Source organism: Mytilus trossulus, chromosome 5 (assembly GCF_036588685.1).
Source record: "Mytilus trossulus isolate FHL-02 chromosome 5, PNRI_Mtr1.1.1.hap1, whole genome shotgun sequence".
In the NCBI taxonomy this organism is placed as follows: domain Eukaryota; kingdom Metazoa; phylum Mollusca; class Bivalvia; order Mytilida; family Mytilidae; genus Mytilus; species Mytilus trossulus.
Window position 1 is genome coordinate 27330398 of NC_086377.1, and position 72089 is coordinate 27402486.

The 72089-nt window shown below is 33.3% G+C and overlaps 2 protein-coding genes across 4 annotated transcripts; both read left to right on the plus strand.

The window, feature by feature from the left end:
• The first annotated feature begins 10314 nt into the window (after nt 1-10314).
• On the plus strand, nt 10315-32893 carry LOC134717809 (uncharacterized). Its single transcript, XM_063580302.1, has 14 exons — nt 10315-10515; nt 15295-15395; nt 17522-17706; nt 18698-19285; nt 19842-20030; nt 21038-21148; nt 22269-22400; nt 23389-23558; nt 24157-24199; nt 25122-25273; nt 25654-25839; nt 26351-27458; nt 29392-29426; nt 32577-32893. The coding sequence occupies exons 1-14, from the start codon at nt 10400-10402 to the stop codon at nt 32665-32667; spliced, it is 3207 nt and encodes a 1068-aa protein (XP_063436372.1). The 5' UTR covers nt 10315-10399; the 3' UTR covers nt 32668-32893.
• An 8910-nt stretch (nt 32894-41803) lies between these two features.
• LOC134718711 (galactoside alpha-(1,2)-fucosyltransferase 2-like) lies at nt 41804-53609 on the plus strand. Of its 3 annotated transcripts, none has more exons than XM_063581379.1 (2): nt 41804-41905; nt 52011-53609. In XM_063581379.1, exons 1-2 carry the CDS (start codon nt 41829-41831, stop codon nt 53209-53211), a joined length of 1278 nt encoding a protein of 425 aa, XP_063437449.1. In that variant the 5' UTR covers nt 41804-41828; the 3' UTR covers nt 53212-53609. The 3 variants fall into 3 exon arrangements, with proteins under 3 accessions (XP_063437449.1, XP_063437450.1, XP_063437451.1); XM_063581380.1 differs by lacking the exon at nt 41804-41905 and adding an exon at nt 47988-48200; XM_063581381.1 differs by lacking the exon at nt 41804-41905 and adding an exon at nt 48273-48402.
• The last annotated feature ends 18480 nt before the right edge of the window (nt 53610-72089 follow it).

The window sequence follows — 72089 nt, forward strand, 5'->3', positions numbered from 1 at the left end:
ACAAACCGGTTGAATGGGAAAACCAAGCTAACATTGTTACCACTGCATCAACGAAGGACCATACACCAACGATTATTAACAGGGATGATACAGCAAATAAAAGAGACAAGTCAACAACTCAAACCTTATAGAAACACTCCAGAACTACTAAGCAGTTACTAGTAGCAGATTATGGATCTCAACGAATGTCAGCACTTAAAGAACATTTTCTGGAAACTTACCGTCCAGGACTACCCCGACCAAGCCACATTCCTCCTCTACATGAAAATACGACAGCAGTGTACAGTGTACTGTATTGACATTTAGCCAACATAATCAATATATATTTGTTCAGTATATGACTTGTCATTTGATGAATTATTCATTCTACTTAATTTCAAGAGTTAGTAGTTCAAAATATGTTGTTTAATTTTGTTAGTTTATGCTTTTAAATTTAATTTCAACAGTTTATAGTTAAAATTTGTTGTTTAATTTTAATAGTTCAATGTGCACATCGATTTCCTTATAACGCTTTATTTTTTTTACATTGTTTTTGTGTTTAATTCAAAGATTTTCGGTAGGTGGACTTTGTTATTTATGTTGCTATTTATGTCCCCGCAATTATTTTCCTGTGCATAACTTCAAGCATTCATTTTTTATTTGTATAGTTTATCTTTTTATACTATCGTAAATTGTTTTGTTTTATATATCACTGTTGTGATTGTACATCAGCGCTCGGATGAAAATCAGATATTACGACATGATCTCTACTATAGGGGCATTTGAGAGTGAAATCTATACGGCAATGCATCTATTTAAAACTTTCATAAAACACCTACGATAGTGGCACAATTTGTCATCAAACTTTTATAAGAATTAAGATATCGGCACTACAAGCAAATAATGACCGGTAATATTAAAAACCGATTCCACAGAAAAACCTTGCAAGTGGGAACACTACAAAATCTCGCCCCAAATACAATGTAAGCAAAAACCTTATGCCATGGAAATCAAAGACTGCTATTAAGAATTATTTTTGTCAATCAATAAATACTTGCAAAAAAAGTAATTATTTTAGCAATTATTTTTTTTTCATTTTGCATTGACGCCAATTATAAAAATGTTGTTGATAATTAGTAGTAGCTCAACAGACTTGAAGAAGATTTGTCTTCCCCATAAAAGTACTACGCTCATAACATTTTTTGTACTTTCCTGCATGGTCTACCATGCATCATAGTATCTAAAAGACATATATTTATACTTTTACAGTCAAACTGTGTTATATAACAAAAACGCATCTTTATGGAATAATTCGATAAAATTAAATTCCGATTGATTATTAGTCCGATAAGAAATATATTAAATGACATCTCTAACTTGAATTAGATAAACTTTAATTAAGCCGTTATCTGGTTACATGAACATCAGACATTACAGACCTATAGTAAATATCCCCGGGTATTTAAACACGGTTGTAATTTATTGTAAATCAATTGAAAATGTCAATAAATGTATCCTTAGATCAGATATAAATAAAGAGGTGCTTGAATAGGGTGAACTATAAACACAGCTAGTCGATGATATATAGACATAATTATCATGGAGTGTTTTATATCTTTTCTATTCAGCTACTAGTAATTTTTGAAAATCAAGACAGAATATCCCCTAAACATTATAGTAATACAATGGCATTACACATTTATGAACATTTTCTTGATAATTGTGTATACCCCCGTCATGATTTTCTCAGGAAATACAATACAAGGATTTCTGAAATTTGATTTGAGGGTTTATACAAGTAAACTATACAGTGTGATGCATTTTCCGATTCCTCACTAAAGTTTACCGAAATATTTGGCGGGAGTATCATCAGTGAGCCTGCAGTAGCTCCGGTTGACTTGTTTGGTATTGATTCCAATCATTTTGAAGGCCGTACAGTGAAATACATGCAAGAGTTTTGAAAACTGAACATCTCGTCCATTTGTTTCTTATATTTGACACTGGACATTAAACAATCAATAAATCGAATAACTTAGACTACCATACATTACAGGAACCATTTAATGTGAGGGTTGTGTCCTATCCTTTATGTTCAGTTCAGTTCAGTTTCTTGTATATTCCTCCATTAAATGTGGAGCACTACCCAAAGGGTATAGTTTGAGCAACTATTTACACCTTAAAACATAGGGAAACAATTAATTATATTATATACAGATGACTGAATTTGGTTATAAGGATCACTAAATAATAGGTATCATAATTAATTCATAGGATTGTCATCATAAAGTTTAAAAAAAAAAAAAACTTCATAACGTCAGTTTATTTTACGACGACGACGGACGACGACGGACGCCAAGTGATGAAAAAAGCTCACTTTACCCTTCGGGCCAGGTGAGCTAAAAAGGTTCATCTACCCCATGAAAGTACTACATTCACAATATATTGTACTTTGATGCATGGTCTACTATGCATCACAGTAACGTCAGTTTATTTTAATGTTGGTCTTGGTCAATTCCATCTCGGGATATCAGAAGAAATATGTTGTTGTCTTAAATCAATATTATCCAACCAATCTGTACGTAAATTCAACCCTTTTTGACCGAATGAAAACGCATTAGATGTTCAGTTGCAATCTCCGGCGCAGAGTTCATATCCGTTCCATACATGCTTTGCAATACTGCACTTAATATGAGTGTAGTGTTACAAAGTATTGAAAGGAACGGATATGTGATCTCTGCGCCGGAGATTGGTTCAGTTGCCACTGGACATACACTTCCTATCAAATCAATAACTGATAAAAAAAAAAAAAAAAAAGTCTTGTGGTGGAAGTAAACCGTCTTTTCATTTAAAATTATTAAAAATTAAGTTAAAAAGAGGCCGGAAAGATAATAATGAGACATTAATTAAAACTCATTTAGTTTGTCATGGCTAAAAAGACAAGCAGAAAAACAATAGTACACAAAACACAACATAGATAACCGAAAACATATCAAACACGAACCCCACCACAAATTGGGGCCGATATCCGGTTGCTCCTACATGGTAAACAGATGTGTTCTCCACATGTGGCACCCGTCGTGTTTCCGAGTCATACAAGTACTGACAAACCTGGTAATAAATAACTGATTGTTGTAACAATCGTTGACAAGACTAACATATTACGAGTTCTTAGTGTGTATATTGTCACTATGCTTCGCCTTGGGTTTGTGCTATAAAAAAAACACCTCTTCGTGATCCGAACGTTAAAAAAATGTCGAGTAAAGTATTATATAATTCTGCTATTTTTGAATTTACTAAAATAAATCTAAATATTCGACATGTATTAAAGATACATAATATGATATTTTAAGATTAATGTTGTTCCCAGTTTACAGGTAGATATTGACATAATATACAAGATATCGTCAATAGTTAGAACTCAATACCTGTTGTACAATATGCATGTATAGAAACCAATTATCTCAAACCCTTTGGGAAGGCCTCACATCAATTTACACTGCGGTATTTTAAATTGAAGTTATTTTGTGTATTAAAGGAAGTGTACCTGAGTTACATTTTATCCTTTGAACATTGTCCTACAAGACAATTCGCCATTGTACGATATTAAGATTGGTGTCAATTTTTCTGTGACACGATGTTATTTCCCCGGTAACAATAGTTGTGTATTGGGTGTTATTTGTGTATTGATTTAGCTAAGATGGTAATTTTCTGTGATCATTATTGGAAGTAGCTGCTGAAATTATTGTAAAAGGTAAGTTAAATAGTGTGTTTATATTCTTAGGTGTTGTGGTAATAGCTGAGTGCTATAAAATTAAGAAGGAACTTGCTTATGGGTATATTGATCATATTTTAAGTATGTAAAATTCTAATGAAAAAGGATGCTTCCATGTAGAAAATTATCAATTGATACATGTTAACATGTAAGCAAGATACAGTTGAACTAATATTATAGTATTGGATTTAGGGTGATTGGAAAAAAAAGATATTTTAGCATAAAATCGCCAAAACAAATGCTCGCCTTGGTTCGCTAAGCAGATTATATTCAATTTTCTGGGAATATGCTCCCATTTCAAAAAACAAGATCCGACCCTGTCTCACGCAGAAGATGATACAACATATCAATATCATTGTGATAAAATTTATAAAATAAATCAGGTCTAAAAGTATACTACAAGATGTATTCTAGTTAAGCGACATTTGGGCAACACGTTTCAAAATGACGGAGAAAACAACCCGTTTTAAGCAACGTTTAAGTTGATAATTATGCCGACTGTGAAATGTCTAAAAAGTATATTTTGACAACAAATAAGCCATACAAAAAGAGTTAAGTTCGTGTCTTAAAGTAGGTTAAGATTTACTTCAAAACCTACTTGAGTGAACGAATATGTCGTGATAAAATTTAAAATAATATATCAGTGGCGGATCCAGAGGGGGTTACCACCCCCTTTTTTTTGGCTGATCAATGCATTTTGAATGGGGAAATACAGTTGGAACTCCCCTTTATCCTGGGTTGGGACCCCTCTCCCTTTTTAAAATGGCTGGATCCGCCCCTGTATATAAACAATATTAACACCCCATTGTAATTGGTTTGTTAATATTCAGTCCATCTATAAAGTCTAACTTTTTGTGAGTTAGTTTTGTACTATTAGCACTCGCAATTTCACGTAGTATATATTATTGCGAACGTTTATTGAATGTAAAGAGTAAAAAAAAAGGGAGACATACATGACTGACGACTCTGAAGATTTCGGGTGTTGTTTTTTTTTTTTTTTTTTAAGTTTTATAATATTTATTTTAAATCCATTTAGATTTATCACATTTTCCTCTGAGTCTCATTAAAACCAATTAACACTACATCTTGAAAATGAAAATGTCTGAAAGGTTTGTTATGGTCAACAAACAAATTATCTTTGTAGATAAAACAAAGAAAGATCGACAAATGTTGAATGATTTTTCTACATGTAAAACACATTTGTATTGTTACCTGGCTAACCATTTACCTATGCAAAAAATATAGATATAACAATTATGTTTGTTTTAAAGCGGAAATGGAATCAATTAAGATGAAAATGATAAAGGTTATGAATATACTTTTGTTTAGTCACTTAAATGTTTTGACTCTTAGTTTAAAAACGCAGGAAGTTATGAGGGTATGGATTGGGGCCATTATTTTTTATTTTTTTTTAGACCTTGTAACATTTTTTTAATATATAAGTACGGGGAGTGGACCTCAAGGAAAGCACACTTTAAACCAATGTTATTGGCAAGAATATAGGTCATATTTTTCATTCAAGCACCGTTTGGCATGTATCATATATATTATAAAGGCATTAAAATCTTTTAGAATAGTATATAGTACACAATTTATCATTCCGATTCATTCAATTTTAATTTGCCATTTGCGTATCCTTATTTACCTAACAATTCACACAAAGGTATTACTTACTAGTTTCTATACAATACAAAGGATATTTTATCTAAATGCTTTGCAATGTAAATATTTGGAAGATAGACTGACGTTCGGGTGAGACCAAGAGATCGACAAATACGTAATTAATCGATTTACCAGTACCTACCGGTATTTTGAACACTTCAAACAAATAAAAGTTTATAACCCTTTTTACAATATTTATGTATCGTATATACTATAAAAGACATGTTGTAAGTAAATTCAATTTAAATTTAAACGTCTAAATGGTTTGTTAAGGGAAATGGTGTTTAAGTTTAATTAAAGTTTTACCACTCAATATATTGACGTTTAGGGTGAAATATGTAAAATAATTTGTTATTTATTTCAAATTTTAATTTAAATCACTGGTATTTCACATGAAACTAAATAACAAAATCGCTAACGGGCATCAGTTAAAAAGATAAAATAAACGTTTTGTTATGAAATGTTATTTTTATTTCTGAAGTATACATTAAGAGAAAGTTTATGTACGGTTGTAAAAATCTTTCAACTATACCCTGAATATACGTTATGTATACCCACCTACACGACATTACATTGTGGTAAGTCATTTATTATTTGTCCCGAACTGTCACTGGTTTGAAAAAAATAACTAAAATTATTCAAAATGTCGTGAGAAAACTATGATTTGCCTTTATTTTGTTATACATTTCGAAGACTTCACTTCGAAATCGAGATTAAGTTTATAAATCTCTGAACGTGATCTATTCTCGTGCTTTTGTCTCGTGTTGACAGTTGTGTCATGACAATCAAACCGCATCAAATGTTTGAAGAACATATGTCAACCTCAATATATCTCGTTTTTTGTTGAGTTGCTGTCTCATTGAACGTACCCCCCCCCCCCCAAAAAAAAAAATCAAAAAAAATCTCATTATACTTATATTTTTGTATTCACAATAAATTCAACCGACACGAGTTTTATAACGCAGAGATGCGTCAAATCGAAGACGCATTTATAATCTTACAGTAATTTATATTCAAATAACAATCAAAGTGAGATATTGAAAATGTCGTTGAGCAAAACAGAATTTTTCATTTCTTATGTATAAAAAACATATTTACAAACGCTCCTACTAATAATAAATGAATTCTAAGGTTTCAAAATATGTTTTTGAAGTGGGCGATGTCAAACTTGACACGTCTACAATAGATTATGGTAATAGGTTTCACCTCATTTGAATGAAGGGCTTTCAGCTATATTTTGGAATTTGAAAGATGTATTGATATTGACAAATATAAGCTGAATGGAGTAAATGTTCGAATTCAACTGAAACGAACTTAAAACAACCAACCATGTATAATTGGTTTATAAGTTGTACAATGTGCATATGTATGAAATTTGTTTACATACAGAATTTGTTTTTAAACATGTGCAGTCGTTCACAATTTGTATTGCGGTCGGCTCTTTTGGGTCTAACGAAAATTCTGTTCGGCTCAACGACATTTTCAATATCTCACTTAGATAGTAATTTGAAAATAAATTACTGTAACATTATAAATGCGTCTTCAATTTGCTAAAACTTTCATGGCGGTTGAATTTATTCTGACTACTAGAATACAATGTGCATATGTTATTTAGCCTTTGTTGTGTTCGAATTGCTATCTTGAATACGCTTGAGCAGAAACGTTTACTTGTATTAAAACGGAACAGAAATTACTTTTTTTTTGGATAAAGAGCAGTTTAACAGAGTGACATCAGTACAGTTGCATCCAAAGTTTACAATATTTTGGCCATATTCAGGACAATCTTACCTATGATTAGCTAGGGGTCTGCTAATGCGGCACTATATACATGTATATATATATGTGTGTCAAAGAACGCGTAACCTTTTGTACTCATTAGTTTTTTTTATTTATTTACACACTACGCAGAGGTTGTGATGGAAATAGCTATTCTCGGCTGCTAAGAACTGAAAATGAATTGTAAAGCTTTTCCAAGAAAAGAATAAAATGAATAATCTATTATTGAACACATAATGCAGCTATCTGTATGAAATACTTCTGTTCAAAACCCGTAAATAAATGTTCGAGCTATAAACAAGACTCGCAAAGGTTAAATTGAATATTTCAGAAGAACAAAATATACCCCAGCCCCCATCCTACAGAATACCTTAAAATGTTTACCTCTTAGGAGTGTGCTATTCGAATACTAAAACTGCTATACAAGCAAAGTCTTTGATTGCGTTGACAGGACTTATATCAATATTTATGATTCGTTTCTATTTTCATAAATTGACCACAAATTATGATATCTGAATTGATACCTTTAACCTGACCAGGAATTATCAGGAGAATGTCAAATATCTCTTTATAATAGAAACTTCCGTAGGATTATGATAACCTTTTAATCAGATCCTAACGGGAGCGGATTGTTGACATAATACTATACAAATCGCCCTGGACAAAGACACGATACAAAGACGTAGTATCACGGTATTATACCATAATACAAATACTACAGGTGGATCAAGAGGATCAAGTAGATATTGAAGATGCTTACCACAAGATACCTGTCGAGGGTCTGTATGCTGGTCGTAATTTGAGGTGCTTTAACTATGTCGCCAGTGATACTAATACATTAGTATATACGTATGGCATATTTGATTTTTTTCGGTAATTTGGAGATGTTTGCTACAAGATACCTGTTGAGAATCTGTATTGGCTATTGTAGTCGTTTCTGTAATCAATATCGTACTTTAACTCTGGAAAGTCGCCAGTAGTTGTCGTATGAATACGAATACGTATGGCATAATGTTTTCGGTAATTTTGAGAATTGGGTGTTTATGTCAGATATTGAAGATGTTTACCACAATTAAGATACCTGTGGAAGGTCTGTATGCCGGTCTAAGTTTAAGGTGCCTTCATCTCTGGAACGTCGACACTACTTGTACTTTAAAATGGAAGCCGCATATCTAAATATTTTCGGTAATTTGGAGAAATGGGGCGATAATGGCAGAAATTTGATTGCTTCTGTTGAATTTAGGCACAACATTTATCGACTCGAACGATTTAGATACTAGTATTACATATTGTAGAGTCTGGGTACCCGTAATATATATATTTTTTTCCTATTTTACTATAATCACAAATAGAACAGTAAAACATGATTTCTCGAACCTGAATCTCAGCAACATACGCTTTGCTTCAGCTAGAAAAGGTCTTTTTTTAAAGCTTAAATTAAAGAAGAAACGAGTACGTAAAAACAACAAAAGCACAATAAAACACTTCCTCTATAGGTCAATATTCGGTCACTTTAAAAGTGTTTAACCCCCTCTAGCGCCTCAGAGAAATTGATACTTTAATGTCACTCTTTTGTCAAGTGAGATGTTTATAACGGTAGAGTGTGTAACTACCACTGTTTGTTTGCTCTCTGATACAAATATTTGACGAACATTTTCATAAACGGGTGGAAACTTTTAACACATACCAGGGAGAGGGACCGAACGTATATAATTTATAAATAATAATTTGCGGATGATATATCTTCACTTTCATGAATGAGTGAAACACTATGCATAGGACAGGGAGAGGGACCGTACGCATATAAGTTATAAATTATTTGTGGAGTATATAGTTTCTCTTTCACGAACGAGACGTAGTGGGAATGAGCGCAAACAAGTTATAAATGGTATACGGTGTATATACATATTCACTATAAACACATGCGAATAAAAGTTATTAATGTTCTTCGGTGTATATACATATTCACATTAACGGATGGAAACGCTAAAACAAAACAGCGAGAAGGAACGAACTCGTATATAGTTCACCGGATCGAGTCGACACAATTTTGATCGTTGAAATAACGCCTTTCGTTGGACAATATCAGTACCGATTTTAGGAATGATAATGTATCAACTTCCATCGTATTAAAATATTTTTTCTATAGATGATTTCGATCTGATAATTATATGTGTGAATATATATCGTTTTCTTTTGATTTACAACAATTATTTATTGAAACCTTGCACTCGCCTACCTCTCGGAAAATAATTTAATGAGTTAATTTAAACCAAAATGTACAATGAATTGTACAGATAAAGTATTCGATTAAGATTCGCGACACAAAGAATTGAAGAGATAATTTTATGTCAAGATTGATATACATCTCCGAGGGCCAAGAGTAAAATACAAGTCGTTTAATTTATGTTGGTTTTTGTGAACAAGGACATTTAATTTTTTCTCAACCTCGTGCGACTGGGACAAAAATTATCCGTTAAGTACGAAATGAAAATAAACGATTTTCAGTTATACAAAAGAATAAATTTGATAGAAATATGAAACGGAGATTTGAGATATGTAAAATAGATAATTACCTACAATTGTGATCAATCATAATATGTGAATTTTATGACTTATTTGACACGGGAGTGTATATACACGTACGTCAAACGGCAGTTTGTGTGTTAAACTTGTGAGAAATATACATGGAAGTATTGTGTTACCTACCCGAGGTTAGAAGTATCACAAACATAGTCATATCAAAATGGATTAACTATGGAATAAACAGAACTTGATGATTTTTGGAGATTTGACAGTTGTATTGTGTGACAAACTAACGAATTTAACCAAATTGTTGCGAGCTTGATTTTTCACAACGAGCGGATTTTATAAACAATGGAGTAAACAGAACTAGATTTTTGAGATTTGACAGCTGTATTGTGTGCAAAACTAACGAATTTAAACAAATTGTTGCGAGTTTGATTTTTCACAACGAGCGGATTTTATAAACAATGGAGTAAACAAAACTAGATTTTTGAGATTTGAGTCGTATTGTGGGCAAAACTAACGAATTTAACCAACTTTTAGCGAATTAAGTGATTTACAACGAGCGGATTTTATCAACAATGGAGTAAACAAACTAGTTTTTTTTTAGATTTGACAGTCACATAGTGTGAAAAACTATAGAATTTAAACAAATTGTACATGTAGCGAGTTTAATTTTCTACAATGAGCGGATTTCTAAAATATATTTGTTTGTTTAATCAAAAGGAAAGATATTCTCCATTGTGGAGTGTTAATAACTTTCATTTTAAACGGGATGGAAAGCACAATGAGGAAATATGGTAAGCATGAAAAAAAAATCTATTTTTTCCCCTAGTTTATGGGTTTGGTGGTTTTGGAGGGGATGTCGTTTTGTAAATGAATACTTCAGTAATGATTGCAGAGTTTTATATTTAAATACAACATGGTAGTTTCACATTTTTTGAAATTAATAACACATTTTAAATCCGAGCAAGACATTACTGACCAATTAATCAAATGATATCACTTTAATTGTTTCTATCAGTAACAGTCGAACGTATCATATAAGTTTATTAATAGGTTTAAATATACATCGAAATGTAATAATAAGACAAGCCCAGACTGTTCTCAAATGTATATCTTCTTTTATTCAAATCTAAACATAATGATTGTATCAAACTTTAATTTCAATGTATAATTTATTTCTTTTAAATCCAAACAAACACAAAAACATTAATGGTCTGACATGCTCGAACAAAAACTTAATTATACAGAGTTTTAAAAAATATTATATTAGAGCTAATTTCCTAATGCAGGTAAAGTAAGACTTTGGTTAGCTTGCTTGCTTTCTTTGTATATTGTACAATTGTAATTGGGATAATATTCTATCAAATTTAGATAAATATACATTTTATACAATTTTGTCTATGCCTGCCTACATTGTTTGCAGATGTCAATGATAATAACTATGTTTGAGCTAACGTTTATACAAATAAAGCAAGTAAGCAAACCAAAGTCTTACACACCAAGCATTAGGAAATTAGCTCTAAAAGATACTGACACAGCATAATATACCTCTCTAATGCTTTGTAACTGAAAAGAAAATCTAACAATGTCATGAATGTCTATTAAATAAAATAAATGTAAATTGTTGATTTAACTAATTGAAGTGAAGTTTTATCCCCAGTTAACATGTAAAGTTTACTATGTTTTACTTACTTTAACTGTTCCTGGAAAAACAAATCAAGCAAATCAATAGAAATTTGAAGATGGCAAAACATAGAAAGAGAAAACTGATAATGTTTTCTGGGTAATTCAAATGCCATTGGTGATGAATATCATTACATTGTGAATTGTTTAGCTTTTGATAACTGTAGAAAACAATCTATTGCATTTTACTATAGAAATAGACCAAACACATTGAAGTTTTATGACTTTATGAATTCAAAAAAATGTACAAAACTGAACGAACTATGTAAACTTATTAAGGAGATCAATAACAAATTGAACTTTTCTGGGTGAACAATTGTGAATGCCTCTATCTTCTTTCGTATATTATTTATTTATGTAATTTTGAAATATGTATAATTATCTCTGACTATACCTTTGTAATTTGGTCTGTGAGAATAAAGATATATATATATATGAAAAAAAAAGCAATGTCCAAAAAATCTGTTTTACCAAGAGTAGAATGGTTTCTTTGAGTATCAATGATCTTCTTTTTTAAGTGTGAAAAAAAAATCTGACACATAATCAGTTACCACATAAAACAATAAAACAAAGATCTACATTCATTCACTTATAAACATAATGTACTAGCAGTGTTAACCTTCTTGGGCTTTCGATTTAATGGTACTTTGATTCAGGGTCTACGTTCCCTGCCGGAGCACAATACAACCTCATTTAACACCGAGGGTGATCTCATGTCAGGTTGTTTTCGCCATACAGCCTTTCTTTTTCTACGTTTTTTTGCCTTGAATTGTCCGTTTTTCTTCGAATTAAGAGTTTGAATGTTCCTTTAGTATCATTCGCCTCTCTTTTAGTGTCACAGTTTTATTGAGTAATCATAATTTAGTGTCACTATTTTATTGAGTGATGATACTTTAAAGTCACTGTTGTGTTGAGCGTTTATACTTTAGTGTCACTGTTTTGTTGAGTGAGATGTGAGATCTCATGTGCTCCGAAAGGGTAGGAAGATACTGCTTCGAACATTATTATCGTTAGAATGTTACGTTAAGATTTTAAAACATTTGATCTTTATCATAGTATGATATACTCATTTGGCAAGGTACACACACATTTTAATTTGAAGGTCCCTACATGTACATGTACTCCTCAACCCCTACATTTTTTGACACTCTTTAGCGACACATATAAAGTATATAAATATTAAACTATACAATTATGGTATCTTGTGGTAATAAAGGGTTGTCCTGGGCAAGGTATACATACTAATATTATAATTCAAAGGTCTCTACAAACCCCCTCAACCCCTCCGTCTTTTGTTTGTCACTCTTTCGCGACAAATATATAGTATACAGACATTAAACTGTACAATTATGGTAGGTTGTGGTAATACAGATTGTCCTTTGCAAGGGTATACTCATTCTAATGCAAAGGTCCCTACAAACTCCTTCACCCCTTCACCTTTTGTATCATTTGACACTCTTTTGCGGGAAATATATAGTATACAGACATTTAACTGTATAATTATGGTATCCATGTGGTAAAAAAATATTGTCTCGGGCAAAGCACATACATTCTAATTTGAAGGTCCCTATATGTACAAACCCCTCAGTCCCTCTATTTTTTGTTTGACTCTTTTGCGACAAATATATAGTATACAGACATTAGACTGTACAGTTATGGTGTGTTGTGGTAATAAAATGTTGTCTGAGGCAAAGCACACACATTCTTATTGAAAGGTCCCACAAACCCCTCAACTCCTTCAATTTCTGGTTGACACTCTTTCGCGAACATATACAGTTTATAGACATTAAACTTTACAATTATGGTATGTTGTGGTAATAAAGGGCTGTCCTGGGCAAGGGCACACGCATTCGAATTCAAAGGTCCCTTACAAATCACTCCACCCCTCCATCTTTTGTAACGTTTGAAACTCTTTCTTCGCAAAACATATATATTAGAAAGACATTAAACTGTACAGTAATGGTATGTTGTGGTAATACAGGGTTGTCTCGTGTAAGACACACACATTCTTATTAAAAGGTCCCTACAAACCCTTCAACTCCTGCAATTTCTGGTTGACACTATTTCGCGACAAATATATAGTATACAGACATTAAACTATATACAGTTATAGTATGTTGTGGTAATAAAGATGTCCTGGTTTGACACGTGACACTGAAACAATTGTAAATATACATTTAACATAAATCTAGTCCATAGGTGTAACCTTGCATGTTTCTCAGGTAAAAAGAGAACAAAATATGTAACACAGATATACATATTTCTGTCTAAAACAGACTGTTATGTTATTTAATGTTATTTACAAAATAATGTGTTTTACATTCATTTGTGTATATATGCGATTTAAAGAAGTTTTGCTATAGGTTATATTCTCTCAAAATAAGCAATATATAACATTTATTTTAATATATAAATAAAGCCAACAGTATTTTACCGCTAATCAGAAGTCAAAAATTGGTTGAGAGAGAACAAATCCGGGTTACAAACTAAAACCGAGGAAAACACATCTACTATATAAAAGGAAAACATCTAAACAACAGATACACTGAATATAACATTTATTGGGACCAAAATCGACTGCATCAATATTTAAAATTTCGGTTGGGCAGCAAAATCGCAAAGAATTTTTCAAATTTATACAAAATATACGCTAGTTAGTAACGATGTTAAAAGATTTTTCTTTTTTTCTTGCTATTTGTTTGGCGATTAAATATCACGTTAGTGAAGGTTGTTTTCACACACCCTAAATATTATTTTTATAGGATACGGTGCAGGGTCAACAAAAAACACCTCTTCATCGGGTACATCAATGCCTTAAAAGTAACATGCACATAAAATGTGAAGGGTTAACGTAGTTAAAATTTTCTACCCTCCCCCTCCCTTTTCCACACCCACACATACATTTTCAAAAGTATTATCATTTCAAGAGATGTGGTATGTACTAGTGAAGAAGACAAGACAGGCCACCTATCGTCCATACTTTATAACTCTAGTTTTCTTTTAGGCCTTTCTTTTACCCATTAATCTAGGTGTCTCGCCATATATAACGCCATAATGTTTTGGTTATAAATTACCATATGTAAAACAAAAATAGAACCGGAATTCCTGACTGACATTGCATATTTAATCATAATTAAACTTGTGAAGTATTGCCAACGTGAAATGGTTCTAAAATGGCAATGGCTGCATTTTATAGTTTTATGTGACTCATTTTCTAATTTTCATTTATCGCTGCGATATAGAATTTTTGTGCTGATGCGGCGTAAAGAGCAAACATCAATTGATTAATTTAACAGACCTCTGTTCTTTGCCATTGTTTACATATTTCGAATATTTCAGCGATTTTTTTTCTTAACCTATTCTTACACATTTTTTTGTACAATAACATATAAGATCATTAAATTAGACAAGATGCTGATGTTATGCTGGAAGGGAATAGTGTATAGATTGTACGATTGCAGCGTTACGTCCAGTAACAAGTATCACATGAAAATGTAGGCTAATGAAATGTTAATGAGATATGTACTAAGGCGAAGCCACAATTTTACCAATTTTAGGAGGGATTCTTCTTGCTTAACAAATATTTTAAATTTCAATGCATGTCTTTGCATGGTCTTTCAGTTAGAAAAAATAACATTTTAAAGACCACCAGAAAACCAATTTACTGTAAATTTGATACCGTACTGTAAGTGTCACATTGAATGTATATTTGTTTCCCTTGAAATTTTTTATAGACAGACAATGCCATTATATCTGTTCCTGTTGGCTGACAAAGAATATCTTCTTTCCTCAGTCCTAACGACAGTCCATGAAAGGAAAAAAAAAGAGTCCTGATTTGGTTGGGTACCAATCGATCTAGTATTTTTATATAATGCTTTCTTCTTTTCCAGTGCTCTACATAACTCTGAATCTTCCCTGAGTCACGTTGGAAGCATGGAGACGCTGATCGACACGCCATCTATAGCGGAAGACAACCCAGAGGTAATGTTAGGTAAGCATTTGTATGCGCTTTTTGTGCACAAATATGTTTCATAACTGTGTATTTTTTTTGTATTAAGACAACTTCGATTTATGACATCTTTCGTCCTTTTAATCATGGCTAAAATTTATTATATTTTGGTTTTATCTTTGTACATGTATATCAATCAATAAATTCAATAAAACAATCAAACGATTTTGATTTTTTTTTTAGAAAATGTACCCTTAGGGCACCTGCTTCTTTGTGTGGTGTCTGTTTGTAGTAGATAGATTTTTGTAGTAGATTCATTTCTTTATATCGTCCTGAACATGCATGAAATATTTGCCACTGGACGTTAAACAGCCAACAACCAATCATTTTTTAATGTATCATATATATATTTTTCTGGATCTACTTTCAATGGTATGGACACGGAACTAAACTACATGCAAAACGTGACAGTGACATCACATAATTAAACATGTTGGAATTCATGTAGTAGACACCATAATCATTCTTTAATTTATATTTCATTTCTGTCATTCTATTTTTGTCATATATGAATTGCATTTACATATTATTATGTATTTGTCATTGAAAGATGCATTATTGGAAAACTGTACAACTTCGTTTAATTTTGAAATGTTCATCTATATTTGTATCCATGTAGTTTTGTTTGTTTGTTTGTTTTGTTGCTGTTATAGTCTCTGTGTGTTTTCCTATTTTACGAAGGTGTCGTTGGCTAGTAATGTCAGTAATTCTCAATCGGTGTCGTGTGAAATAGTTTTAAAAGAGTTGTAATTTAAAGGACACCATCAAATTGTTAAAAGTCACCTTAATTGTTAAATGCGACAATGTAATTGATGCCTTATCAATACTGAAAATAATTAATTAATAACTAGTAATAAGAAATTTGTAATATTACCTGTAAGTGTTAGTGATAAGCAAAACATCGTCGGAAAACTTATTAATAGTTGAATGTGATGATACCATGGAGACTATGGATATGAAATCTTTGAAATTACGAAGACAACATCATAATTATTTATGTTTTTGTACATTTTTTTTTATTATATACTTACAATATAGTCCTGTAAATCTTAATGAGTTTTAAATGCCCGACAGCTTGGATAGACGTTCGTTCACACATAATTGGTTATCAGCAATTTGTACAAGTTTCCTTTGATCCTACTACCTACTATTTTATAAAATGTATAAGTTAATGGTGCCACGTAATACTGTGGCAAAGTTATGCTTTCTTATCTCTCCACGTTAATTTATCAATGAAATTCGGGCTTGTTTGCTTATCTTCCTGATAAAGTCGGTATCAAAAACAGAACCTCGTATGATTTCCGCGGAACCCAGTGTCTCGCCTACTTTTGATTTTAGTCGAAGGCTCAATAAAAATGGGGGAATATTTTCCTCTAGAACCTATCTTTTAATTGTAAGAAGCTTCTGTCCGAGTTTGGTAAAAAGCTAGGATGGTTTATGAATCACTAATAAATGTTTTTAAAAACTTTAATTGCAGACTGTATGTAATGTTAACTGGAAGAAAAACTAAGTCCATTTATCAGTAATAAATGGAAAAACAGGAAGTAAATGTTTACAAAATTTTCTTCTAGATACCAATTTCCGATCCGATAATAAACAAGCTATTGTCCAAGTTTGGTAGAAATCAAGGATATTTTAAGAAAGTAATAAAAATTCTAAAAACTTTAACAACAAAGTGGATGTTATGTTAAATGGCAAAACATCTAAGTCCATGTATAAGTAAAATACGGATAATCGCATTTCTTTTACAAAATTTACTACTGGATACTTTCTTATGATCATAAACAAGCATCTGTCCAAGTTTCGTAGAAATCCAGGATAGTTTAAGAAAGTTATTTAAATTTCGACGACCACGACGACGGAATGTAGGATTGCTTTGTCTTGCTCTTGCGACAAAAGTCACAGGCTCGACAAAAATGCCACTATTCTACATGCAGTAACCTACCTTATTATACTATGCTATATAAAAATGTGTTGATTATTGGTTTTGTCTATGTACCATGTGTACCTCTATTTCTCAGAGTTATCGGGTTGGCAGTTTGGTCTCTTATATAGTAGAATATTCATGGTTTATCAATTTATCCGATGTTATTTTATTATTCTTTTAGATTTCCTTACAATGCAGAGTCTAAGAGACAGATACAATGAGAAAGACCTATTTGAGGTAGAGTTAACGGCCCCATACGTCAACGAACAAGACTTTGATAACTACGTCAGAGAATTCGTCATTGATGATGCTATTTCCGAGTGTTTTGCTGCCTCTGAAGATTCAAGTCCTATATTTTCATTTCCGGTATGTTCCGTTGTCTTCTATAGTTTACTTTACGATGTACATGATTTTGCTCATTACTGAAGGTCGTACGATGATGCAAATTCCCTCCACATCTTCGTCGATTGGTCTCTGATGGAAAGTTGTCGCATTTACAATTACAATACCACATCTTACTAATTTTTTTTTACACTAGAGGTGTTTTCGAGATGTGATAGTAGGTAGATGCTTACGCTTAGCTTACCTTTGCGGTATTAGGCATAACCTTTTTGAATTATGGGTCCTCAATACTCTAACTTTGTACTTGTTTGGCTTTATAACTATTTGGTTTTAAGCGTCATTGGTGAGTATTATGTAGACGAACCGCGCGTTTTGCGTATTAAATTATAATCCTGGTACCTTAGTATTAGCATGTTATGAATATAAATCCATTATTAAATTTGACAAAGATCTTATGCGTATAAAATGAACATATTTCCTATTTTAGCAGATAGTACGTTTTCCCTGTTTTAGAATTCTATAGTATTCCCAAAAACAGGGAATGATGTGCGCATCTTTATTTGATGATCAATTTTGATACAGCAGATTGCATTTACTGTTATGCCATGTTTGTGAACAGTTGTAAATAATTGTTTAAAACTGACAAACACCTTGAATGTATAAAGAATTACTTTACTATTTTCTCACACTACATGCTCTCATTTTCATTGTCATAGCAACTGGGTAAGAATTCCCTACATACTTTTTGGCCAAAACCAAAAAAAGATGTTAATGGAAGAATATAAGACTAAATTACTTCTAGAATATAATGGAAAAGAAAATTTTATTATAAAGAAAAAGGTTTACTTGTTACTTTCAATAGTTTGTCAATCCCCCTACTGTTCAGTCTACTCGCGAGCTTCTGGTTTTCTTCGTCAGTCTGATTTCAGCATATCGATTACAAATGTACTGTTACATCCAACTGAATAGTAAAAAAGATATGTATTTGTTGTAATACAAAGCCTTTTCTTTATAGTTTCAGAAAGCGTCTAATTCACCTGCAAAACAAAACCGATTGAAAAAGAAACTTGTCCACAAATCCCCTCAAGAGGAAATGATACTAAGTGATGAGGACTCAAGGTCAAGTGATTCAAAAAGGTCAAAGCTGATAGGTAATATTTTCAACCGGAAGCAGAAGGGTAAGGAGAATATGAAACCGATCAAAGAACCAGATTCTAAAGAAAACGGCGACATTACAGGGGCGATAATCGATGCTTGTGAACATATTACAAATACATATAAACATCCTTCAGGGAAACCAGATTCTACTATAAGTGATACATCACCGAAAAAAGACTCCAATAAAAATCAGGGAATAGTTAAAAATGGCAGCATAGTGAAAGAAAGTGATAATGTTAGTCGTAGGACCAGTGTTAGTAATCGGTCACGTGACAGTAGTTCTTCTCGTCGTCTACCTCCGGTTCCTTCCGATTCCAGTCGATCAGAAAGTTCTGTTCCGAGGAGAAAACACTCAACTGCTTCGTCTACGGGTACAGCAAGAAGGACACCGAAAAAGAGTGAAACACTTATTGATGAACTGTTGTCAAAGAGTGATGCTGATTTGGTAATTTTATTTTAAATTATAACGCGAACATGGATATTATTTCCTCTATACTTATCTTACAATGTTTTCATCTAACTAAGTTTACTGTCTGCAATTAAAAAATTGTTTATATCTCATTACTTCATCAAGTTAAAGTTTAAGAAACATACTAAACTCTGCCGCCCATTCGATTGTAAAGTTATCAGATGGATTGCAGATTAACAAAGACATATAGGTAAAAAGTTTTTTATATTTTCATCCCATGCTTTTTAAATTAGGTAATTTATATAAATTATGCGATTATTTCTTGACCGGGATTGGCTTTACTTTTGGTTCTCTTATCAGCTATGGAACGTTTGTATTTTGTTTTTGGACTCGAGCATCACTGAAGAGACATGCGTATCTGGGGCAGTAAAAGTGGTACCTTTAATGTTTTAATCAGCTTTGTTTTGTTTTTTTGTGTTACGTTAAGGATGGTATTACAAATATGCCGAATGAATTGAGAAGGACAAGTGTTTCTCTTGTACCATTTGTTTTTATAAAATATACATATAATACTATGCTATTCTTTATTTAGGCGTCCACATTGAACAGTATGTCGTATGATTCTTTGAGAAAAACAAGAGACCGAATGGGTGACACCGTACTACATAGATGTGTCAAAGAGGACAAAACTACCTCAACAAAAACCTTATCTACTAAATATCCTCAGATGTGTTCAGAACTCAATAACGACAGATTGTCTCCCTTAGAATACTCAGTAAAGGTAAATATTACTTAGATAAAAGACAGCAGGAGTATACCGCTGTTCGAAATTCATAAATAGATCGAGAAAGAAAAAACCCGGGTTAGAAGCTGAAACTGAGGGAAACACATCAAATATAGGAGGAGAACAACGACACAACAGAAACACTAAAATGCAACACACACAGAAACAAACTATAAGATACTAATAGCCATTTTCCGGAGTTCGAAGCTGATTGGAACGAGTCTGTGGCCTCAGAAATATTCTGGTTAAACATTGAGTTCCCTAAGAACCTATTGCAGATCAAAAAGCCTGACTCAAATATGTATCTTTAAAAGATATTCTGTTAAGCAAACTCATAAATTACAGATTCAAAGTCCCGTATAAACAGTTCAGTCAAAATATAGGGAAATCTTTATTATGATTGTAGAATTTCTTGAAAGTACCTGTTTATTGATATTTGTAACATATTCAGTGATGAAATTGCCTAGTTGTGTGAGAAGCAAAATTAAGAACATATGGCGTAAACCCAGAGTTAATACCAGTGCAAATTTGAATATAACGAAATTGATTTTTCAAAAATCGATATTTTTAGATTTATGAGTTTGACTGTCCTTTTGGTATCTTTCGTCCATCTTTTGCATCAATACAAAAAGTAAAATCACAAAAATACTGAACTCCGAGGAAAATTCAAAACGAAAAGTACTCAATCAAATGGCAAAATCAAATGATAACGAATGGACAACTGTTATATTCCTGTTATGACTTGGTACAGACATCGAACAGCTTAGGACAATTAATAAAAGTTATCAGAGGTACCAGGATTATAATTAAATACGCCAGACGCGCGTTTCGTCTACACGAGACTCACCAGTGACGCTCAGGTCACAATAGTTACAAAGCCAAACAAGTACAAAGTTGAATAGCATTGAGGACCCACAATTCATAAAAGATGTGCTAAATAAGGGTAAGGCAATCTATATATCCTTTTATTAACACATTTCTATGTTTTATGATCTATCTTGTAGCTTGGAAAATGTGAATGTATGTTGATTTTACTTGAAAAATCCCGTTCTGACGGAGTACTGGAATCTTTAACGGTGCCTAGACTACTTAATATGGCAGCTCAGTACGATCAGGTAAAAACAGTCATATATTTTTATATATCACATGAATAAAGTATTGTAAACACCAATGAGATGGAAACTCATTGACAAAAACCGACAATTAGATGTCAACAGACGTTCTTCAGCTATAGACAGGTGTCTGACATCCTAATCACAGGTGTCTGACATCCTAATCACAGGTGTCTGACATCCTAATCACAGGTGTCTGACATCCTAATCACAGATGTCTGGTACACCAAATGCCAGTTTTGTCTTCACAAAACTTCACAAAAACAGCGGTGCCCGAATTAAAGCAGACATTTAGATATTCGATATTCAACTTTAGACAGGTGTCTATAAACATGATCAAAGATGCCAGCCTTCAATATGGTCCAGCAACCGTGCGTTTCGTCAATTCAAGACCAATTAATGGGGCTAGAATACACCTTATCGCTATTTGCCCGTCATTACTGCATGGACATCACAAAAGTTCCTGTAACCTATTTGACTTCAAAATGCAAAATATCTGACGCCACAAAGGAAAAATGATTGTTGTATAAGGTCAATGGCTCAAGCTGCACATATTCTTGTGTTAACCGGCGCAGATTTCCAAATAGCGATAAGGTGTACTAATATTGAAATAATTGGAAGGCAAAATCAAATATAGTGTTGTTATCTACGAGCATTAAAATAAAAAAATAAATCCCACTAGTGTCAAGTACAACGAAACATTAATAAAGCTTCTGATACTTCAACAATTTACGCTTTTGTTCTGCTTATTCATTAATATCATCCATGTGTAATAGGAAATTAATCAGCTGATTGCGGATTACATTAAACAAATAAATTAAGTTAATACATATTGTCATCTCTTGAAATCGAACCATCCAACAGTTATATATATGCTTACTAGTTTTTTTCCGTTTTGGGATTACGGGATGCAACCACTTTTGATCTGAATAGGAACGTTAAATCTGATGCCTGCTAGTGAAAGGGTCTAACGTTTCACACAGGACCTGTAATTTTGAAGTAACAAAGTTCTGAACCTCCAAGCTATAATACTTTCTAAATAGCAGATTTCTGATTTTCTAAACGATTGTTCAGATATTTCTTATCTATATGTACAAATACTCATCTTTTCTTTTATCCTTAGCCTGAATGTTTGGAATCTTTGCTGAATTTACTCCCTAAAGGAGAGGGCAATCCACTGGAACTACCTCCAGATAGTCTTGGTAATACGGCTGCGCACGAGGCTACAAGTAAAGGTCATCTCAGGTGTTTACAGGTACCAATGAACTTCTACTAACTAGTAAAATTACAAAAATACTCCACTCTGAGGAAAATTCAAAATGAAATTCCCTAATCAAAAGTCAAAATAAAAATGATAAAACACATCAAACGAATGGACAACAACTGTCATATACCCGACTTGGAACAGGTAAACTCTTCTTCTTAGTACAGGTAAACTCTTCTTTTTGTATACATCGATAGAAAAATGCAACCAATGTTAATGTAAAAGATTAATGTCACGTCTGTTATGTTATAGGCAAGTTTTCGCGTGTGTCTAATTTTCTCTATTTCGCGGTAGACATTTAACCGCGAAATTTATCGTACACAAACATTTCACTATTAATTTAAGCTATATTTATATAACGTGACTATAATTTGAGACACCAGTCACTCGTTTCGTCTGCACCAGACTTATTAGTTACGATTAGATTACACATGTGTCAGTGGGTATTCCGTATAACACGCTGATTTTGAATTAGTTCGACTTTTACAAATAAACCTGTATGTACCCAAATCAAAACAGTTAGAAGGCCATATTAAATGTGAAGTTGCAGATCATTTAAATCCAAAACATCTGTATAGTTCCACTTTTACAAATAAACCTGTATGTACCCAAATCAAAACAGTTAGAAGGCCATACTAAATATGAAGTTGCAAATCATTAATCCAAAAAAATCTGTATAGTTCCACTTTTACAAATAAACCTGTATGTACCCAAATCAAAACAGTTAGAAGGCCATACTAAATGTGAAGTTGCAGATCACTCAAATCCAAAAAAAATCTGTATATCTGTCGAAATTCACGACACAAGATAAAACCCATTACAAAAGTGCTGAATGCTTGGTTGTTAAACCATTCGGGACGTAACGTTCATCTATCAACATATAGTGAAACTCATTGCCTATAACTCCATCATCAATTTAACAACTGTATCACAAATATCCACGTAAAGCCATTACACTAATTATAATTCTTCTTTTCAGATATTGTTGGATAATGGGTATGATGTTTGGTCCAAGAACTCGGAGGGATTATGTCCTATACAGCTTGCCATACATAATCACCATACGGAATGTTACGGGTTTATGTTATTGTTTGAAAGTTCTCGATGTCTTGCAAGAGAAGCTGCACACCAGTATAATAAAGCAGTCAGGTATTGTGATAATCACCTCATAACACACAAACTACTTTTACATAAATTTTGTAGTCGTTTTAAAGTTTGTGTTTTAAATTATGTTTATTCTGCTTTCACAATTAAACATAGGGAAACAAATGTATCAAACATTATATTTTATCTATAGTATGATGTTTTAAGAGAAGAATCTTACAAATTTTTTATTTTTTTTGAAATACAAAGGCTTTTCTACCTAAGGCATATATTACCTTAGCTGTATTTGGCAAAACTTTAAGGAATTTTGGTCCTCAATGTTCTTCAACTTCGTACTTTATTTGGCCTTTTTAACTTTTTTGGATTCTAGCGTCACTAATGAGTCTTTTGTAAACAAAACGCGCGTCTGGCGTATATACTAAATTTAGTCCTGATATCTATGATGAGTTTATTTAGAAATGAAAAATATCATATATCTATATCATCATTCAAAAAACTATTAAAGTCACCTTATAAATGAATCATCTAATGGAGACAGTCGTAGTCGTAATTTGTATTTCGGTCCTTCCTATTGTAATTCGTCCATAGTTGATTTACAGTGTGTTTTCATCTTTTAAACGTAATGTTGTATCCTATTTTACAGGTTGACAAATTCTAAGATTTCAAATTACGACGCTTTTTTTATGGTATGTATATATCTATTAAAATTTATAAGGACCATACATCCTTGTATTGCACATTTTGCGTTATTATACACAAAACACAACAAGGCAATGTCTTTTAACATGGGGGAACTAGATTTGAACACAATTATACGACGATTGTTGCTTTAATACATATCTGTCTATCCTTTTCGAGTGAAATTGTCTTTATTTTCTTGTTACCTTGTTCGTTCTCTTAATCTGTATGAATTTATTAACAAGAATATATGAGAGCAATCTTTTCTACATATTTCAACAACCTCAAAATGCTTTCAAGCTCTATCTCCAGTTGTTTATCATTTGCTTTTTATATAGAAATTAACCTCACTATTGTTAGAACTTTAAACTACACACATCGATCTATGATACCATGAATATAATTGGTGACAGTACCAAAATGGCTATGGTGTGAATAAATTAAATAGAGATCGGCCTTATTATTACTCACTTTATTTCTCATGACTGGGCGGAGTTGAACCGGTTTGCTCATAATAAACCAGCTCATCTATAGATAGGTGTTTTAAAATAAACTCATCAATGAAGTATCCAGTCATTCTTTTGTAAATTCCTATGTTGCCACTAATAGGTGATTAGAAATCAATTATGATTAAAACTGTCATTATTCTTATTATACACATCTTCAAATAGACTGTCCTTATACAAATTAAAACGTAGGCTCCGCCCTTATGCAAATTAAAACGTAAGCTCCGCCCCATCAGGCGAAAAAACATTGGTAATAGTTGTTGTTTTTGTCAGTTGTTCTGTAACGGTCAGATAACTGATTATCATTCATTATTTCATTACATATTTCCCTAGAAATTGTTTGTACTCATAAATTTGAAAACCGTCTTAGAAAACAGTTTTCATCTTAAACAAAATCGATAAAGCTTATGTTACACATTTACAGATTGAATCCCAGCTTTCACGATACCAGGAACAGTTGAATGAAGCCATGAGGTCCACTCTGGAGAGTCAGGAGAATATCTTAGTTTCTTTAGACTGTATATACGATCAGTTAGCTGCAGTGCTAGCTTCAATGGAGGATGCATCAGAATTAACGTAAGATATTTCAGAATTAATGTAACATATTTCCGTATTAACGTAAGATATTTCCGAATTAACGTAGGATCTTTGTCCGGTGGTCAAAGGTTATTTTCTCAATAATGATATCGCTTATATAATGTAAAAAAAAAATAAGTATTAAATTCAGAAATATTGAAATGGACGTCACGATTTATCATTATGGATGACAATTTTTGTCTCGTTTCAAAGCTAAACTTGAATGTTCTTTTTATGAATTTCGAATTTATAACGCATTTTTACCTAAAAAGGTTATTTTTAGGATCGCCATAACATATAACAAATATATTATATTGTGCAATTTATTTAATGAGCTGGTTGATATTTGTGATTACTATAAGTCTATTTTATATTCTCAGTTGCCATTTAGAAACTATCAAGGGAGAATCTGAACGCCTGCAAGATCTGTTTGACTTTTCGGTTATTGCTAATGCTAACAGTATGCTGTCTAAAGTGTTGACTGACTTCCGTGAGGTATTGAAAGATGCGGATGGGAAGGAAATCAAAGACGGTTCTCCTGATAAAAAGCCGTACAATAATTTTAGGTAAATCTTTTTTACATTACTTACACACCATACATAATTATTTGGTCATTACACCTGGTGATTTTTCACAATGATTTGTTTTATAAGCATCAACATTACCAGTTGTATTTTATTGCCTTTCCTTAAGAGGTTTTTTTCAATTATCTAAAATTTCTTGTTATTGACAATTGTAAACATTAAATACAATTTTAATTTTGTTTTTTAAATCAGTCACGTTGTTTTTTATTATTATAAAATGTATTGATGGTTAATTCGAAAACGAGTACATGGATAAAAGCAAGGATTTTCAAAAAGTTATTTCAATGACATTTAAAATAATAATACTAACAAGAAACAAGAATTGTTCTTTAAGTATCATACATGATTTCACCTGAAAAGAAGTGCCAATGTCGTCAAAAAACACCACACAGTGTATATCTATTATTCTTATTTAAATGATTATGAATTGAAGCAAATAATGCGATTTATACTTTTGGTATATACAATTGTAACTCCTTTTTTTATATTTCAGATCTTCATATAAGGATATGATAAAAACTCTAGAGCATGATAAAGGTGATCATTTTGAAACAACGGTACAACAACATATGCAGACATTTATAGAAAAATATAAGCTACCGGAAACGCTATTTTCAGATAAGGAGAGTACTTCTAATTCTAGTAGTTCCACAAGCAATCGAACATTTACCATTACTAAAAAGTCTTTAAAATTACAGTCCTTTCCCGTGGACTCTACGCATCATGAACTACCTCAAAATAACCCTGACAATAGTAGTAAAGAAGGGAACACACAAAAATCGCCTTCTAAACTGAAGAGAGGTAATACGAAAACTAAAAGTCTTAAAGGTCGAACTCCAAGCCAAGAGAAAAGAGCTGATGTGGTAAAAACAGCTCTGTCCGATGAGATTAGTTCAAAAGATAGAAGAAACATTAATGGAAATGCAAGTCAACATTGTAATGACGATACAGATAATATTGTTAGTCATATAATGTCGTCACCGGAAGTGCCATTATTGGAAAGTCCTAGTGCAACAGAGTCTGTTTACACATCAACTCTGACGTCAGACCAAACTGTCACAGATCAGTATTCTGATTGGACATCAAGGACTGAAACACTCCAAAGAGAATCGAATGATTCCGGTTCCGAATGGTGGCAAGAAAACAACGGTTACTATAACGAGGAAGAAGACGATATTGACGATGGTCATAGTCGTGTGCGTCTAAATGTTGACAATGAAGACTTGCCTGATGAAATGTTGCGTCAGCATCGTCTGAACCAACACTTAAAATCAGTGGAGAAGATAAACGCACATAGAACTGACGTCATAGAAACTGTAGTAACAGCTTCGGGTAGACAGCTGGGTCGGTCTAATCCATCCAAAGTACCGAAGCCAGCTCCTAGACCCTCTTTGAACAAGGAACAACTGAAACAAAACAAGGAATCCAAAAGAGGAACTAGCATTTTTAGCAAGATCAAAAATAAAAGCAAAGTGAAACTTTTTAGTGCTGAGAATGTTGGTCCTTCGCGTGAAATAACCCCATCGGAGTTCTTGGAAAGTTATGATCGTTCACATGATGGAGCAAAAAATGATTTGAAGTGGGACGAAGTTTCTCTAACGGTAAGTAATCCTTAGAAATGCATTGATAATTCTGAATTGTACTTGTGTTTTGTGATATACCTAATGAAGTTTAACTATTGAGGACGAACTTTTCACGAGCATTATATTACAATATACATCATCTAGGCTTGGTCAATTTTCAGTCACACATGGTAACCTTTCCACAGTAACCAATGCATAATCATGCCTTATTATAGAATCTTATCATCATTGGCCAGGATCAGTTCTACTGTTGGTCATTGCTCAGTCCCAGTTGGTTACCTCCACACAATTAGCAGTGCTTCATTATGGATTCGTTTAAATAGTGATCGTCATATTTAATTAACTATACCATTGATCTATTCTGATGAGGCGTGGTTGGTTAAATGGTCTAATGCATTGCATGTTTTTATTTCGCACCATATACAACGTAACTGAGTAAGAATTGGCTCCGTTTTAGTTTTACTAGCTCTTTAACGTTTTTACGAGGGTTGGATAATAAAAATGTCTACCTTCAGCATCACTAAAAAGACATAAGTTGTCAAAAGGCGAATCTGGTTTAGTTAAATTGATACCGTTGTTTATTTAATTACGAAAGAATCAATTGTCCTGCACTTGTAAGTTTCAAATGTTGGAGACAATTCTCAATTTTTAACCTGTTACATCCAATCACTGCTATTGCATGCATTTCTTTTATAAAAGAAAAGATACGAAACCGTTGATAGGGAAAAGTACATATTGTGATTTTTTAGGAAAGCGAAAGTGTTGTTTCAAATGATTCTCCATATTGTAATTGTAATTATCATTGTACGATTGTTTCATTCTAGATCGTGTGCCTTTTATTGGGTGTTGTTTTTGGTTTGTTTTGCATGCATGCGACAACAACCAATAAAGTTCACAAAATCTAACTTTAAACCATCATACAATGATAGTAACATGTACAATATGAAATTGCATTTGAATCATTTCAAACTTATATTTATCTACACCAATGCCAAAATAGCTAGAAGAACAGTATTGCATTGGTAGATGTATATGAGATTTCAATGTTTGTATTCTCGAAAAGCTGACACAGTTGTTGTGTTAGCACTGCATACATTCATTAATTTAAGAAAATATGATTAGTTAATACTTGGATATGTAATGTACGAATCATTCGTTAATGAATATTTTGAAAACTTGACCTCAAGTCTGGATACTGTCATTTTTTATTTAATACATTTTTTATCTAGTTCATGAGGTTGTAAGGAACCATAGTACCTAAAATAGAACTTTAAGAGATAGATTCAGGCTGGACTCTTATGATCTTAGAAATTACGGTATAACACTTCCATTTGAAGGGGGTAGATAGTTCTAAAGAGTACCAGGTTTATAACTAGACACGATAGACGTGTGTTTCATCTTTATAAGACTCACCAGTGATGCTCAGATAGAAATAGTCAGAAGGCCAAACAAATTATAAAGTTGAAGTGCATTGAGTACCCAAAATTCCAAAACGTTGTGCTTAATACGACTAATAATATCTATGCCATGAAGCCTTTTCTGTTTCCTTTTCGATAAATGTACGTTCTGTATGATTACAGCAACACTTTGGGTATTTAAAATTGTATTATAAAAGCCCTTAGCAAAACTACACATAAATGGAGTTACAAAGCTATCAAATTATCAAGGCGATGGCAACTCTAACAAAATTTGCTGAAAAAAATAAAATCACAAAAACACTGAACTCCGAGGAAAATTCAAAACGGAAATTCCTTTATAAAATGGCAAAATCAAATGATAAAACACATCAAACAAATGGACAATCGCATTCACAGTCTTGAACTACACACATATTGCAATTCTATGGCATCTCGAGCTGCAAACAAAAAAAACCAGAAACTATCAAATATGTGCATATAGTTTATAAGAACATTACTGAGGAGGTAAATAAATATTCATTTTACTTTTTCAGGACGGAGAAGAGTACAAATCAAATGAAAAGCCTTGGTAAGTTAAGTAAAATATAGAAAGACAATGAATCTATTTATGAGTATGTAAACCTACTTTTGTATGACTGTAATGTGTATTCATCGTATTTATAGGTTCAATCGATGAATTTTAGCAATAGTTACATCTATTGTGTCGCCATATTTGAGGGTGTTATGCATTAGTTCCTTCATAAATTAGTCAACTTATTAAACTGACCGCAAGACGAACGAAACAATGGTTTTCTGAACAAGGACGATTTCTTTAGCTATGCTTAACTCATCATTATGATCTAGTAAGAATTTGTTATCAGGCGTTTGTAATCTGATATAACAATAACCGCTTGGTTCAACTTGGCTAGTCAAATAAAAAAATCTCAACCATACAAATGGAAAAGAAAGTAACAACTCAAACTTTTTTTTTTACGTCGTATTTTTATGCAAAGATTTACTGTCCAAGAAATCCTTGTAGTGTTTGGTGGTTTCTTTAATATTCTGGTTTCACCGTGATGGTTCTACAACCCTGGCATATTCCGGGGGTATAGGAATATTACGTTCGTTCTTTTATTCAGCAACTCAATTCTTTCTGTAGTTAATCGTGTCATCAAGTTTGTAAAAGGGTTTGAATAATGCCAACGTCGTTCCTTTTTTGAAAATGGCATCGTTAGCACTCTCACGGGTGCAATTCTTGTCAGATCTTTATCAATCTGATTTTTAAAATGTTGACAGATAACAATAAAAGTGTTCTAGTTGTTTCCCTTGTACCTTGGATTAATAAAATATGTGCAGTGCGTTGGGACATTGTAACTGTTCTTTATTTTAAAAAAAAACACCTGTGTTAAATTTGGTATTATTGATTATTTGAAAAGTCGAACCTGTATTAAGGTGGTACAAAATGTACTTAATTTTTATATTTATTGCGTTGAGGCCTGGAATGAGTCGGGTGTGTCAATTCTGTGTTGGTTTTTGCATTATGTATTCGGGTTTTGTTTTCTGTAATTAGTCAATACTTTAGTAGTTTCATTATGTATATCTTTTATATTCGTTTGATACAATTTACTGTTTGCAATAGCATTGATTGTTCTAAATAATAATGGATGTTCTTATCCCATAAAAAACATAGCCGTACTTGACACAACCTTTTTCAATTTTTGATCTTCAGTGCTGTACAACTTTGTACTTTTTTTTCACTTTCGATCTTTTATATCTGGGCGTCACTGGTGAGTCTTGGGCCTTTTTGACGTATTAAATTTTAAACCTGATGCTTTTTGTTATCTATTAATCATGTGTATCTTTGTCTACTACGTTCTCCTATTTATTTGTATTGAAGTCCTGTAATATTATATTGTCATTTCAATGTTACGTTCTCCTATTTATTTTGATGCCCACCTACGATAGTAGAGGGGCATTATGTGTTCTGGTCTGTGCATCCGTTCGTCTGTCTGTTCGTTCGTCCGTCTGTTCGTTCGTCCGTCTGTCCCGCTTCAGGTTAAAGTTTTTGGTCAAGGTAGTTTTTGATGAAGTTGAAGTCCAATCAACTTGAAACTTAGTATGCATGTGCCCTATGATATGATCTTTCTAATTTTAATGCAAAATTAGAGAATTTATTCCAATTTCATGGTCCACTAAACATAGAAAATGACAGTGCGAGTGGGCATCCGTGTACTATGGACACATTCTTGTTATTGTTTTCCTGTAATATTATGTTGTCACTTCCATGTTATATTTAACATTGCCATTAAAGTGCGAGGTTTGGCATGCCACAAAACCAGGTTCAACCCACCATTTTTATCCTTTTAAAAATGTCCTGTACCAAGTCAGGAATATGGCCATTGTTATATTATTGTTCTTTTCTGTGTGTGTTACATTATAACGTTGTGTCGTTTGTTTTCTTTTATTTTTGAGTGTAAATTCAGATTGCGATAAGACGTGTCACGGTACATGTCTATCCCGAATTCATGTATTTGGTTTTGATGTTATATTTGTTATTCTAGTGGGATTTTGTCTGATGCTTTGTCCGTTTCTGTGTGTGTTACATTTTAGTGTTGTGTCGTTGTTCTCCTCTTATATTTAATGTTTTTCCCTCGGTTTTAGTTTGTTTCACCGATTTTGTTTTTATCCATGGATTTTTGAGTTTGAACAGCGGTATACTACTGTTGCCTTTATTTAACACTGTAAAATCAGCTAACTGTTTTGATTACGTTGTGTTGTTAAGGAAATATTAAGCCTCTCAGTGATTAAAATAAGTGTTTGTCAAACTGCTATATAACCAGTGTAATTTTTCTGATAAAATGGTTGGTTCAAATTTTTTGAAATTTTTACATTTTTGTCAAATTGTCAAAGTTAATACTTTGTCAAAATTTTTAGAAAATTAAACGAGCCAAATTAATTTTAGTTGAAGTTTTGGGTACCATCTTAATCAGCAACTCGACTCAACTCAAGAGAGGTGACATTTTAAACTAGGTTTTAGCAAATTCCAATATCGATATCGTCCGTGGCACATTGTTTTAGGGGTTTCAATCAGTAAAATTATCGTACTTGCGAGCAGTCTAATGGAAAAGGTCGGAAGGATTTTGGCGCTGTACAAATTTTAAATATGTTAATATTGACGACATATATTTTTCGTCATGAAATTTTTTGGTAGAAAATAGCAATAAAAAGACCGTTGTTAATAGTTGAAATGATGAATTCATTCGAAAATTAGGTGACCGCTGACCATGTTAATCAGGTGATAGCTGAAACGAGTTAAATTATAGAGCGAAACATTTGGGATTGTCTGAAAACGCCCGTTTACTGTGGATTCATTTATTTTCGTGGGTACCAATTTTCGTGGATTGCGTAAAACTTGCCTTTTCGTGGATTGCGGAAAACTTGCCTTTCGTGGATATGTAATTTCATGGGCTTGCCAAAGTCTGAATAAAACCCGAGAGATAATTTGTAATTCGTTGAACATTTAAATTTGTGTTTCATCTGTACCCTCGAAAATCACGAAAATTGGTATCCAACGAATAATAATGAATTCACAGTAGTTCAAATATATTTATTTATGTTTAAACTTGACGACCGTTTGATGCATTGAATCGTCGTTAAGATAAGTTTGACTGTAGTATGATTACATGATATAGTTTGCTAATTCTAGCAAAGAATGTAATGATTAATTTATCTTTAAAAGGTATGAAATGTCAGAAGATGAAGAAAGCCTACTACAAGGTTGGAAAACGGACGATGAAGATGAAAATGCGCGGGATTTTGGAAACCTATGATTTTAAATCTATTAGGACAAAAACAGTCTAACTGTGCATTGCAGCATCATCAAAATAAGGATATACGGTTATTGTGATATCAAATCAATTTTGTTTTATTACACTCAGGGTTAACATATAATGAATATTGTTGTGAAAACAGGGACATATTTACAAAATTATATTTGCATACAGTATCTATTTTATTACATTATCTGTGTACATATCGTCTGTTGATCAAAATGTGTTAAATGAGTGTGTTAAATGAGTATTTTAACATTATTAGTTATATGTAATGTTGTATTTTTGTTATTGATTTTGTTGATTGATTATAAATTATTTAAATTTAAGCTCATATTTGTTCTTAGAAACATGTCATCGTGTGAAAAATCAATCGAAATACTGATTAAAGTAAATAGATGAAAATATAATTTTAAAAAATCCCCAGGTGATGTTAATACGTAAGACTCAGGCCGTGTTCACATTGACCTAAACTCGGTGTTGTGTAAGTGTAACTCACACATAAACTAAACATAATTACGTTCCCATTGATAAAACTCAATGTTTACATGTAGCTTAAATCATGTTTTGTCTACATGCAGTCGATAGTCGATGTAGGCCTTGTGTAGGTTCAGTGTACACAAAATTAGACATTCCGAACTGTAATTTTTCCATTTATATGTAAAAAAGAAACGATTTTTATATAAAATTGATACTTATATAACTTATTAATTAAGTTCTTTACAGAAATATTTGTCTAAATTTTTTATATTTATTTGTTATTAAAAACACTTTACGTAGCCTTATTAACCCCTCAAAACTCATCCATCATCATTGCCGAACACATAATTCCTTAGAAAAGGTCTTCCCGAATCGACTGGACGTACACACTGACAGAAATATATACCACTGGTCTTTACTCTAACAACGATTCACTTATAAATGCGAATTACTGAAAAAGGGTGAGGTTAATTGTTTGTTTGTGTAGAATCTCAGATCAGTTAAAATAGAATTAGAAATAAAAAAATATCACCCTCTCCTTTTGCCAAAAAAAAAACAATTTGTAGAAATAATACCATTTGAAACAAACAGAAAAGATAGAAATATAGTGATCCTTAACATCGCAATTCTTTTTCTGTGTCTATAAGCACGCTGATGCAGCCTACATTTTTAATGCGTAGTCGAGACATCTTTAAACTACTGCAAATCATCCAAAATGACTTTCTTAAAGGAGCAACCACTTTACTTTAAAAAAAAAAAAAAAGGGGGGGTCTGAGTCCGAATTTTTTCTTGCGCGAAGGTTAATTTTCATTTTTTTTCGATGGTACCAATTCAATATTAAAAACAATAATGTATGGGGAAACTTTGGATTCAGACTATTTTTTCATTCTAATCATCTGTATGACCCGATTTTTTTTCAATCAAATTGTGGAAAAATCCATCCCCCCCTTTTTTTTAAGTCAAATGGTCGTTCCCTTACTGCTAGAAAAGTTGTTCGAAAATTTGAGTTCGGTTCTACGTAATGAACATTTAAATGACATATAGTTTACAAGTGTGAACACATCTTATGTACAGGTAACTGAACAAGGTGTATAGATGTGGACAAATCTTATGTGAAACTAGTGTAGATTACATTAAACCAAATGTAAACATGTTTACTGTACACGGCGTTTGGTGTGAACACGGCCTCAGTGTGAAGTCTGTTTATCAGATTTGGGTGCGATCTGACAATTGAAAAGATCCTTTTCTAAAGTCGAAAATGTATTTATATTGATGGATATCTGATGAACGTTGCCTTTGAAAACAAATCTGAAAATTTAATTTTTGATTTTTAATTGACCTGACATCATATTTTCAAATGAAATAGAGGTCAACCTTGTACATATAAAAAAGAAGATGTGGTATGATTGCCAATGAGACAACTGTCCACAAGAGACCAAAATGACACAGACATTAACAACTATAGGTCACCGTACGGCCTTCAACAATGAGTTAAGCCCATGGCTATCCTGAAATACCAGAGTATTTTACATATCCTAGCGAGGTACACCGTAGCAATTTCGAATTACTGTGGGTAAATTTTTGTCATTCTGAATCTGACACACTTGGCATCGGTCTGAACTCTGACAAGACGAGTCTAAATGGACATTGGTTCCTTGTTACCTAAAATGACATGTGTTATTGATTAGAAAATGAAATACATGTACTCATTAATAGACAATAATAGTGCATTGGCCTGACATTTCAACGACATAAGGATGAGGCTTAGAAATATTGAAACACAAATGGAAGTTTTTAACGACCTTGACTGGCTATAAGCTACTGGCTATACGGTCGGCTAACATGGAAATGCGAGGCTCTTGTTTCGGGCCGAATCCTTATGCCTTTGATATATCAAGCTAATGCACTATTATTGTCTTTATACTGCAATCTAACACAAAACACATTTTCAATTGTTGTATTTAATGTGTTAATGTTATTCATTTTTTTAGATTCGGCCTGAAACGACAGAGCCTTGCATTTCCCCGTTTCTAAGCCTCATCATTACATCGTTGATATGTCAAGTCAATACACTATTATTAGGGCCCCGCCTGTAGGCGGGTCGCCCTATAGTGATCAGTCCGTCCGTCCGTCCGTCCATCTGTCCGTCCGTAACACTTTCGTGTCCGCTCCATATCTAGAGAACCATTATGATTTCATACTTTATACTTTACATATATATTAACCAACACCAGAGGGCGTGTCATGATGTATGTACAACTTCCTAGGTCAAAGGTCAAGGTAAAAAAACTTTGGTTTCAGTTGACAACCCTGTATCCTGTGGTGAAGATCGTGTCCGCTCTATATCTTGAGAACCATTATAATTTCAAAGTTTATACTTGACATCCATTTTAACCAACACCAGAGGGTGTGTCATGATGTATGTACAACTTCCTAGGTCAAAGGTCAAGGTCAAAAACTTTGGTTTCAGTTGACAACACTGTGTTCTTTGGTGAAGATCGTGTCCGCTCCATATATAGATAACCGTTATGATTTTATACTTAATACTTAAATGATTATTAACCAACACCAGAGGGTGTGTCATGATGTATGTACAACTTCGTAGGTCAAAGGTCAAGGTCAAAAACTTTGGTTTCAGTTGACAACCCTGTGTTCTTTGGTGAAGATCGTGTCCGCTCCATATCTAGATAACCGTTATGATTTTATACTTAATACTTAAATGATTATAAACCAACACCAGAGGGTGTGTCATGATGTATGTACAACTTCCTAGGTCAAAGGTCAAGGTCAAAAACTTTGGTTTCAGTTGACAACCCCGTGTCCTGTGGTGAAGATCGTGTCCGCTCCATATCTAGATAACCGTTATGATTTCAAAGTTTATAATTGACATCTATTTTAACCACCACCAGAGGGCGTGTCATGATGTATGTACAACTTCCTAGGTCAAAGGTCAACGTCAAAAAAACTTTGGTTTCAGTTTACAACCCTGTGTCCTATTGTGAAGATTGTGGCCGCTCTATATCTTGAGAACCGTTATGATTTCAAATATTATACTTGACACCCATTTTAACCAACACCAGAGGGTGTGTCATGATGTATGTACCACTTCCTAGGTCAAAGGTCTGTCTGTCTGTTGGTCTGTCCATCGCTAACAAATTTGATTCACACTATATTTTGAGAGGACAGCTGTTATTATTTCATACTTTATATCTGACAAACATTTTCAACTTAACATATATATTAACCAACACCAGAGAATGTGTCATAATGTATGCATCCTAGGTCAAAGGTCAGTCAGTCGGTCTGTCCATCCGTTCGTTGTTCTTAACAAATTGTGTCCGCTCTACCTCTCGAGAACCGTTAATATTTCATATTTTATACTTGGTGGGTCATAATATATTGAAGGCATAATTCTAAAAAAAAATGTGACAACTATCAATTAGGACAGCACCTTTAAACATATTGTTCAAACATCAATCCATATATCCAGAAGTCACCTTAGAGTAGTCAACAATGAGTTCACATCATGCAGTCATATCACTATTATACTATGAAAGTAAGTTGAGAATATTTATCAGTTTTAACTTAATATCTTAGATTAAAATCACACGTGAGACTATGTAATAACTTCAAATAATGCTTCATATCAGATTATCCATACAACTTATTTATCCCACGTTATTGACAGCGGCTCCCATCTCAATGATATCTAGTTTTCTATATATACAGATTATATAAAGGTACAACCCAAAACGCAGTAATAGTTACTTCAAAGCCTTTAAATGTACTATATTTGTGAAGAGAGCGGGAGTGGATCGTAAACCTTGGCTAGCGAAGATGATTTATTCAATGGACACCAGCAGTTAAATCATTTTTAAATATCGTTAACTTTGTAAATCAAGAATAGTACAAAATATGACAAATAACAAAATTGCTTTCAAATTAACATTTACATTTAAAAGTACACTTTTTCGCTAAAAACATTTTTCCCACAACATGTTGTTAAATAAATGAAACATATTCAATAATTTGGTTACATCACACCATAAGAGAAAAAAACAGTAGTAGTCAAGTTCGGTGCTTTGTGTTTGTCATTTGTATAATCTTAATAGACCTAGGTATGTGAAGGAAGCCAACTTTAGAGCGCTGTGATGAATGTAAGTGTATATTTTTTTATCAATAAATGTAGTGCGTATATTTTCAATAAAGATTATTAACCAACTAGAAATATTTCAAACAGATATATCATGTTAAGAAGGGGTATTTGCGAAAAATACCAGTCGAGAGAATGTTAAATTTCACGAGCCGTAAGGCTGGTATTCTCAAAAACTTCCGGATAATTAGTATTTGTTTTCTCTTTAGGTTTTATTTTCTGGTACAATTACTGACGCCAAATAAATGCTAATAATATTTTAAAAATTGCTTTTTGATACATAGTAAATCATGTCGACAAAATACAGTTTAGTAACTTATAAATACTGCTAAAATCCAAATATATTAAATTTATAATCAAATGAACTCACATCAGCAAAATAAAATGTTTAACTTTGATATACGTCTATTCAAGTCGGTCCTGTCGTACTGAATGGTGATAACCCATGTAGCGCGGGGAAATAAATAACGGTCGATTGGCAGACTACTAGAAGAAATTAATTTCAATTTTCAGTTTATTCCAACACTTGAAATTACATTTTTTCATCGAGTCGCTTTTAATGATAATAACAGAAGAGTATTGGTTTTCAATTTAATTCGCCATTTTGATTATTTAAGGAATGACTAATATTTGTTTCTGTCTATGGAGAAATAACATAAAAAATTTGGTGCACACTGAATAACGCTATTTCATTTCAAACTGTAGAAAACCATGAAAAAACGTTGATTACGTCATGGTCACATGACTTAGTTATGTCTATGAGATGATAACAAAATAATGCCAGCCAATTAGAAGACGTGTTACATCCAACAAAATTAAATCATTCGTACATGTAGCGCGCTTTTGGTTAAATACATTTCATCGTTTAAGTCATCATCGTGTAATTTCAGCTTCCCAAGATTTGCCTCAGGGATGATAATGAGAGAGGGTCTTGAAGGGGTCCTTCGGTAATTCAAGAAAAGTTTTTACAGCCGATTGCATTGAGTGTGAAAGCAAAGATTATTTCTTTTGTTAGCTTGCTTGCTAGCTGAAACGTGAAATTATTGTTAGGTTAGATAAACTACCCTCCTTTAAGAGTAGTCGTCTAGTCCGACAGATAACCAATCTATCTGTCTGTTGGACTAGGCTAGTTCAAAAGGAGGGTTGTATACTTGACTTAATAATGACTGCATGGTTCAGCTAACAAGCAGAAAATGATGGTTAAACAACAACGAAAAGAGTAAAATACGCAATAAGATAGGAATAAAGAATACTGGAGTGCCAAAGTATAAAAGAATAATTCAAGAATTTTTTTTAAGTTATCCCATAGAAATGAACGATGTACAGAACTGAGAAATTATAAAATTACAGAAATAAACTATGTACAGAACAGAAATGTCGTTTGTTTATGTGTAACATATTTGTTTTTCGTTCATTCTTTATATAAATGAGGCCGTTAGTTTTATCGTTTGAATTGTTTTACATTGTCTTATCGGGGCCTTTTACAGCTGACTATGCAGTATGGCCTTTGCTCATTGTTGAAGGCCGTATAGTGACTTATGTCTGTTTCCTTTTGGTATCTTATGGACAGTTTTCTAATTGGCAAAGCAATCATACCACATCTTCTTTTTTATATGTACAGAATAGAGAAATAATACAATTACAGAAATGAACTATGTACAGAATAGAGAAATAATACAATACAGAAATGAACTATGTACAGAATAGAGAAATTATACAATAACAGAAATGAATTATGTACAGAATAGGGAAATAATACAATACAGAAATGAACTATGTACAGAATAGAGAAATAATACAATTACAGAAATGAACTATGTACAGAAAAGAGAATTATACAATTACAGAAATAAACTATGTACAGAAAAGAGAATTATACAATTACAGAAAGAACCATGTACAGAATAGAGCAATTATACAATAACAGAAATGAACTATGTACAGAATAGAGAAATTATACAATAACAGAAATGAACTATGTACAGAATAGAGAAATTATACAATTACAGAAATGAACTATGTACAGAATAGAGAAATTATACAATTACAGAAATGAACTATGTACAGAATAGAGAAATTATACAATAACATAAATGAACTATGTACAGAATAGAGAAATTATACAATTACAGAAAAGGTAAATTCATTTTCATGACAATTTTACAGAAAAATCGTTATTTTCAAAGATGATACAAATGTCCTGTAGAAATAATATATTAAGTCCAGTGGAGAATCCAGGGGGCCGGGGGGGGGACCCTTTATTTTGGAACGATCAATGCATTTGCATTGGGACATGTCGTTGAAACCCCCTTCCCTTCTTTATTCTGGGTTGGGACCCCCTCTTTTTTTTAAATGGCCGGTTCCGCCCCTGAAGTAACATTGCAAGACAGTTCTAATTTGAACGTGCTATTGGAAATTGAGTATATATGTAACACTCCCAAACTTGTCCTTCCCTCCAAACGTGTCCGATTCCCCCAAACGTGTCTTTTCTCCCTAAACGTGTCCGAAATGTACAATATTCCCCAAACGTGTCCGAATTCATAACCCCCAAACGTGTCCGATAAATGTTATTCGCCAAAACGTGTCCAATATTTAACGCCAGAACGTCTCATGTCTTTTAGCGTTAATACATGTATCTCCTAAATAAAATCGCTGATAACGTTTACGGGAATTTTATGATGGGAACACAGGTGACAAAGTTTTCATTTAATAGCTTTAGTTAATTAAATGTAGGTTTTTAATGAATATCATAATTCAAAATTTAATCTATAATTGGTAATAAATTTTTGACTGAAATTGCTTATTGTTCAGTTGCAAGTATTTTAAACTCATTCAGAGCGAACCTGCACATAATTGTAGAGTTGAATTAATCGGTGACTTTGTAAATTATTTTGTACTTATAAACTCCGATGATGCTTTTTATACATATCCGAATATTGCCTGGCGGGCGTTAAGCAGCATTTTTTTTTTTTAACTTTTGTTAATATTTCTCCATCTGAATTTGTGTGTATTTCAAAAACTCATCAAATCATAAACTGGTTATCCGGTGTTTTTTTTTTTATGAATTTTAGGTTTCCAGCATCACTAAAGACACACGATCAAGATACATAACGTCCAGTGCCAAATATTTCATGCATTGGTTTTATAGATTCTTTTTATAAATATGAATGTTATGTGATCAACGCCGGTTATTAGTGGTTACCGTAATTGCAAATTTAATTTGTACTGTATAAATTCACTTTCTAGACTGTTGATAGCGTATTGTCCAGTTGCAAGTACTCTGTGCATATTTAGAGCGAAATAGTTTTACATTTGCTGTATAAATTAACTTTAGACTGTTGATAGCGTATTTCCAGTTGCAAGTATTTCATGCATATCTAGAGAACATAATGGTTTTAATGATTTTACTGTTCTATACTGTTTAAATTATCTTTAAACTGATGATTGTGTATTGTCCAGTTGCAAGTATTACATGCATATTTAGAGAGAACATAGGTTACAAGTTTTTATTTTTTTACATTTGTACTGTATAAATTTATTTTAGACTGTTGATCGTCCAGTTGCCGGTGCTTCACATTATTTAGAGAGAATAAACAAATTTTAATGTGCAGAGAAAGGGGCACTTTCATCCGTTAACCGTACAGTTTAACTAAACATGTTTGCTTACAATTTACATACAACATAGCCGAAATGACGCCCCACTTTTACCCAGTTTTTTCGGCCGGTTTAAAAAAGTACCTTATCTATATTTTTAATAAAAGGTAAAATTAGTATACGTTAATGGAATAGCAATAACCAAATAAAGCTTGATATGGACACATTTTTGGGATTGGACACGTTTGGGGGTTTGTTGAGAAATGGACACGTTTGGGCGTTTATACAAATCACACGCTTTGGCGATGTTTTTAACTAGACATGTTTTGCAGTTCAGTGACGTCAATGTGGACACGTTTGGGGGATTCGGACACGTTTGGGGGGAAGGACACGTTTCTGAGTGTTACATATATAATTGGTTTTGTTACAAATGTAACACACCAAATATTTTTCAATTTTGAGATCTTATTTATAGAAGCAACTCGTCTGAATTTTATACGAATATTAAAGGCATACCTAGAATCTCCTGGGCAACCACTGACTTTATTTACTTAATTTTTTAATAATGTATTTTATTTCATTTGAAAATGTCTCTATACCATTGTACTTTGGTTTACGAGAATAAAGACATGTATTGTATTTTGAACATTTTTGTGTTAGTGGTGTTACTTTCTTTTGTGTTCAATTTGACTTCAATTTAGTTTTTTAAGAGAATGATAATGCATTTATTCACCGTGCTAGGGCTGTATAGCCAGTCTTCTTTTCTCGGTATAAGCTTCCTTTATAAGGAACAATAACTTAACGGATCAAATCCAAGTAAAAGTACTATTCACACGGTCAAGGTCGTTAAAACAAAGATCATCTTCACACTGGGGAAGACTAGTGCTCTAGGCTCAATTGACCTCTTGGTTTGTTATAACCAAGATTAAAATTCATGGTCAGCTTAATGTTTAAAATGAATGCACGTGACTTTTTCTTAAGGCACGTCATTCACGGATTTGTCCTAGTGATGTAAGTAACTATTCCTAATTTGGGAAATTTTGAGACATTCTGATTTTTACAGTAGATGAAATGGTTGGAATCGTAAATTAAGTTTTCTTATACAAATTGTTGTCAATTGTGAGTGTACGTTTGAATCATTTAAGGTTCATGTGGATCCTTTGGCTAACATGGCCGTATTTCACCTCAAAATTTATTCGGGGTACAGACAAACATGTGCATCTGGAAAAGTTTTAAGGCATAGCATGCCCTAGATAAAATAAGTCAAGAGCATTGTATGATTTAGAAAATTCATAACTTAACTGGATTTTGTCGTGCACATTTTTTCGCCCCAGCATAAGATGATAAAATTAACAAACGACCTTCATTAGGAAAACTGACAATCAGTTTAAAGTTGAGTGCACCACAACTTGCGGAATTCGAACTTACAATCTCAGTTCATGGTGACTGGCTATATTGACTGATCTAGCAGTTCGTCTACTTAGTGAAGGTGTTAAAAGTTCGCTATTAGACTAATGATAATAATAATTCGTCTCGTTTCAGGGATTCCCTATAAAATCAACCAAATTTGCCCCGCCAAAGGAGGATCCGCCCTCCCTTTGGATCCGCCTATGAGAGAGTCCAACCGTCCTTTTACAGTAGGATTCTATAGTGTCCGCCATGAAATATTTTTTAGCTGACTAAGCGGTATGGGCTTTGCTCATTGTTGAAGGTCGTATGGTGACCTATAGTTGTTAATGTCTTTGTCATTCTGGTCTCTTGTGAACAGTTGTCGCAGTGGCAATCATACCACATCTTTTTTTTTTTTTTTATTTTTGCAAAGGAAATTGTCTCCACGGATACAATATTATTATTATGAAATATTATCAGGACGATATTTACCTATGAAATCGTGTCCACAGATGTAATAAAAAAAGTGTCCTTCAAAGAAAGTAGTACGGTGACCACACAATATGATTTAGATTTAATCGTCAAACTGGCTTTATTATATTCGGCAATTTGAGTACTTTTTCAATATCGATGTCGTCAAAAATAAATGGGGTAACAGTTTTGCATAAAATAAGGTAAAAGATCAACATACTGTTTTCTTTTTTTCCTTCTATTTTTTTTTTGATTTCAAGATATAAGCAGCACTTTGTGTTAAATTTTCGATACAGACATATTTAAATCAATAAACATTGAATTATCTCGAAAACAAGTTCTATAATACAAGATCAATACAAATTCCGTTAAAGTTACAGTAGTTACCTGTAAGTGCATTTTAATCATATTATGATGGAATGATAAAAAGAGATTTTTTGGATCATAAATCTTTGAAACTAACTTTCTTGCACAAACTAGGGCTTCGTCTTTGTGCAAACGATGGCCGGACAAATAGACACTTTTCTTCAACCCCGAACCCCCGGATCCGCTACTGCCTTTTCTGTGAAAAAAAAGTGTGCAGTGGACACTATTTCACAAGACACTCTTTTTGTAGCAGTTCATTTTTGTGTTATTCTTTATTGGAACACGCGACAACCGAAGTAATGACAATAATTCTCACCTTGTGTTCCTCTCTTCATTGAATATTTGTGTGTCTACTCCAATATATGAGGACAGGTAATTCACTGAAATTTATATTAAAAGTTCAAACAGTATAAAATGAAATAATCGCCTTCTAAAATTTTGATATTCAAATCTAATTCAGTTTTAACTGTATCTGAATAATTGAAATGACTATTTTACCCAACCGTACGCGTGGATACAATAATCGGAATTTTGATATAACTATTAACTAAAGATTTAGGTTGTACCTAGTTTTTTTAATCTTTAGTTTTTGTATTTTTTCTCTATTCTTTATGTTTTTCGTTTTTTTTCTGAACCGTTTGCATATTATTCTCCTTTCTATGTAAACCCATCAACATCCTCTTATAACGTTCAAAGAACTTATATATAGCATACATTTTTAAATTTGAAATGTACGTATTGTTATGCGTTTACTTTTCTACATTGGCTAGGTATAGGTGGAGGGTTGAGATCTCATAAACATGTTTAACCCCGCCGCAATTTTGCGCCTGTCCCAAGTCAGGAGCCTCTGGTCTTTGTTAGTCTTGTATTATTTTAATTTTAGCTTATGGTGTACAATTTGGAAATTAGTATGGCGGTCATTATCACTGAACTAGTATATATTTGTTTAGGAGCCAACTGAAGGACGCCTTCGGGTGCCTGAATTTCTCGTTACATTGAAGACCTGTTGGTGACCTTCTGCTGTTGTTTTTTCTATAGTCGGGTTGTTGTCTCTTTGAAACGTTCCCTATTTCCATTCTCAATTTTATACATCAATCGGTAATCCTCGGGTGAATCCGCTACTCTCGTTAGATGAAGTACGGAATCGGCCGAGTTGTGACGAATGGGTGTCTATCTAATCGGCAATCCTCGGGTGACTCCGCTACTCTCGTTAGATGAAGTACGGAATCGGCCGAGTTGTGACGAATGGGTGTCTATCTAATCGGCAATCCTCGGGTGAATCCGCTACTCTCGTTAGATGAAGTACGGAATCGGCCGAGTTGTGACGAATGGGTGTCTATCACATCGGCAATCCTCGGGTGATTCCGCTACTCTCGTTAGATGAAGTACGGAATCGGCCGAGTTGTGACGAATGGGTGTCTATCTAATCGGCAATCCTCGGGTGACTCCGCTACTCTCGTTAGATGAAGTACGGAATCGGCCGAGTTGTGACGAATGGGTATCTATCTAATCGGCAATCCTCGGGTGACTCCGCTACTCTCGTTAGATGAAGTACGGAATCGGCCGAGTTGTGACGAATGGGTGTCTATCACATCGGCAATCCTCGGGTGATTCCGCTACTCTCGTTAGATGAAGTACGGAATCGGCCGAGTTGTGACGAATGGGTGTCTATCAAATCGGCTATCCTCGGGTGACTCCGCTACTCTCGTTAGATGAAGTACGGAATCGGCCGAGTTGTGACGAATGGGTGTCTATCACATCGGCAATCCTCGGGTGACTCCGCTACTCTCGTTAGATGAAGTACGGAATCGGCCGAGTTGTGACGAATGGGTGTCTATCTAATCGGCAATCCTCGGGTGACTCCGCTACTCTCGTTAGATGAAGTACGGAATCGGCCGAGTTGTGACGAATGGGTGTCTATCACATCGGCAATCCTCGGGTGACTCCGCTACTCTCGTTAGATGAAGTACGGAATCGGCCGAGTTGTGACGAATGGGTGTCTATCAAATCGGCTATCCTCGGGTGACTCCGCTACTCTCGTTAGATGAAGTACGGAATCGGCCGAGTTGTGACGAATGGGTGTCTATCACATCGGCAATCCTCGGGTGACTCCGCTACTCTCGTTAGATGAAGTACGGAATCGGCCGAGTTGTGACGAATGGGTGTCTATCAAATCGGCAATCCTCGGGTGACTCCGCTACATTCGTTAGATGAAGACCGGAATCGGCCGAGTTGTGACGAATGGGTGTCTATCAAATCGGCAATCCTCGGGTGACTCCGCTACTCTCGTTAGATGAAGACCGGAATCGGCCGAGTTGTGACGAATGAGTGTCTATCAATCGGTAATCCTCGGATGAATCCGTACTCTCGTTAGATGAAGGTATGAAATAGACCGAGTTGTGATGAATGATACACACATTAAATATCAATTATAGCTCGCTTGTATACTAAAATCCACATATGATTGATTCATAATTTGTTGCCTTATGTCCAGTGGGAAATATTTCATGCATTTTCGGGATGATAGGCACTAATTTGTAAGGATATCATCAATTCAGATAAAATGCTTTTACTCTCCTGAACACTATCTCGAAAAACGTCACCATAGCCGCATAAATTTATTTTACTCTCCTGATCACTATCTAAAAAAGGTCACCATAGCCGGATACAATACTTTTACTCTCCTGATTACTATCTCGAAAAAGGTCACCGTAGCCGGATACATTTCTTTTACTCTCCTGATCACTATCTCGAAACAGGTCACCATAGCCGGATAAACTTCTTTTACTCTCCTGATCATTATCCCGAAAAAGGTCACCATAGCCGGATAAAGTAATTTTACTCTCCTGATCGCTATCTCGGAAAAAGGTCACCATAGTCGAATACATTTCTTTTACTCTCCTGGTCAAAGTCTCGAAAAAGGTAACCATAGCCGGATAAATTTCTTATACTCTCCTGGTCACTTTCTCGAAAGAGGTCACCATAGCCGGATAATTTCTTTTACTCTCCTGATCACTATCTCGAAAATGGTCCCCATAGCCGCATAAATTAATTTTACTCTCCTGATCGCTATCTCGAAAAAGATCACCATAGCCGAATAAATTTCTTTTACTCTCCTCATAACTATCTCGAAAAAGGTCACCATAGCCGGATATATTTCTTTTCCTCTCCTATAAAATGTCTCGAAAAAGGTCACCATAGCCGGATACATTTCTTTGACTCTCCTGATCACTAATTCAAAAAGTTCACCATAGCCGGATAAATGTCTTTTACTCACCTGATCACTCTCGAAAAACGTCACCATAGCCGGATAAATTTCTTTTACTCTCCTGATCACTATTTTGAAAAAAGTCACCATAGCCGGATACATTTCTTTTGCTCTCCTGATCACTATCTCGAAAAAGGTCACCAGAGCCGGATAAATTTCTCAAACTCTCCTGATCACTATCTTGAAAAAGGTCACCATAGCCGGATACTTTTCCTTTGATGTTCTTTTCACTATCTCGAAAAAGGTCACTATATCCGACTAAATTTCTTTTAGTCTCCTGATCACTATCTCGAAAAAGGTCACCATAGACGGATACATTTCGTTTACTCTCCTGATCACTATCTTGAAAAAGATCACCATATCCGACTAAATTTCTTTTACTCTCTTGGTCACTATCCCGAAAAAGGTCACCATAGCCGGATAAATTTCTTATACTGTCCTGGTAACCATCTCAAAAAGGTCACTAGAGCCGAATACAATGGCGTAGTCATATTACACTTAACATGTTTAAAGGTTCATGCCGTTATGGTCATGCGAATCTGCTAGAACTATTGATTTGCTGAAAGTGTTATAACGTCTAGTGGAATATATTCTTTATTTGTGTTCCAAGACGAGAACAAATTGACAATAAAAACAATATAGGTAGACCCTGTTACAGAGGTCTGAGAAATTTAGAAAATGAGGATATATCTGACAAGGACAGACATTTTGCCTTCCATTGTCACGGAATAGAAGTTCCTTCATAACATAAGTTCCAAAAGGAAAGAATATTCTGGAATATTATTTCCACAGGAATAAATATTACAATATATGTTCCTAACGGAATAAATGGTATAGAATATTTGTTCCAACAGGTATAGGTATTACGACAATGTTTATAATAAAGTTTCCATTGGAACTTCTGTTAGGTGGAACAAATATACGTTGACACCATCAAGTCTACTACGGACCCTTTAAGGGATTTACTGTCGGTTAGGAGAAGACCTAAGTGACCATATTTCTTATCCAAGGTACATTTTTTTTCAAATTGACTTGTTCAATAACATCCCGCACTGTGATTAATGAAACTGCAGTAATTGTATTTATTCTTTCATCTACATACATTGTAGCGAAGTTTTCCATCCATGTCGATATGACTTCAACGCGGACCGCACTGAAGAACCCCCAGTTAACAGTTATGTACTAAACGGTATTTTAACATTATCGTTTGCTCGCAACAGAAGCAGGATACCACGAGACCATTAATGTCTAGCTATATATATATATAGAATACGTTAATCAGTTAATTTAATCTGTCATCCCGTATTTGTATAAAGGTAGATTGCAAAATTATTAATTTTTATATTTCACATAATATGTGTACATGTGTGCTTATGACGTTTGCTGTACATGTACAATCCGAAACGTAATTTTTTCAATTTTTATTTTTTTTTAATTACATTTTTTTCACATTCAAATAGATTACTTTCTACTGCTTATTTAATTGGCTATTAATCAGGAAACATACCAAAACTCTGTTAATCACAAGGGATATCGAATAAAATGCGAACTAATAAATAATGTAACTCTTGAGAAATCCAATTGACATTTGAACGGATAAACCTATAGCATATAACCTACCTTTGTTGAAAAGATATTTAAATATTTTCGTCGCGATCATTCAAAAGTGATATGTTGGATTATTCTTAAATCAATATGAAAGACAGGTAGATAAAACCTCTGGCGAACCTCAATTAAGGATTATCTGACCGTTGATAACAGCCGTATAAAGACCATATTGATTTTGTCACAGTAAAATGTTCAAGCCATAACGTAAGTATGATTAGTATCTATATGTTTTATTTCCTTGACGGGGAAGTAGATAAAAAATTATGTATATTTTTAACTAGGCAACTCGCCACTAGCGTGTATTGTATACGTGTGTCCGCTTATTTTACAGTGTTTGCTTTCGAGTGTACTTAAATTAGATGTTGAAACCTTGGCGACAATGTTTTAACTAATTATGGAAATATAGGTATGTGATTAATGTATACTGCTGTCAATCAGATATTTCTGCGTGCATGTAGTGCTTATAATATATGTACACCGTGCATGAAGAGTAAAGGGCGTAGGTGGATTAAGGGGACCCCGGGCTGGGGGCAGGGTTTCTTTAAAGGCTTTACTAATGCTCTTCTAACTAAAAATATAAATTTTAAATTCCTTTTTTGTTTTAATATGTTCACCTACAACTACATCCTTAAGATGACTTACCAGAACAGGGTAGGTCATGATTCATTCAATTTCAATAAATGTTTTACAAATACAAAATAGAATTTAAATGTTTACACGAAAAACTAATTAGACATGAATGATATTTAGTTTAGACTCTACATGCTACTTAAAGCTTTAAAAGCTATAAAAGTCAACTTTCCAGTGCATGAACCGTCGTAAGTGAGAGCAATTTTTGCCAAAATTTTTCTTCAGTTATATGAATAAGCACAGAACTTTTTTTTGTTATTGTACATATTGTCATATTATATTGTGTTATTATCATGTTTTGAAAACTTTTGTAATTTGATCTGTTTACATATATGATTGTTCATTGAATCTCTTAATAGAGGAAATAAAGATATGAATGAATGAATGAAAAGACCACCAACGGGTATTCAAAACAGTGATCAAATCTCGCACCCGGCCACCGTTTCACAAAAGGTCGTGAATCGTGAAATAAGTCACACGACCATCTTAACGATATGCGACCGTTTCACAAATATTTCGCCTGTCTTTAAAACAAAAATGTGTTCTAGTTGAGATAAAATTGACGCAACACAAAAATCCGATCTTATGAATGTACAAAAATTAGGACCCCCCCCCCCCCCCCCCAAAAAAAAAAAAAAGAAAAAAAGAAACAACCCACAATACTAACAAGGACCAGAGGTTCCTGCTTCAGGACAATCGTAGAAATGAGTCAGTGTTAAACATGTTTTGTGATATCTCAACCCTCCCCCTCTTTACATCTTGCCAATGTAGATTAAAAACAAACACATAGTAATACGCATAGTAAAACTTATTTCAAGAAGTCCGAGTTTGGTGTGAATAAAGAGTTACAAAAAACAGGGGAAATGTCCTCACTTTTGATTTTAAATTAGCTATTTAAATTTCTAATCCTTATAAAACATTTTCATTATTGTACGTATATTTCTATGACTTTTTTCAGGTCAATGGATTCATTTCGAAATTTATAAGTTGATATTAAAATAAGGAGACATGGTGTGGTTGTAAATGAGACAAATAACTGAAGGGGATGTAACCAATTCTATAATAGGCAAACGTACGTCTTTCAACGTACAGTCGGCTATGAAAGACCCCGACATAAAAAAAGTGAGACAATTCAATCGAGAAAAAGTACATTTAACGGCCTTATTTATAACAAAACAAAAATGACATAAAAACAACAATGACACACAGACGGATTTGATATTAGATAACGCGATAGTTTAAAGTGCATTTAAAAGGTCACTATTGAATTTGTGTATTTAAAATACTGTAACATTACCTTTACTTACTGTTAACAGTTGTATAAACATTTAAACAAGTTATCTAAATATTTTTACAAGTAGCCATGTAAACTTCCACGAAAACTGAAAATAAAACTGAAAACATATATAGTGGTCCTGGACGACAATTTAAGAATTGTTGTGATTATTTTGTTTATATATTAAATATTTGAACATAGCACCGGTATGTGGACATCCTTGAACCCTTAAGTCATCCGCACAGCTTCGTTTCAGTAAGTTGTTGATTGAAACTGGACGTTAAGCAACCAACAACCAATCAATCGTTATTGATAAAGATTGTCATGTAATATTAATATTAAAACAGTGTTAGTGGAGTTCACAAACATTTTGTAAGGACTGACACAATTTTGATAAATTGCAATAGAAATAAGAGTGAGGACCAGTATATTTCCCAGGGGGGGGGGGGGGGGGGGGGGGGGATTTCAAAAACTCTGTTCTAGTCGCACTTCAAATGCAAGCAAATACTATAGGTATAACTTATTCTTGTTTTTCCTGCATTTGTATAGTTGCATTGAACCGATTCTTTAATTCTAGTTGCGACTCTATTTTAGGCTTTGACTCCTTTTGCATAGGCGGATCCAGAAGGGGCGGGGGCTTTCGTGGGAAAACGTTTTAGTGATTATATAGGTAATCACTGAAGCGTGACTGAAGCTGCTCCCCTTATTACGTTACCCACTCCATTATCTTACAAAAAGTTCTGGATCCGCCACTGTTTTGATCTAATCTATTAAAGGAAAGTACGACTAATCCATGAAAATATTGACTGACCGCATTTTGTTAGCGATTGCAAGAGATATTGAACTTAGTTTAATGACTGAAAACTACAAGACTTAGTGTGATCTTGGCCAGGTTAACCAAGCAATTGTTAATTATACATTGGGTATTTTTGTATACATTACTTTTCTTTAAATAACTATCTGGGTGTACCAGGTTCCTGTGGCTAAGAATATTAAAGTATCGTGAATTGCTCGAGTATAGTTTGAATTTTGTCTAAACTATTATACTTCATTAATATAATTAAACAGAAATTTGAACATTACAGTTGGGTTAGAATAGTATTGAAGTTTATCTAATGATCGATATTAAAAAATAAAAAGGATATTTAAGGAAAATAAATATTGCCGAAGTAATTGAAAATATTGAAATTCTACAAAACTCAGGAAGTGAGAACTAGGAAAATGAGCCGAAATAGAAGAATAGAGAATAAGGTTGAAAAAAAAGAGAATAAGGACCAGAAAAAAAGAATAGAGATAACTAGGCTTAAAATAATTAATCAAAGCGTACAGAATGAAGTCACTTGTAATTGACCTGCAAAAAACAGTACATTTATATATAGTAGTATGTTTAATACAAACAATAAATTTCAATGTAACCTGGTATCGAAATTCGCTTTGTGTGAAAATATAATCTGACTCGGGGAAAAAAACCCAACATAACCTAATACACACCCCTTGAAGTAAACTAGTTGCTCCCATAGTACTTACAACCTAAAACAAATAGCAAATGTGGAGAAGGGGTTTGATTGTCAATGAGAAAGGTAGTAATTAAAAGACGTCTTAAGCAACTACAGGCCACAATATGACCTTCAAGAATGAGAAAAAACATATCATTCAGTCAGCACGATTAATATAAAGTTATGCAGTGAATTTTTCGTTTCCGTTTCTCTAACTTTAGTTTGTCTTACCCAGGTGTTATGAAACCTATACACAATCCATATTATCCATAATACAGATAAAGTGCGAAATTGCGTTGCGTCGATTTTACCGTTCTTGAGTAATGCCCCTTTATAAAATGGGGGGGGGGGGGGGGGGGGGGGATGCTGAATTTTACGTTTCTGTTCTCAAACTTCATTGTGCATCCACCAATTGTTATGGAACTTATACACAAGCTTGTTTCCAATAAATACAGATCCAGTGGGAATTTGGGTAGCGTCAATTTTACCATTTCTCAGTTATGTCCCTTTATAACGTTATATGATACGCAAGCGCCGAAGCTGGGGACATGGACACATTTCCCATTTATTCTAATGTTTTCTACTTTTACCATTTGTTATTTGCTTTTTCAGGAAGGGATTAACTAGTATAAAATCTAATGGAGAATATCAAGACAGTTCCGGTCAAGTGGAAACAGCTATGCCGAACAGACGACAGGATCAAGTTGGAACAAATGGAATTTTTATTTGGACATACGGAAAGTTTTACATGTTTTGTCTTATTGCGGTGATATGTTTTTTCCTATTGGAATATTCAGACTACACTGGATCAATCAGTATTCAAATGATTCCAAAATTTATTAAAAAAAGCAAAATGAAAGTTCATGAAATTGAAACGAAAGGAGTAACAAAAGGCTTGCGTTTTCCCCAAAAATCTATAGTGGATATTGTTGGCAAACATAAAACAACAAAATCGGTCTCTACTACACAGAATTCAAGCAGACTATCTAATAGTAGTCAAGATTTTACCGACTTCAAAAAGACACATTTTATGACCGCCAATGGTCAAGGGCGTCTTGGAAACCAACTATTTCAAGTAGCTTGTCTTATTGGCACCGCCTTCCGTCATAATTACACACCGTTTATTCCACGTAATCATCGCCTTAACCGTGTTTTAGACTTAAAACAAGCAAGGGATATTCACATGACAAATATTGCTAGCATCGGCGAAGGCAAAGCAATGGCTTACAACAGTAAAGTGGAAACATTATCCCATGATAAAAACTGGACATTAAACGGATATTTTCAATCATGGAAGTATTTTCATCATTGCAGACATGAAATCATTAGTTCGTTTAAATTTAAGCAAAATACAAAAAGAAAAGTGATAGAAATTCTTAAAACAATCAACGCCAAAGGGCGGCCATTGATAGGTGTACACATAAGAAGGGGTGATATGTCGTCGAGCTCTGAAATGAAACGAGGTTACAATGTCGCAACACCAGAATTTATTACAAAAGCATTTGCATATTTTAGAAACAATACTAACAAACCTTTATTCTTAGTTGTCTCGGATGATCCACGATGGTGTAAAGCGCATGCTCATGGACCGGATGTTATCTACGCTGGAACCGGAAGTCCAGAAACAGACATGGTGCTGTTAACATATTGCAATCATACAATTATCACCTCTGGATCGTTTGGTTGGTGGGGAGCATATCTATGTGGGGGTAAAACAGTTTATTTCAGTAATTTTCCTCGTAATGGAAGCTGGCTGGCTACCATATATAACCGTGATGATTACTATCTCCCGGAATGGATTGGGATGCAATAGATCATGTGACATATATGTTTGTGTGCGCGCACCCGAAATGGATTGGGATGCAATAGATACATATATGTTTCTGTGCGCACATATGTGATTTACTTTAATGTGTAATCCTTAAGCTCTATGTGATTAATTTATTCAAACTTCCATGAAAAAATTGACGAAGCTTGTAGTTTGGTATCATTATTGTGTACGTCTTAAGTTTGTTAACTGCGAAATAACCATCAGAATAATTTGCCTTTTATGCAACAAAAAATGTCTAAGCTGTGTATTACGAAATGCTGATTTGATGTTCATGTCGGGGATGGGTAGGAATTAAGTAGAATTATGTTGGCCTTGTAAAAATTTAAAATAGCCAATCTTGCCCATTGCTTTATGAAAAAGCATATTATCACCCACAAAATGCAAGATACACAATGTCCTAAAACGAAAATAAATTTTAAAACCCCCCATAGAAAGAGGTTCAAATATATATTCTTTCATTAAAAGGTCTTCCGTTCGCAGCATATTTATCGCATATAAATAAAGCAATCTCGGCAATTTGTTAAAAATAAGATACATACTCTACCGTCATAATTGTACCAAAAGAAAAATTTTAATTCCATGTGATTTTTTTTAAGGGGAGAGGTATTGTTTTTGTCTTGAGTACATTTTTTTTCGTGCAAAGCGCTCACATTTCAAGTTTTGAGTTTTCCAACGCTATTATTCAATTTATATTTTTTCAGATTTCCAAGGTATGGAATATAATTCAGAAAACTTTTTTTTTGTGTCATAAGCTTGACCACATTTTATTTGTGTCACCTAATTGGGGAACGAAATATATTTTTTAGGAAAAAACATCCCCCTCCCCCTTTCCCTTTTGACGTGAAATAGTTGTTCCCTTAGCGATGTAATTCCAATGCGTTTTTCATGTTTCACATTTTTTCAATGGCTTCTGTTTCCTGTCAAATACACAGATAGTTAAACTTTACTTGATGTTGAACAAAAAATCCATCTCTGTGTTTCACCAGTGTACAGATTCAACCGTTTAAAGTAATTTAAATACATATGAGTAGATTTTCTTAAAATTTCAATGGAACTGACCAATTTCAAATAAAGTTTACTTACCGTATGTAAATAATGTTGAAAGTTTGCGATGTAAATATAGATATACATGAATGGGCTAATCAAGAGAGGTTCGAATATTATTTTGTTGGCCATTTTTTTAATTATCACTGTTGGAATCAGAATTTTTCTCCCATTGATTCAAAGAAAAAAAATTGTAAAACGAAAAGAAATCCCAACCTACCTACCCCCTTTGTTTTTCAAAAATGTGATATAAGAAACACATATATTATTTTATTTGGTCTGAGGCGTCTAAATTTACAAGAAGAACTTGAACCTTATTTTAACTGATGGAACCACACTTTGAAAATAATCATTATTCCACGCATGTTGCTCTTTTCACAAAACGACTTCGATTTTCGGAAGTTAATTTTATTTCGTAAGATGTTATGTCAAAACCGTCGCTGAAACTTAAAATTGAGAATGGAAATGTGGAATGTGTCGAAGAGACAACAAACCGAACATAGAGCAGACAAGAGCTGAAGGCCACATATTGGTCTTCAATGCAGCGAGAAACTCCCGCACCCGGTTGCTTGCAGATTTTCTACTTTTGTTGTTGTATATTTGTACTTTTTATAGTGGGAGATTCACTTTTTCTACTGGTATAAAACAAATTTGTAATTTCCATAACTGATGAACATATAACAAATTTTCTTGGATATACATGCGAATCTATTAGAACATTACGAACAACTGACACTTCTTTTTTAAATCCTTCCGAACGAGCAAGATCATGAAATTTAAACTCAGTGTATTTAGTTTGTCAATGAATGTCAAGACCCAAAATGTTATGAAAATATTCTGTATTCACAAATGTTAAGAAATTTAAAATATTTGTCAGTGCCTTATTAGTTTTGTTTTGAAAAATGTGAGCTATCGATGGATATATAATTTTTGCGAAATGTATTTATGCTATTTCTAATTTTTTGATAGTTCTGTTTAGTATATAGAAATATTATTTTTTTTGTTTGCATTAGGTTAGTGACTCTATTTGTAGACGGAGGACGTTCCTGGCGTAATTACAACGTTTAACCCTGGTATCTATGACGAGTTTATTTTAAACCACTTGGCCGAGGGTATCACCCGCCCAGTAGTTAGCACCTATCTGTTGACCCAAGTTATTATTGATATGGTCAATATTATAAATTAACTGTTTACAAATCTGAATTTTTGAAAAACGTAGGCTTTTCTTCAGATTACCTTAGCTGTTCGCAAAACATTGTGGAGTTTTTGGTCCTCAATGCTCTTCAACTTCGTACTTTTTTTTTGCCTTTTCGAAAAAAAATATTCGAGCGTCTTTTGTAGATCAAACGCGAGTCTGTTGCAAATATAAGTTTCAATCCTTGTACATGTATCCATAATGAGTATAATTACTGAGGTGGTAAATAAGCTTGGTAAAACATGTATTGTTCCGTATAATTATGTAACGCACATATAAATTTCCAGGAAACATTATACCAAAATATGCAAATACGTAGAAAGTAGTGTTCCCGACCTGTTTAATCTATTTTGATGGTGTTAGTTGTTATGTAGACATGTACGTGGAGGATGTCATAAAGAACAGTCATTTTATTATTTGTTTGAAATGGTTTTGAACATGGAAGTGTTGTTTATATATTTTGTATTAATACAAAATCACCACAAGTGACTAAATGAAATAGAAATTAACAACTTTAATTCACCGTACAGCCTACAACAATGAGTAAAACCCATACCACCAACCCAAGTTTATTGTATCAATCATGTATATTTACGTCAGCTGTCGTTTTTGGGTGTGTGTGGATTTATGAGAAAGTGATGTCTTTTTTTTTTTAAATTTTTAAAGAATGTTTGATTGTGTTTTTTTTTTCTTATTCACTCTCGCAAGTAACTTCAAACTTCTTAAAATATAGAAAAGTGGACAAAAGGCCATTAGTTTCACAAAAGAGAGGCGAAAGCATTGGCGGATCCAGGGGGGATGGTTCCGGGGGTTGGAACCCCCCTTTTTCTTTGGCTGATCAATGCATTCGAATGGGGACATATAGTTGGAACACCCTCCTTTGCCCTGGGTTGGGAACCCCTCCCCTTTTTTTTAAAATGGCTGGATCCACCCCTGGAAAGATACAAAAGGTACATTCACACACAAAATTATTTTATATCATACGCGCGACTCTAGTACGTCAGAGTTAATGTTAATCTAACCATATGTCTGTCAGGGTAGGATACGGTCCCAGTACCTTAAATCTTTCAGTTGAGCTGTGCGGATTTTACATAGATAAATAAAAACGTATAATAAAAAAGCAAAATGAGGTTGTTAAATTTGATGTTTGCGTTTTTTGTGCCTCATTGTTTATACATTTGTTTGTTTTATAGTGATTACGATGATAACACAATGTTGACTCTCACAAGTGAGAGATATAGCAGGCTATTAACCCAGGTTCAATCCACCATTTTCTACATAAGAATATGCCTGTACCAAATCGGGAATATGACAGTTGTTATTTATTCGTTTGATGTATGTGAGCTTTTGATTTTGCCCATTGATTAAGGACTTTTCTTTTTGAATTTTGGAGTTCAGTATTTTTGTGCTTTTTACTCATAAGTTGACAATAAACTGACAACGCAATAGTTGAAAAAGTAAAAGACAAATAGACAAACAATAAACACAATATAGTAAACTAAAGATTGAGCAGCACGAACCCACCAAAAGTCTCAGGTGAAAAAATGAAAAGTTTGGTGTAAAAATTATTGACAGTTTTGTAAAATTGTTTGTTTTAAGATTGTGATTGTAACACAGTGATGACTGCTGTACCCATATTTTGGCTGTTTTATTTATTATGTCTGTTTTGTTCACGCATCGTTGTAAATATAACGGAATTTGATGAGACTGTCGTACAAGTGAGAGGGTAAGCGCTATAAAACCAGGTTCAATGCACTATTTTCTACATTTAAAAATGCCTGTACCAAGTCAGGAATATGACAGTTGTTGTCCATTCGTTTGATGTGTTTTGTCATTTGATTTTGCCATGTGATTAAGGACTTTCCGATTGAATTTTCCTCGGAGTTCAGTATTTTTGTGATTTTACTTTTAACTATTAACCGGCGTTTTGCATTTGCGCCGATCTGCATTTCATTTGCGCCGTTTTTTTTCTTTCATTTGCGCCGATTTTTGTTTTCATTTGCGCCGATTTTATTACAGGTAAATTACAGGTGAATAGATATAAGAAGATGTGATATGAGTGTCAATGAGAGAACTCTCCATCCAAGTCATGTTATTTTTCATTTATCATTATAGACCTCATTTGCCACTTGTACAAATGTAATGAATTGTCAATCACAACATGTATATAACTGTTGTCCCCTGCTCACCACTGGGAGGTGGAAGAAGGCCTACAAGATACATCTCCAGACTTTTTTCCTTGTTGACCGTATCCGTAGTTCTTTAGCATCTGTCTTTCGGACATCTGCCACATGGTTATGCTCGATCTGTGTTTTGACAATAGAATCCGTGGTAACTCTGGCTTTACACGATTTTATGGTACATTAGTAAGATATGTAGTTATGTTTCAGAACACTGACCTTCCGATATGTATGGCCCTCGATGATTAAAGAATTGACTCCTCGGTCCATTTCAGTGTGCAATATGTCCATCAAGTTACAACGAAGTTCCAGAACAATATGAATCAAAATTAACTTAAACATGGATGAAAAACAATTATAACCAGATTTTACCAATGGTATAGCATAGTACATGTACAAGTTTTAACTTACCTGTAAATCTAATGAGAGCAAAATATAAAATCGGCGCATATGAAAAAATGAAATCGGCGCAAATGAAAGAATGAAAATTTTCAAAATCGGCGCAAATGTCATACGCCCCTATTAACTAATGCAACGTTTTTGTTGACTTCTATTTTAGATTTCTTCATTAATCTTCTTTTTTTTTGTAAATGTTTATGTCAGTAGTTCAGTAGTGCTGTATGTTTAGTTTACGTTTACAAAGTTTTGGCGGCTGGATCTTAGTAATGGTCTAATTTTTTTTTATAACAGCTCAATTTGGGGTCCTCACCACGGTCCGCGTCTTAAGTCATGTCCATTTCACCAACAAATAATATATAAAAAAAATCAAAAGTTGAGATGTTTATAACTATACGTTAATGTTTTTCTGTACAGTGTATTGAAATATATAATTAATTTGATCTCTTATCAAAGGGGAAAAAGCTCGACTTCTACGACCCCTCTTCTGAATCTCCTAGATATACATTTTATATTTTTCTACACTACGAACATTGTATATGTATGTGTAGATCTTTTGGTAAAGACAAATTATCAAAAACGTTCTGCATGGATCGCATGAAAAACATTTACAGTACAATTAGGAGTTGTAACTTATTGACAATTCAAGTGCCTCAAATTATTCTTTTCCGATGCATGGCTTGAATATTTCCACCCACTGTATTGTAAATCACTTAGGCAGCAACCATTTTTTTTTTTGGGGGGGGCTATGGATTTTTTTGAAAAAAAGTTTGTTTCTAGTTTTTGGAGAAAAAAATGTTTTTGACCCTGAGAAAAAAAATTGCTTGTTTCACCCTCAGCTGCCACTATATATGTAATGCTAAAATAGAAAGAAAAAAAAAGACACGTCGCCAAAAAAATCAAATGGTTGCTGTCTTACTATTCCTAAACTGTACTGTAATTAAACTGTTGGTTCATTGTGTCGAATGGTAAATATATGTAACTGAAGCCATTGATATTTTATTGTTTGAGTCTGGTGGTCACAGCAAGACAACTTATGATTCCGTATTTGCGGATAGTAAAGAATGATATTTATTCATAAGACATCTGCTTTAAATCGCAAATATCATTGTTGTTCGCTTTATTACGTATTCATAAGCATGATCACAAATATCTTGATAACATGAGTATACTTTAAATATATATAATTGTTAAACAAATTATAGACAGTGAACAAAGGGATCTAATTTGCCAGTTATGATTTATAAAATATTAAAATATCCTGCTAAATGTATTGTCATATTATATAGCTTTGGCACACTCGTAATTACGTACACTGCATGCAATTTCCGCATATATTGGGTGCAGTGACGTGCACATGTACCAGAAAATTTCCACTTTTAGTCATTGGAAAGCTGTAGGATGGATAAACACGAATAAGAACCACTATAAATGTGTGAAGCAGTTTCAGTCTTGATATCGAGAATATCATGCATATTCAAATATTGTAATGTCAAAAAAGTACTTGTTCGGTATTTGGCACCAGTTGTAATCTCAGGAGATATAAACGAAGAAATCGTTTGATCATTCTTCCTCAAAACAAACTCCATGAATCCTGTAGTGTCTGTCATAAGATATCCTGATATAAGAAAAAGACCAGTCTTTTCACATTTGAACTTTCCGGAATTTCCCAATGCAGAAATAGTCGAACTGCTGACTCCATAACTTGTTTTCACTTCAGGAAAAATAATTATATTTCCGCCAGAATATGTCTTACTTTGTGCACATACCGTTAATGCAGCTACAAAAAAAAATAAAAGTGAAAATGCTATATATAAGTATTAAACTTATCCTTAAACATAAATTACAACTGTTACAACGTTTACCATATCTTCCTACACAAGTTATTTACGCACGCAATAAAGACACCATATACCGTGATTGAGATGCAATAAGAAAACATACCGTTATGCAGTAACTATACACAAGGCTTTGTTTATTACTATTAAACATTATACAAAAATGTTAATGAATAAAAGATTTTATGAAGCAGAAGATAAACATTGTATAAACAATTTATTTGTAAAAATCATGTCTATCTATATACGTTTTGAATGTGTGTGTGTTTGCATGTAATGCATTTTATTCAGATCAAGAATTGCAAATAAAGTCAGCATACATGTTTTTTAGTGTGTCTGTTTGAGACATACCATTGGTTAAGTATCAACATTCAACCATCTCTCCAAGTCTGCATTTTATTGCGATGAAATACTTAAGAAATAAATGCCTCTTATTGTAATTTTATTGAGGTGTAAAAGTGTTAATCATACAAAATATGCTTCGGTGAACACTTTTGCATTCCGAACAAATTACTATAAAAAATGTAATAACTTACTTGTAATATTATTAATAATAGCTCAAGTCTTTTATTTACATCTTTATCTGTATGCCGTATTAATATATATAAAACACTTTTATATAAATGCCTGTTGCATTCCAAAACCTTTATTTTGCACATTTTCTTACATTATTGCGTTCTAAATGTATTTCAAATAATAAATAACAAGATTCAGAGATGAAAGCAATCATAATTTACCTCGGTTTGACATGTTATGTATTTCCAAGTCTAACTTTCCGACAGATAATTTTTGAACGCCCTCTACAGCAGCCAGGTTTTCATGAAGATGTTGAAATGTCTGATTTTGGACCGTTCCCAACTTCTGCATATCATCTTGCATCAGTTTCATATCGAGTTTTGTCCGGTTTTGTTGGTTTTCAATTTTATCATTTAACGTTTTAACTGAATACCCCATTTTGTTTTCCGTTGAATCGGCTTTATTTAGAAGCGCAACAAAGTCTTGTTTTCTAGCCTCTGCTTCATTTCTAAGGGAATTAACTGAATTATTCGTATTTCTTAATTCTTCCCTTAATATTTTTGTCTCATTGCGCACGCTCAGGACTGTTTTTAAATCAGTGACACCTTTCAGTTGTTGGAGAGATGCCACTTCCTGTTCCAATACTTTGGTGTAATTTTCCAAATTCGAATGTTTCATATCAAGTTTCTCAAATTTCAATTTTAACAGACTGTGGTCGGTGTCTAAATCATTATATTTTGCGGATAATATATTCCAGTTCTTTGCCTCACGTGTTAGCGTAGCGTTGTTGTCTGCACTTGTGTGATATATGTCAGTAACTCCTTGTTGGGTTGCCTGTAATTCTTGTTCCAAACGTACTACGTGCTGTTCTAGCTTCGCACGCGTTTGACGCTCGGTCATGATTAGATTAAGAAGGTTATTGTAATGCTGGTCAGATAGCAATGGCCCGGATGTGGTCACTGGTTTAGTTCTATCATCTAATAAAAATCCATCACAAGCAAGGAGTAAAGATATTACTGCGAATATTAATGAGAAACCCATCATGTCTGTCATTAAAATTACTTCATTGCCTTCAGTTAAACCTTACCAAACTGAAAATGCAGTACAAAGTTTGAAAAGATAAAGATTTATATTTGTAGGGTTTGTTTGTTTATTGATTAAGAAGATATGTCAAAAACCTTTTTCAGATAGCATTGAAAATTTTACTCTGAGTGTTTTCATCTTGATATTACAATATAATATGTAGTTTTCAAGGGTTTTTATCAGCTGACAAATTTTGACTTGTTTTTGTCTTTTCAGATCACTTGAAAGAGGGACGAAAGATACCAAAGGGACAGTCAAACTCATAAATCTAAAATAAACTGACAACGCAATGGCTAAAAATGAAAAAGACAAACAGACAAACAATAGTACACTTGACACAACATAGAAAACTAAAGAATAAACAACACGAACCCCACCAAAAACTAGGGGTGATCTCAGGTGCTCCGGAAGGGTAAGCAGATCCTGCTCCACGTGTGGCACCCGTCGTGTTGCTTATGTGATAACAGAAAGGAGGAAACTAACATTTGCACCAACAGCCGTGTATGAATACGTAGTTTACTTGCTTATGTGCTGAATATTGAAAGTATAATATATAAAATGAGGTAACATTATCCATAAAAAAATCTTGGCGTTAGAGTTTTTCTCAGTTATTTTGGAATTGTGTAGGTATATTGATCCAAATTGAGAATAAACACGAAGAAACTTAAACAGACAATACCGTTACCAAAAATTAAACTGATAGGCAAACAACAGTCTAGAAAATTACACATTGGTCTGTTGTTAATCATTTGGATTATTGATGTTTATATAAAGGATTATTCTAGTTTAAGCAATAAGATGTGGTTCACCCTGTATATGGTTCTCTTTTATCTGATAAATTTAGCTTTTCAACTGATTTTTATAGTTTTTTACGTTGTACTGTTTCACCACTGTCCAAATTAAGAGGAGGGTTCTGATCCTTCTAAAAATTTTAGACGGCCACATTCATATGCATAAGGTCCAAACCTACAGTCAATAAATTTTGATCGTATGCAGTTATTTTGAAAAGTTATAGAAAGTATGAAATGAAAGCTTGAGGGTAATAGAAATATCTAGAACTGAAATAAGAAGAAATCCAGTCGCTGATAGCTTCATTTTTAGTATCATCTTTCGTATTAAAAAGTTGTAGCTATCTCTGACCCTTTAATATAGCATGTTCAACCTTTTTGTTCTATACATTGTTAAAGCGTCCTAAAATCACATGACCACCAAGTTCATATCTAAATTTTTCAACTTTCATGAAACAACTGTAGAGTTGTTTGATAATAAATCGGAAAGTAATGTTACGATGTATCAATTTGGGACACAAAATATCTGCACCTAAATGTAAAATTCATAAAGTGAAAAAAACTGCTAAAACTTCTCACACAGATGCTATGAGAGCTTCAATATGGGGTAAATTCAGTCAAGCACTGCAAACCAATTAGTTTTCACGAGTAGACAAATTATGCGAATATAAATCGTCGCAAACTGGTTAATCTTGGATCTTTCCTTATTGAACTACATCAAATAATTTAAAAATTCGCGAAATCAAATCGCCGCGAAATTGGCATAAAAGGACTTAACGCGAAATAAAGTATCCGCAAAAAAAAGTTGGTTTACATTAACTGAAAATTCAAATTCGTCCCTAGCACTGTTTGGTCAGAATTGTTTGTATAGATATCGATTACACTACCTACATGCCTTTTGAAAACACACCTAGGGATGACTGAAGGAAACAGTTATATACCGCTGTTCGAAAGTTACAAATCGATTGAGAGAAAACAAATCCGGGTTACAAAGTAAAATAAAACGAAATGTTTGTATTTGAGTCTCTAAATGATAGAACACAGGCTCTGATCAATATCAATACTTAATTTATAGTGAACAAACGGATTCCATTTAATAAATAATCATTTATACCAGGATTGAAATTTTATACCGTTTATAAAGATACAAAAAAAATGATATAAAATTCTTGTCAAAACTTTCGTTGCCATAAAAGTTCTATTGTAAGTAAGTCCCTTCTGAATGGATTGTAGCTTTTTATGTTGTAAATCAATTGAAATAAAAGTTTTATCAGGTTGTAGGTACGAAATATATGAAAATTGGTCAGGAGTTACATTCAAATTAGATATAGCAATTATATAAAAAGTACAATGTATACATGTTCTTTAATATTTGAGAATTAAAAAGGTACTGGTTCGATAAATGCTACTTGAAACAGTAAAATAAGTAAATGCAATTTCAGTCATCCTTAAACCCTTCTCCTTCAACCAGTTCTCTACATATCATTAAGAGCTTGTCTTGATATAGGCTAATATAAGATAGAGGTCAGACTTTTCACATTTGATCTTTCCCGAAATTACACACACTAATTTCCATTTAGGTTGACATACTATTCTATTAAGGCTTTAATGAGTTGTTTTCTTTTTAGTTTAGAGTAATTTTCTTAATAAGAATGGTTGTTAGGAAAAGCACCAATTACAACAATTTAATTAAATCTTCAATCATTGTGTTTTCTTTATAGTCTTTTCTAATTTTTCGACTCTCATTTGAGTGTTGTATTATTGTCCGTATTAGTGAGAAATATGTCTTTAACTCCTTTTTGAGGTTGGCGCTTATTCTTATTACAAACCTAATAAATAATGCGCTAGCTTGCCACGCGATTGTCTATCGTTAACAATAAGATTAAAAAGGGCATTGATGTGTTCAGTAGTAAAAATAACCATGATAACGTCGAGTGTAAATTATGTGATCTTCGACAAATACATCACAACCAAGAATAAGGTATCACTGCAAATGCCAATGAAAACCCTATCGTGGCTGATAAAAATGCTACATTACTTAGACAAACCTAACACAATGTATCGTAGAGTACAGCATTTCAGAAGATAAAGATTTGTATTTGCAGGGACGATTGTTTATTTTGATAATCATATTTTAACACCTTTTCTGATAGCAATTTAAATTCAAATTTGAGGGTCTGCATTGTGATGTCACACTATAATGTGTTTCATGAAATTTATAAAATATTGTTTCCATTTATTTACTATTCGTTTTGTTTCCGATTGAGTTGCCTTTGACGTGGCTGGGTATTTTTACATTCCGCTTTCTTGGTATTTTTTTTTTTTACCTTGAGCGTTCCTTTTGCAGTCGGATTTTGAATTGTTTCAAAGGAACTGCAGTTTTATTCCGCTGCTGGATAACTCGGACTAAAAGAAGATCGGCCTATCACAAAATCGGACAATAACAAACTCGGACTATCACAAACTCGGCCGACCATTACTTATATGCAGAAATATATTGAACAAACTCGAACTACGATTAGTAAATTGGGAAGTAAATGGGTTTTTACTGACTTTTAAAAAATTCTTTGTATAGATTCAACGTATAAACGAATTTATAAGAATATGATAATATTTTAAAAAAAATAATGTATAGAAATGTATTAAAATAAACTTAGATCCATCATATTAGTTATGTTTTATATGAGTTGAATTTGATATTTTTAGATGAGGATAGTAAAGTTTTAATTGAAATGTTCTTCTAATTTTCTCGTTTATTATGTTTGTTGACAAAAGACGTTTTAATGATTGACGTGTGAGCGTGTTAAAGTTTGTATTGACGTTGCGCCAATGTTGGTACCAATTTCAGTTTGCTACTGATTAACATAAAAATTGAAACATAGAATAGTCAGTTCGATAGAAAAATTCAGTACATTAGACATGAAAATAAAGAAAAAAAAAGGAACCGAAATTTAAAATACCAGGAATTATAACACTAAATTCTCCAATTTTTACGCAAAAACGTAATGTCCAACGTTACATTTTGTGTGCAAAAGATCAGAGTTCCGTTTCTCGAACATACGGTATTTTTTCTCCGATCATCGTAAAACTTCACAAGAGTATTTCTTTTGTTAAAGTTTATTCGCGAGGTATGCATATTTCGGGTTTGCGCATTTATGTAAGCATAGTTGGATGATAGAAAATAAAACTTAGCGGTAATCAAACTAAAAGAAAAGAACACGAAAACGGCATCAGTTATAATCCTGGTACCTTTGAAACCCATTATACACAAGCTGTTACTGGTAGTTTTGTTCTCACTTGGGTGATTAAATAGGTGTCAATAGTGCATGTGCCAGTTGTTTGTTTAAGACAAAAAGTGGTAGATTTTCATTATCAAATGAATGTATTCTTACTTTTCTTTTTAAACATATCTTGTAAACGTAAATTATATTACTCGCTTCTAAAATGTCAATAGAAATTATTTCATTAATTGTAAATCATGTTTAATTTCAAATTGGGTATTGATTATCAATTTCAAATAAAGAAAACAACATCAAACATCATACTGTTTAACCACATTGGGATTGTCATTTAGGAGATAAAATGTGCATTACATAAATATTCCTCTCACAATTTATAATAGATTACAGCATTTCAGTAGATAAAGATTTGTATTTGCAGCGACGATTGTTTATTTTGATAAGCATATTTTAACATCTTTTTGGATGGCAATTTAAATTCAAATTAGAGGGTCTGCACTGTGACGTCACACTATAATGTGTTTCATAAAATTTATAAAATATTGGTTTAAATTTTTATTTGGTCCGATTGAGTTGCCTTTGACGTGGTGGTGTATTTTGACATTGCGCTATCGTCTTTTTTTACCTTGAGCAGGTCCTGATTATCGATACAGACACAATAGAAATTGTTAAGTTTGTGTTCATTATATCTATATTTTATATGCGTACATTGCCTATGTAAATTTTAAAATTGTTTGTATGCACATTGAACGACAAATTTATGTGACGTATATAATTTTTCTGACGTCGGACACTCAAGTAGATCCATGTGTTCGTGGATAGGTTTTTGTGTCCTGTTAAATTGTTCCTTTTAAAAGTTTTGGATTCTCATAAATTCTATGTATAACTTTTGGACTAGTTTGATTTCTGTAATTTATTCCTACATACTTTTGATTTTTTTAAACCCTGTCTGCGCTCATTGCCTATGTAAAATTTAAAATTGTTTATAATCCAGGTACTTTTGATAACTATTGTATTCACATTGAACGACAAATTTATGTGACGTATATAATTTTTCTGACGTCAGACACTCAAATCAATCCATGTGTTCGTAGATGTTGTTGTGTCCTGTTAAATTGTTATACGATGATGACTGATGTTCACATATTTTGACTATTTTATTGATTGTGACTGTTTATTTAACGCATCATGTAAATGTAACGGAATTTGATGAGACTGTTATTAAAGTGAGAGGGTTAGCGCTATAGAACCAGGTTTAATCCACCATTTTCTACATTTGAAAATGCCTGTACCAAGTCAGGAATATGACAGTTCTTGTCCATTCGTTTTTGATGCGTTTTGTTTTTTGATTTTGCCATGTGATTATGGACTTTCCAAATTGATTTTCCTCTGAGTTCAGTATTTTTGTGATTTTACTTTTTACTTAACTTTCAAGTATCTCTATGGAGAAGGTGTGTGCTAAAACGGTATAAACTATGAACTACGAACTGTCTTATCGGCCTGCTTATCAATACACTATCGTCTACAAACACTTTTTTTTCTCTTGTCATATTTACTAACAACTACACCACGTTTTCTGGTGGTGTCTTTGTAAGATTTGTTTGTATATTGATTGAAGTTTTAGGTTAGTTCTGATGTATTTACATAATTATGGCTGCTTGCTTTTTTTAATTGTATCATTTACCTTATGTGTCTGTTAAGGTTGTTAACCCAATTTTTTTCATTTCAATATCACGGAACTTTATTAGTATAAACAACTGTTATACAGGTGAGAGGCTAATCGTTCATTGCATCATTCATGTTGATATACCGTTTGGGACTAGAGCCTAATTTTGTTGTTTGGAGCATTCCATATGTTTGTCATTAATTTTGTGGAGCTTCTTAATAGTCAGTAGTCAAATATCCTTTAAATCATAAAATAGACTTCATAATCAAAATAAAACGATTTGACCGTGGATAAAAATGGAAAACAAAATGAACCATACATTAACAACAAAATGTTGCTAATTTAATTTCGCTTTTTTCGCTACCAGAACACAATTTACGATCCGAGCAATCAATGGGAATTCACCACTCGTGACAGAACACAAACGTATTACATGCAAATGATCATCCTTGGCTTTGAAATATTTAAGTGGTAGCTTTCCTATTTAAGGTAAATCCAAATAATTTTCGATTTGTCTTTTTTCCCTCATTTTGAATTTATCATATACCACTCATCCCGCAATTGGGTGTTCTATTACACATTAAAAACTGAGCTGTTTGAGATTTTATGCATTGACTGAAAAAAAAATCGACTTCGAACGTTTCTGGTGAAGGTAAACTTAGGAAACGCTTAGAATTTATTTAGTGGTGTCTACTTTTTTATGGACAATAAATGTTTGTTGTTTTATATTTCAATTACTTATTATATATAAGGTACACATTATCATGTATTACTTGATTTATTTCACCTGACTGGGCGATGTTTAGCCGGTTCGCTCAACATAGATCAGTCCTTCTAAAGAGGCGAGTTTTGGGATAAATTCATCAACGAAGTGTCTTAATATTTGTCCTATATCTTACACTCAGTTCTTTTGAATATCCGTTTGGTGATAAAGATTGGTGATTAGAAATCAATAATAATTATAACGGCAATCATCCTTATAACACACATCTTCAAATAGACTGTCCTCATGCAAATGAATATGCAAGCTCCGCCCGATCAGTTGAAATAACATTGGTAAGACATAGTACTTGTGTCTGCTTACATCAGTTAACAAATTAGTAAGCTGTAGAAACGAAATACATGAATAAATACTGCCGTAAACATGTACATCTTGTCCAGCCTTTATTAGGATTGTATCATTTATCTTCAAATGTCGTAAAACCAAAATGCTACTTGTCTGGTAACTGGAACTAGTCGTCACAGAAGATAATACAGCATATATGATACCACCATTCTTGTACAAATGAAACTATATATGTCCTTGGGTGTCTGTCATAAGAAATAGTGATAAAAGATAAAGACCGGCGTTCTCAAATTTGAACATTCCAGAACTTATATAGGCCAACATATTGGAATCACTGACACCATCTCTTGTCTTTACAAAAGGGAAAAGAATGATACTTCCACCTGAATATGTTTTATCTTTGGCACATACTGAAAATCCAGCTACAAAAACAAACGATATTTTATGAAAACCTTTACATGTAACTAATTACCAAATAAAAAACAATACTGATGTACACAAGTAATGAAAACCATTACGTTTTACTGAAGTTATATAAGTAAATAAAGACAATCATGATCATAAATCAACATCATTAACACAAAAGAATACGAGAAACAAATAGCGCAACAAGTAAAAGAAAACCCGAAGAAATTCTGGAAATATGCACGGTCCAAAACAAAGACAAAATCAAGTATTCCAGATTTATTTAAGGATGCTAGCCAAAAAGAATCAACAACAACTGATAAGGAGAAAGCAGATGTACTAGCTGAATTATTTACATCAGTATTTACAAATGAAACGGATACTGAGATGCCAAAAGTAGAGAAAGTTAAGGTTCCACCATTAGAAACTATGAAAATAAATGTAGAGAAAATAAAGAAAAAACTAGACAAGATGAATGTATCCAAATCACCGGGACCAGATGGAATACATCCAAGGGTACTAAGAGAAATAAGTAGCACCATATCTACTCCAATAGCCATTATATTTCAAACATCTATTTCTACCGGAGAACTTCATGAAGACTGGAAATGTGCAAATATCACAGCATTGTTTAAGAAAGGTAATAAAAAGGTAGCTGGTAATTATAGACCCGTTAGTTTAACTAGCATCATATGCAAATTGATGGAATCTTTGGTGAGGGAAGAAATAATAGAACACATGAAACGGCACAAACTTTTCAGTAAACGACAGTTCGGATTTATAAGCGGTCGTTCAACAGTACTCCAACTATTACAAGTTATGGATAAATGGACTGAAATTTAAGACAGAGGAGGATGTGTGGATGTCGTATACTGTGACTTTATGAAAGCATTTGACAAGGTGCCGCACCTAAGATTGCTACACAAACTTGATAAATACCAAATTACAGGACAATACAACACATGGATTAGATCATTCTTATAAGGACGAAAACAAAGAGTTATAGTTAATGGGGAGAAATCCGAATGGAAAGATGTCACGAGTGGAATACCTCAAGGTTCAGTGCTAGACCCAATTTTATTCGTACTATATATAAATGATATGCCTGAAGTCACCAGTATTGGCACAGACACATACCTTTTTGCAGATGACACCAAAGCATTTAGAGGTATATGTCAACAGTCTGATTGTGGACACCTGCAAGAAGACATTCATGCACTTCATGAATGGTCAGAAAAATGGCTCCTATGCTTCCATCCAGACAAATGTAAGGTGATGAGAATTGGACGATCTAAAGTAGAACAGAAAGCTTACACATTGAAGGAATATGTAGAAGCTGAGAAAGATATAGGAGTTACCATTGACACCAAATTATCATTTGAACAACATATGCATGAAAAGATAAACAAAGCAAATTCAATCATGGGAATACTAAGAAGAACAATGGAATACATGGATATGAATACATTTAAATTATTATACACAGCTTTAGTACGACCACATCTTGAATATGCCAACCAGGTATGGTGTCCACATTTGAAGAAACAAATTGAAGCCATTGAAAATGTCCAAAGAAGAGCAACTAAACAAATACCTGGACTATCAACATTAACATATGAAGAACGACTTAGAAAACTAAAACTTCCAACATTAGCCTACAGAAGATCTCGAGGTGACATGATAGAAATGTACAAAATACTATCAGGAAAATATGATGATGATGTATCAGACTTTATATCACCGTGTACTGACTCCAACACTCGAGGACACCATCTCAAATTGTATAAAACAAGATCTAGACTAGATGTAATAAAATATACATTTACACAAAGAGCAGTAGAAATTTGGAACAGTCTACCAGAAAAAGTAGTATCAGCACCAACAATACCATGTTTTGAAGCCAGATTAGACCGTTACTGGGAAAATCAAACACAAAAATATAATTATAGTGAAAAAATACACACGACCGGACAAGACCTAAGTAAAAAAAGTTTAGACAAGGAGCTGACAGAAGAGGATTCCTCAGGAATCCTACAGTCAGAAGAGGATCTGTGAGTATCTGTGAGTAAGTGACAAAATGACACAGATATCTAGTAAAGGACAGGTATTCTTGTTAATATTAGATTTGTTGAAGGCAATGTTCCTTTTTTTCTTTGTCTTATAAAAAGAAAAATTCGTTCATAACGACCTCTAAAATCAGATTACTAAAGGCAAGTAAGATAGTTTTACTAAAGATAGTTTCTACAGAGAAGACTAATTATGAAATATATTGGGTTTTTTTTGTCAAGAAAAATGTACAGTCATGTGCACTTTCAGCATCGTAATTGCCAACTTAGTGTATTTGTGATATGATATGATAATATTTTGAGAAGTTGTTAATTGCATGTGCATAATCCTCAGCACTTTGATGCTTTCTTTTTGTGAATTCATTACGGCAGTTATCTCGTACAGCGTAAACAAGGATATAATTCAAATAACACGTATTGCATTATGAAAATAGTTATGAAGGAAAAGAAGTAAAAGTAGATTTGCCATTGCAAGCAAAATCAGATGTAACCCAGTCCGCTCATTGCCACTAAACGACAACCATCTTGAAAATGTTAACCATTAATGCACATATCCGCATGATAACACCTAATTCTGAAAATTATCAGTAAATTATCAATGACTTGAGAGCATTTTTCATTTTTTCCTAATTTCCTGTGTTCAAGGTTACGGCGGCCATTTTTGAAGACAAAGACCATATAGTTAAAGTTTCAACAATTTCCTTTTTTTTCACATATTTCCCTATTTCATGGCAATGTCAACCATTTTGGAATTCCAAAGTCAGGTACGCAACTACACTCGGACTGCTGGACACAAAGTGTGGAATAATGATTAAAAAAAATCGTACAAAAACAATATATCACCTAATAGACATAAGAAGATTTGGTGTGAGTGCCATTGAGACAACTCTCCATTCTAGTCACAATTTATAGCCATTATAGGTCAATGAATGTACGGCCTTCAACAAAGAGCCTTGGCTCATACCGAACAAAAAGCTATGAAGGGCCCAAAAATTACTAGTGTAAAATCATTCAAACGGGAAAAGCAACGGTCTAATCTATATAAAAAACGAGAAACGAGAAACATGTATAAACTACTTAAACAAACGACAACTACTGTACATCAGATTCCTGACTTAGAATAGGTGCGAACATTTGCAGCGGGATTAAATGTTTTAATGGTACCAAACCTTCTCCCTTTTTCTGAAACAATAGCATAACATCACAACATAGAAAACCAGACGATAAAATATCAATTGGAAGGCTTAACTCAATCAAAAAACGTAAATTAACACACTATGAACGAATAACTCCGTTTAGGAAGCATGAATATCAGAAAATGGAAACTGAAACAAATATAAAAATATCGCTTGAAAAAGACATTCCTGTCTACTAACCA

What these genes read in the sequence shown, in the direction of transcription:
- LOC134717809 (XM_063580302.1), top strand. Translation starts at nt 10,400, where the DNA reads ATGAGCGGATTTCTAAAATATATTTGTTTGTTTAATCAAAAGGAAAGA. An exon ending in CAACCCAGAGGTAATGTTAG is followed by an intron (nt 15,396 to 17,521) that starts GTAAGCATTTGT and finishes TTATTCTTTTAG; the next exon opens with ATTTCCTTACAATGCAGAGT. An exon ending in ATTACGACGCTTTTTTTATG is followed by an intron (nt 24,200 to 25,121) that starts GTATGTATATAT and finishes ACACATTTACAG; the next exon opens with ATTGAATCCCAGCTTTCACG.
- LOC134718711 (XM_063581379.1), top strand. Translation starts at nt 41,829, where the DNA reads ATGGTCAGCTTAATGTTTAAAATGAATGCACGTGACTTTTTCTTAAGG. An exon ending in CACGGATTTGTCCTAGTGAT is followed by an intron (nt 41,906 to 52,010) that starts GTAAGTAACTAT and finishes TTGCTTTTTCAG; the next exon opens with GAAGGGATTAACTAGTATAA.